We start from the raw sequence: 72,089 nt of genomic DNA, 5'->3' as shown, positions 1-72,089 counted from the left end.
ATTACCGATGGAAGATGTACACGTAAAACCGCTCTATTCCGGCTGAAACGTCGATATATGCAATAATAACCGAACTTCTCCCCTTTTCAATATCTTACTCAGTATTTTAACGAGAAACAAATGGATTATTGAAAATGAAGTATTTAAGGTTGTTATCTAATCAATTATGTGTTTGCAGTATTTTTACTCTATATTTAATGAATTAATACCAATAAACTGAAAATTTACAAAAACTTGGAAAAACGGCAAAATATTGCCTAATTCGATGATATTTTGATTAAATCACATAAAGTAAAAGGGGATTGATAAACGTCAAAATATTGCTAAATTCGACGATTTTTAGTACAAAACAAAATGCAAGAAACTTGCTTAAAAAGGCAAACTTTGCGAAATTCTGAGATATGAAGGCCAAATCACATATCGAGAGAAAACTTGAAGTTGAATCGAAATATTGGTAAAAACGAATATATTTACGTAAAATCACACTACATGAAAAACGTGAAAAAAGTCACTATTTTACCATATTTGAGGATTATAACTTCAAATCATAGAGCGAGGTTTCGTATTATTTAGATCCAAGAAAAGACATATGACAATGCGAAACACATTTTATCATTCCAATACAAATGATAAAAATCAATGTGTTTTCATTAGAATTAACTAAAATGTTCCTGATTTTCCATTTATATTACCGATGGAAGATGTACACGTAAAACCGCTCTAATCCAGCTGAAACGTTGATATATGCAATACAAACAAAAGTTCTCCCCTTTTTAATATTTTAGTCTGTATTTTAACGAGAAACAAATAGTTGATTGAAATTAAAGTATTTAAGGGTAATATCTAATCAATTATGTGTTTGCATAATTTTTATCGTATATTTAATGTATTAATAACAATAAACTGAAAATTCACAAAAACGTGGAAAAACAGCAAAATATTGCCTAATTCGATGATATTTTGTTTAAATCACATAAAGGAAAAGGGGATGATAAACGTGAAAATATTGCTAAATTCGATGATTTTTCGTACGACACAAAATGCAAGAAAACTTGCTTAAAATGCAATATTATGCGAAATTCTGGGATTTGAAGGCCAAATCACATATCGTGATTTGAAATACTACATGAAATAGTATCGAGATATTGGTAAAAATGAATATATTTACGTAATATCAAACTACATGAAAAACGTGAAAAAAGTCACTCTTATACCAAATTTGAGGATTTTAACTTCGAATCATGGAGCGAGGTTTCGTATTATTTAGATCCAAGAAAGGACATATGACAATGTTGTTTCCAATACAAATGATAAAAATCTATGTGTTTTCATTAGAATTAACTAATATGTTCCTGATTTTCCGTTAATATTACCGATGGAAGATGTACACGTAAAACCGCTCTATTCCGGCTGAAACGTCGATATATGTAATAAAAACCGAACTTCTCCCCGTTTCAATATCTTACTCAGTATTTTAACTAGAAACAAATGGATTATTGAAAATGAAGTATTTAAGGTTGTTATCTAATCAATTATGTGTTTGCATTATTTTTATCGTATATTTAATGAATTAATACCAATAAACTGAAAATTTACAAAAACGTGGAAAAACGGCAAAATATTGCCTAATTCGATGATATTTTGTTTAAATCACATAAAGGAAAAGGGGATTGATAAACGTCAAAATATTGCTAAATTCGACGATTTTTAGTACAAAACAAATTGCAAGAAACTTGCTTAAAAATGCAAACTTTGCGAAATTCTGAGATATGAAGGCCAAATCACATATTGTGAGAAAACATGAAGTAGAATCGAAATATTGGTAAAAACGAATATATTTACGTAAAATCACACTACATGAAAAACGTGAAAAAAGTCACTATTTTACCATATTTGAGGATTTTAACTTCAAATCATAGAGCGAGGTTTCGTATTATTTAGATCCAAAAAAAGACATATGACAATGCGAAACACATTTTATCATTCCAATACAAATGATAAAAATCAATGTGTTTTCATTAGAACTAACTAAAATGTTCCTGATTTTCCGTTTATATTACCGATGGAAGATGTACACGTAAAACCGCTCTAATCCAGCTGAAACGTCGATATATGCAATAAAAACGAAAGTTCTTCCCTTTTTAATATCTTAGTCTGTATTTTAACGAGAAACAAATAGTTCATTGAAATTAAAGAATTTAAGGGTAATATCTAATCAATTATGTGTTTGCATCATTTTTATCGTATATTTAATGTATTAATAACAATAAACTGAAAATTCACAAAAACGTGGAAAAACAGCAAAATATTGCCTAATTCGATGATATTTTGTTTAAATCACATAAAGGAAAAGGGGATGATAAACGTGAAAATATTGCTAAATTCGATGATTTTTCGTACGACACAAAATGCTAGAAAACTTGCTTAAAATGCGATATTATGCGAAATTCTGAGATTTGAAGGCCAAATCACATATCGTGATTTGAAATACTACATGAAATAGTATCGAGATATTGGTAAAAATGAATATATTTACGTAATATCAAACTACATGAAAAACGTGAAAAAAGTCACTCTTATACCAAATTTGAGGATTTTAACTTCGAATCATGGAGCGAGGTTTCGTATTATTTAGATCCAAGAAAGGACATATGACAATGTTGTTTCCAATACAAATGATAAAAATCTATGTGTTTTCATTAGAATTAACTAATATGTTCCTGATTTTCCGTTAATATTACCGATGGAAGATGTACACGTAAAACCGCTCTATTCCGGCTGAAACGTCGATATATGCAATAATAACCGAACTTCTCCCCTTTTCAATATCTTACTCAGTATTTTAACGAGAAACAAATGGATTATTGAAAATGAAGTATTTAATGTTGTTATCTAATCAATTATGTGTTTGCATTATTTTTACTGTATATTTAATGAATTAATACCAATAAACTGAAAATTTACAAAAACGTGGAAAAACGGCAAAATATTGCCTAATTCGATGATATTTAGTTTAAATCACATAAAGGAAAAGGGGATTGATAAACGTCAAAATATTGCTACATTCGACGATTTTTAGTACGAAACAAATTGCAAGAAACTTGCTTAAAAATGCAAACTTTGCGAAATTCTGAGATATGAAGGCCAAATCACATATCGTGAGAAAACATGAAGTAGAATCGAAATATTGGTAAAAACGAATATATTTACGTAAAATCACACTACATGAAAAACGTGAAAAAAGTCACTATTTTACCATATTTGAGGATTTTAACTTCAAATCATAGAGCGAGGTTTCGTATTATTTGGATCCAAAAAAAGACATATGACAATGCGAAACACATTTTATCATTCCAATACAAATGATAAAAATCAATGTGTTTTCATTAGAATTAACTAAAATGTTCCTGATTTTCCGTTTATATTACCGATGGAAGATGTACACGTAAAACCGCTCTAATCCAGCTGAAACGTCGATATATGCAATAAAAACAAAAGTTCTCCCCTTTTTAATATCTTAGTCTGTATTTTAACGAGAAACAAATAGTTCATTGAAATTAAAGTATTTAAGGGTAATATCTAATCAATTATGTGTTTACATCATTTTTATCGTATATTTAATGTATTAATAACAATAAACTGAAAATTCACAAAAACGTGGAAAAACAGCAAAATATTGCCTAATTCGATGATATTTTGTTTAAATCACATAAAGGAAAAGGGGATGATAAACGTGAAAATATTGCTAAATTCGATGATTTTTCGTACGACACAAAATGCTAGAAAACTTGCTTAAAATGCGATATTATGCGAAATTCTGAGATTTGAAGGCCAAATCACATGTCGTGATACTACATGAAATAGTATCGAGATATTGGTAAAAATGAATATATTTACGTAATATCAAACTACATGAAAAACGTGAAAAAAGTCACTATTATACCAAATTTGAGGATTTTAACTTCGAATCAAGGAGCGAGGTTTCGTATTGTTTAGATCCAAGAAAAGACATATGACAATGTTGTTGCCAATACAAATGATAAAAATCAATGTGTTTTCCTTAGAATTAACTAATATGTTCCTGATTTTCCGTTTATATTACCGATGGAAGATGTACACGTAAAACCGCTCTATTCCGGCTGAAACGTCGATATATGCAATAAAAACTGAACTTCTCCCCTTTTCAATATCTTACTCAGTATTTTAACTAGAAACAAATGGATTATTGAAAATGAAGTATTTAAGGTTGTTATCTAATCAATTATGTGTTTGCATTATTTTTATCGTATATTTAATGAATTAATACCAATAAACTGAAAATTTACAAAACCGTGGAAAAACAGCAAAATATTGCCTAATTCGATGATATTTTGATTAAATCACATAAAGTAAAAGGGGATTGATGAACGTCAAAATATTGCTAAATTCGACGATTTTTAGTACAAAACAAAATGCAAGAAATTTGCTTAAAAATGCAAACTTTGCGAAATTCTGAGATATGAAGGCTAAATCACATATCGTGAGAAAGCATGAAGTAGAATCGAAATATTGGTATAAACGAATATATTTACGTAAAATCATACTACATGAAAAACGTAAAAAAAAGTCACTATTTTACCATATTTGAGGATTTTAACTTCAAATCATAGAGACGGTTTCGTATTATTTAGATTTAAGAAAAGACATATGACAATGCGAAACACATTTTATCATTCCAATACAAATGATATAAATCAATGTGTTTTCATTAGAATTAAATAAAATGTTCCTGATTTTCCGTTTATATTACCGATGGAAGATGTACACGTAAAACCGCTCTAATCCAGCTGAAACGTCGATATATGCAACAAAAACAGAACTTCTCCCCTTTTCAATATCTTAGTCTGTATTTTAACGAGAAACAAATAGTTGATTGAAAATAAAGTATTTAAGGGTAATATCTAATCAATTATGTGTTTGCATCATTTTTATCGTATATTTAATGTAATAATAACAATAAACTGAAAATTCACCAAAACGTGGAAAAACAGCAAAATATTGCCTAATTCGATGATATTTTGTTTAAATCACATAAAGGAAAAGGGGAAGATAAACGTGAAAATATTGCTAAATTCGATGATTTTTCGTACGACACAAAATGCAAGAAAACTTGCTTAAAATGCAATATTATGCGAAATTCTGAGATTTGAAGGCCAAATCACATATCGTGATACTACATGAAATAGTACCGAGATATTGGTAAAAATGAATATATTTACGTAATATCAAACTACATGAAAAACGTGAAAAAAGTCACTCTTATACCAAATTTGAGGATTTTAACTTCGAATCATGGAGCGAGGTTTCGTATTATTTAGATCCAAGAAAGGACATATGACAATGTTGTTTCCAATACAAATGATAAAAATCTATGTGTTTTCATTAGAATTAACTAATATGTTCCTGATTTTCCGTTAATATTACCGATGGAAGATGTACACGTAAAACCGCTCTATTCCGGCTGAAACGTCGATATATGTAAAAATAACCGAACTTCTCCCCTTTTCAATATCTTACTCAGTATTTTAACGAGAAACAAATGGATTATTGAAAATGAAGTATTTAAGGTTGGTATCTAATCAATTATGTGTTTGCATTATTTTTACTGTATATTTAATGAATTAATACCAATAAACTGAAAATTTACAAAAACGTGGAAAAACGGCCAAATATTGCCTAATTCGATGATATTTTGTTTAAATCACATAAAGGAAAAGGGGATTGATAAACGTCAAAATATTGCTAAATTCGACGATTTTTAGTACAAAACAAATTGCAAGAAACTTGCTTAAAAATGCAAACTTTGCGAAATTCTGAGATATGAAGGCCAAATCACATATCGTGAGAAAACATGAAGTAGAATCGAAATATTGGTAAAAACGAATATATTTACGTAAAATCACACTACATGAAAAACGTGAAAAAAATCACTATTTTACCATATTTGAGGATTTTAACTTCAAATCATAGAGCGAGGTTTCGTATTATTTGGATCCAAAAAAAGACATATGACAATGCGAAACACATTTTATCATTCCAATACAAATGATAAAAATCAATGTGTTTTCATTAGAATTAACTAAAATGTTCCTGATTTTCCGTTTATATTACCGATGGAAGATGTACACGTAAAACCGCTCTAATCCAGCTGAAACGTCGATATATGCAATAAAAACAAAAGTTCTCCCCTTTTTAATATCTTAGTCTGTATTTTAACGAGAAACAAATAGTTCATTGAAATTAAAGTATTTAAGGGTAATATCTAATCAATTATGTGTTTACATCATTTTTATCGTATATTTAATGTATTAATAACAATAAACTGAAAATTCACAAAAACGTGGAAAAACAGCAAAATATTGCCTAATTCGATGATATTTTGTTTAAATCACATAAAGGAAAAGGGGATGATAAACGTGAAAATATTGCTAAATTCGATGATTTTTCGTACGACACAAAATGCTAGAAAACGTGCTTAAAATGCGATATTATGCGAAATTCTGAGATTTGAAGGCCAAATCACATATCGTGATTTGAAATACTACATGAAATAGTATCAAGATATTGGTAAAATTGAATATATTTACGTAATATCAAACTACATGAAAAACGTGAAAAAAGTCACTCTTATACCAAATTTGAGGATTTTAACTTCGAATCATGGAGCGAGGTTTCGTATTATTTAGATCCAAGAAAGGACATATGACAATGTTGTTTCCAATACAAATGATAAAAATCTATGTGTTTTCATTAGAATTAACTAATATGTTCCTGATTTTCCGTTAATATTACCGATGGAAGATGTACACGTAAAACCGCTCTATTCCGGCAGAAACGTCGATATATGCAATAATAACCGAACTTCTCCCCTTTTCAATATCTTACTCAGTATTTTAACGAGAAACAAATGGATTATTGAAAATGAAGTATTTAAGGTTGTTATCTAATCAATTATGTGTTTGCAGTATTTTTACTCTATATTTAATGAATTAATACCAATAAACTGAAAATTTACAAAAACGTGGAAAAACGGCAAAATATTGCCTAATTCGATGATATTTTGTTTAAATCACATAAAGGAAAAGGGGATTGATAAACGTCAAAATATTGCTAAATTCGACGATTTTTAGTACAAAACAAATTGCAAGAAACTTGCTTAAAAATGCAAACTTTGCGAAATTCTGAGATATGAAGGCCAAATCACATATCGTGAGAAAACATGAAGTAGAATCGAAATATTGGTAAAAACGAATATATTTACGTAAAATCACACTACATGAAAAACGTGAAAAAAATCACTATTTTACCATATTTGAGGATTTTAACTTCAAATCATAGAGCGAGGTTTCGTATTATTTGGATCCAAAAAAAGACATATGACAATGCGAAACACATTTTATCATTCCAATACAAATGATAAAAATCAATGTGTTTTCATTAGAATTAACTAAAATGTTCCTGATTTTCCGTTTATATTACCGATGGAAGATGTACACGTAAAACCGCTCTAATCCAGCTGAAACGTCGATATATGCAATAAAAACAAAAGTTCTCCCCTTTTTAATATCTTAGTCTGTATTTTAACGAGAAACAAATAGTTCATTGAAATTAAAGTATTTAAGGGTAATATCTAATCAATTATGTGTTTACATCATTTTTATCGTATATTTAATGTATTAATAACAATAAACTGAAAATTCACAAAAACGTGGAAAAACAGCAAAATATTGCCTAATTCGATGATATTTTGTTTAAATCACATAAAGGAAAAGGGGATGATAAACGTGAAAATATTGCTAAATTCGATGATTTTTCGTACGACACAAAATGCTAGAAAACGTGCTTAAAATGCGATATTATGCGAAATTCTGAGATTTGAAGGCCAAATCACATATCGTGATTTGAAATACTACATGAAATAGTATCGAGATATTGGTAAAATTGAATATATTTACGTAATATCAAACTACATGAAAAACGTGAAAAAAGTCACTCTTATACCAAATTTGAGGATTTTAACTTCGAATCATGGAGCGAGGTTTCGTATTATTTAGATCCAAGAAAGGACATATGACAATGTTGTTTCCAATACAAATGATAAAAATCTATGTGTTTTCATTAGAATTAACTAATATGTTCCTGATTTTCCGTTAATATTACCGATGGAAGATGTACACGTAAAACCGCTCTATTCCGGCAGAAACGTCGATATATGCAATAATAACCGAACTTCTCCCCTTTTCAATATCTTACTCAGTATTTTAACGAGAAACAAATGGATTATTGAAAATGAAGTATTTAAGGTTGTTATCTAATCAATTATGTGTTTGCAGTATTTTTACTCTATATTTAATGAATTAATACCAATAAACTGAAAATTTACAAAAACGTGGAAAAACGGCAAAATATTGCCTAATTCGATGATATTTAGTTTAAATCACATAAAGGAAAAGGGGATTGATAAACGTCAAAATATTGCTAAATTCGACGATTTTTAGTACAAAACAAATTGCAAGAAACTTGCTTAAAAATGCAAACTTTGCGAAATTCTGAGATATGAAGGCCAAATCAAATATCGTGAGAAAGCATGAAGTAGAATCGAAATATTGGTAAAAACGAATATATTTACGTAAAATCACACTACATGAAAAACGTGAAAAAAGTCTCTATTTTACCATATTTGAGGATTTTAACTTCAAATCATAGAGCGAGGTTTTGTATTATTTAGATCCAAGAAAAGACATATGACAATGCGAAACACATTTTATCATTCCAATACAAATGATATAAATCAATGTGTTTTCATTAGAATTAACTAAAATGTTCCTGATTTTCCGTTTATATTACCGATGGAAGATGTACACGTAAAACCGCTCTAATCAAGCTGAAACGTCGATATATGCAATAAAAACAGAACTTCTCCCCTTTTCAATATCTTAGTCTGTATTTTAACGAGAAACAAATATTTGATTGAAAATAAAGTATTTAAGGGTAATATCTAATCAATTATGGTTTGCATCATATTTATCGTATATTTAATGTAATAATAACAATAAACTGAAAATTCACAAAAACGTGGAAAAACAGCAAAATATTGCCTAATTCGATGATATTTTGTTTAAATCACATAAAGGAAAAGGGGATGATAAACGTGAAAATATTGCTAAATTCAAAGATTTTTCGTACGACACAAAATGCAAGAAAACTTGCTAAAAATGCAATATTATGCGAAATTCTGAGATTTGAAGGCCAAATCACATGTCGTGATACTACATGAAATAGTATCGAGATATTGGTAAAAATGAATATATTTACGTAATATCAAACTACATGAAAAACGTGAAAAAAGTCACTATTATACCAAATTTGAGGATTTTAACTTCGAATCAAGGAGCGAGGTTTCGTATTGTTTAGATCCAAGAAAAGACATATGACAATGTTGTTGCCAATACAAATGATAAAAATCAATGTGTTTTCATTAGAATTAACTAATATGTTCCTGATTTTCCGTTTATATTACCGATGGAAGATGTACACGTAAAACCGCTCTATTCCGGCTGAAACGTCGATATATGCAATAAAAACTGAACTTCTCCCCTTTTCAATATCTTACTCAGTATTTTAACTAGAAACAAATGGATTATTGAAAATGAAGTATTTAATGTTGTTATCTAATCAATTATGTGTTTGCATTATTTTTATCGTATATTTAATGAATTAATACCAATAAACTGAAAATTTACAAAACCGTGGAAAAACAGCAAAATATTGCCTAATTCGATGATATTTTGATTAAATCACATAAAGTAAAAGGGGATTGATGAACGTCAAAATATTGCTAAATTCGACGATTTTTAGTACAAAACAAAATGCAAGAAATTTGCTTAAAAATGCAAACTTTGCGAAATTCTGAGATATGAAGGCTAAATCACATATCGTGAGAAAGCATGAAGTAGAATCGAAATATTGGTATAAACGAATATATTTACGTAAAATCATACTACATGAAAAACGTAAAAAAAAGTCACTATTTTACCATATTTGAGGATTTTAACTTCAAATCATAGAGACGGTTTCGTATTATTTAGATTTAAGAAAAGACATATGACAATGCGAAACACATTTTATCATTCCAATACAAATGATATAAATCAATGTGTTTTCATTAGAATTAAATAAAATGTTCCTGATTTTCCGTTTATATTACCGATGGAAGATGTACACGTAAAACCGCTCTAATCCAGCTGAAACGTCGATATATGCAACAAAAACAGAAATTCTCCCCTTTTCAATATCTTAGTCTGTATTTTAACGAGAAACAAACAGTTGATTGAAAATAAAGTATTTAAGGGTAATATCTAATCAATTATGTGTTTGCATCATTTTTATCGTATATTTAATGTAATAATAACAATAAACTGAAAATTCACCAAAACGTGGAAAAACAGCAAAATATTGCCTAATTCGATGATATTTTGTTTAAATCACATAAAGGAAAAGGGGAAGATAAACGTGAAAATATTGCTAAATTCGATGATTTTTCGTACGACACAAAATGCAAGAAAACTTGCTTAAAATGCAATATTATGCGAAATTCTGAGATTTGAAGGCCAAATCACATATCGTGATACTACATGAAATAGTACCGAGATATTGGTAAAAATGAATATATTTACGTAATATCAAACTACATGAAAAACGTGAAAAAAGTCACTCTTATACCAAATTTGAGGATTTTCACTTCGAATCATGGAGCGAGGTTTCGTATTATTTAGATCCAAGAAAGGACATATGACAATGTTGTTTCCAATACAAATGATAAAAATCTATGTGTTTTCATTAGAATTAACTAATATGTTCCTGATTTTCCGTTAATATTACCGATGGAAGATGTACACGTAAAACCGCTCTATTCCGGCTGAAACGTCGATATATGCAAAAATAACCGAACTTCTCCCCTTTTCAATATCTTACTCAGTATTTTAACGAGAAACAAATGGATTATTGAAAATGAAGTATTTAAGGTTGGTATCTAATCAATTATGTGTTTGCATTATTTTTACTGTATATTTAATGAATTAATACCAATAAACTGAAAATTTACAAAAACGTGGAAAAACGGCCAAATATTGCCTAATTCGATGATATTTTGTTTAAATCACATAAAGGAAAAGGGGATTGATAAACGTCAAAATATTGCTAAATTCGACGATTTTTAGTACAAAACAAATTGCAAGAAACTTGCTTAAAAATGCAAACTTTGCGAAATTCTGAGATATGAAGGCCAAATCACATATCGTGAGAAAACATGAAGTAGAATCGAAATATTGGTAAAAACGAATATATTTACGTAAAATCACACTACATGAAAAACGTGAAAAAAGTCACTATTTTACCATATTTGAGGATTTTAACTTCAAATCATAGCGCGAGGTTTCGTATTATTTGGATCCAAAAAAAGACATATGACAATGCGAAACACATTTTATCATTCCAATACAAATGATATAAATCAATGTGTTTTCATTAGAATTAACTAAAATGTTCCTGATTTTCCGTTTATATTACCGATGGAAGATGTACACGTAAAACCGCTCTAATCCAGCTGAAACGTCGATATATGCAACATAAACAGAACTTCTCCCCTTTTTAATATCTTAGTCTGTATTTTAACGAGAAACAAATAGTTGATTGAAAATAAAGTATATATGGGTAATATCTAATCAATTATGTGTTTGCATAATTTTTATCGTATTTTTAATGTATTAATAACAATAAACTGAAAAATCACCAAAACGTGGAAAAACAGCAAAATATTGACTAAATCGATGATATTTTGTTTAAATCACATAAAGGAAAAGGGGAAGATAAACGTGAAAATATTGCTAAATTCGATGATTTTTCGTACGACACAAAATGCAAGAAAACTTGCTTAAAATGCAATATTATGCGAAATTCTTAGATTTGAAGGGCAAATCACATATCGTGATACTACATGAAATAGTACCGAGATATTGGTAAAAATAAATATATTTACGTAATATCAAACTACATGAAAAACGTGAAAAAGTCACTATTATACCAAATTTGAGGATTTTAACTTCGAATCATGGAGCGAGGTTTCGTATTATTTAGATCCAAGAAAGGACATATGACAATGTTGCTTCCAATACAAATGATAAAAATCTATGTGTTTTCATTAGAATTAACTTATATGTTCCTGATTTTCCGTTAATATTACCGATGGAAGATGTACACGTAAAACCGCTCTATTCCGGCTGAAACGTCGATATATGCAATAATAACCGAACTTCTCCCCTTTTCAATATCTTACTCAGTATTTTAACGAGAAACAAATGGATTATTGAAAATGAAGTATTTAAGGTTGTTATCTAATCAATTATGTGTTTGCAGTATTTTTACTCTATATTTAATGAATTAATACCAATAAACTAAAAATTTACAAAAACGTGGAAAAACGGCAAAATATTGCCTAATTCGATGATATTTTGATTAAATCACATAAAGTAAAAGGGGATTGATAAACGTCAAAATATTGCTAAATTCGACGATTTTTAGTACAAAACAAAATGCAAGAAACTTGCTTAAAAAGGCAAACTTTGCGAAATTCTGAGATATGAAGGCCAAATCACATATCGAGAGAAAACTTGAAGTTGAATCGAAATATTGGTAAAAACGAATATATTTACGTAAAATCACACTACATGAAAAACGTGAAAAAAGTCACTATTTTACCATATTTGAGGATTATAACTTCAAATCATAGAGCGAGGTTTCGTATTATTTAGATCCAAGAAAAGACATATGACAATGCGAAACACATTTTATCATTCCAATACAAATGATAAAAATCAATGTGTTTTCATTAGAATTAACTAAAATGTTCCTGATTTTCCATTTATATTACCGATGGAAGATGTACACGTAAAACCGCTCTAATCCAGCTGAAACGTTGATATATGCAATACAAACAAAAGTTCTCCCCTTTTTAATATTTTAGTCTGTATTTTAACGAGAAACAAATAGTTGATTGAAATTAAAGTATTTAAGGGTAATATCTAATCAATTATGTGTTTGCATCATTTTTATCGTATATTTAATGTATTAATAACAATAAACTGAAAATTCACAAAAACGTGGAAAAACAGCAAAATATTGCCTAATTCGATGATATTTTGTTTAAATCACATAAAGGAAAAGGGGATGATAAACGTGAAAATATTGCTAAATTCGATGATTTTTCGTACGACACAAAATGCAAGAAAACTTGCTTAAAATGCAATATTATGCGAAATTCTGGGATTTGAAGGCCAAATCACATATCGTGATTTGAAATACTACATGAAATAGTATCGAGATATTGGTAAAAATGAATATATTTACGTAATATCAAACTACATGAAAAAAACGTGAAAAAAGTCACTCTTATACCAAATTTGATGATTTTAACTTCGAATCATGGAGCGAGGTTTCGTATTATTTAGATCCAAGAAAGGACATATGACAATGTTGCTTCCAATACAAATGATAAAAATCTATGTTTTTTCATTAGAATTAACTAAAATGTTCCTGATTTTCCGTTCATATTACCGATGGAAGATGTACACTTAAAACCGCTCTAATCCAGCTGAAACGTCGATATATGCAATAAAAACAGATCTTCTCCCCTTTTCAATATCTTAGTCTGTATTTTAACGAGAAACAAATAGTTGATTGAAAATAAAGTATTTAAGGGTAATATCTAATCAATTATGTGTTTGCATCATTTTTATCGTATATATAATGTAATAATAACAATAAACTGAAAATTCACCAAAACGTGGAAAAACAGCAAAATATTGCCTAATTCGATGATATTTAGTTTAAATCACATAAAGGAAAAGGGGATTGATAAACGTCAAAATATTGCTAAATTCGACGATTTTTAGTACAAAACAAATTGCAAGAAACTTGCTTAAAAATGCAAACTTTGCGAAATTCTGAGATATGAAGGCCAAATCACATATCGTGAGAAAGCATGAAGTAGAATCGAAATATTGGTAAAAACGAATATATTTACGTAAAATCACACTACATGAAAAACGTGAAAAAAGTCACTATTTTACCATATTTGAGGATTTTAACTTCAAATCATAGAGCGAGGTTTCGTATTATTTAGATCCAAGAAAAGACATATGACAATGCGAAACACATTTTATCATTCCAATACAAATGATAAAAATCAATGTCTTTTCATTAGAATTAACTAAAATGTTCCTGATTTTCCGTTTATATTACCGATGGAAGATGTACACGTAAAACCGCTCTATTCCGGCTGAAACGTCGATATATGCAATAAAAACCGAACTTTTCCCCTTTTCAATATCTTACTCAGTATTTTAACGAGAAACAAATGGATTATTGAAAAAGAAGTATATAAGGTTGTTATCTAATCAATAATGTGTTTGCATTATTTTTATCGTATATTAATGAATTAATACCAATAAACTCAAAATTTACAAAAACGTGGAAAAAACGGCAAAATATTGCCTAATTCGATGATATTTTGTTTAAATCACATAAAGGAAAAGGGGATTGATAAACGTCAAAATATTGCTAAATTCGACGATTTTTAGTACAAAACAAATTGCAAGAAACTTGCTTAAAAATGCAAACTTTGCGAAATTCTGAGATGTGAAGGCCAAATCACATATCGTGAGAAAGCATGAAGTAGAATCGAAATATTGGTAAAAACGAATATATTTACGTAAAATCACACTACATGATAAACGTGAAAAAGAGTCACTATTTTACCATATTTGAGGATTTTAACTTCAAATCATAGAGCGAGGTTTCGTATTATTTAGATCCAAGAAAAGACATATGACAATGCGAAACACATTTTATCATTCCAATACAAATGATATAAATCAATGTGTTTTCATTAGAATTAACTAAAATGTTCCTGATTTTCCGTTTATATTACCGATGGAAGATGTACACGTAAAACCGCTCTAATCCAGCTGAAACGTCGATATATGCAATAAAAAGAGAACTTCTCCCCTTTTCAATATCTTAGTCTGTATTTTAACGAGAAACAAATAGTTGATTGAAAATAAAGTAATTAAGGGTAATATCTAATCAATTATGTGTTTGCATCATTTTTATCGTATATTAATGTATTAATAACAATAAACTGAAAATTCACAAAAACGTGGAAAAACAGCAAAATATTGACTAATTCGATGATATTTTGTTTAAATCACATAAAGGAAAAGGGGATGATAAACGTGAAAATATTGCTAAATTCGATGATTTTTCGTACGACACAAAATGCAAGAAAACTTGCTTAAAATGCAATATTATGCGAAATTCTGGGATTTGAAGGCCAAATCACATATCGTGATTTGAAATACTACATGAAATAGTATCGAGATATTGGTAAAAATGAATATATTTACGTAATATAAAAAATGGAAAAACATGGAAAAACGTGAAAAAAGTCACTCTTATACCAAATTTGATGATTTTAACTTCGAATCATGGAGCGAGGTTTCGTATTATTTAGATCCAAGAAAGGACATATGACAATGTTGCTTCCAATACAAATGATAAAAATCTATGTGTTTTCATTAGAATTAACTAATATGTTCCTGATTTTCCGTTAATATTACCGATGGAAGATGTACACGTAAAACCGCTCTATTCCGGCTGAAACGTCGATATATGCAATAATAACCGAACTTCTCCCCTTTTCAATATCTTACTCAGTATTTTAACGAGAAACAAATGGATTATTGAAAATGAAGTATTTAAGGTTGTTATCTAATCAATTATGTGTTTGCATTATTTTTACTGTATATTTAATGAATTAATACCAATAAACTGAAAATTTACAAAAACGTGGAAAAACGGCAAAATATTGCCTAATTCGATGATATTTAGTTTAAATCACATAAAGGAAAAGGGATTGATAAACGTCAAAATATTTCAAAATTCGACGATTTTTAGGATCAGGAGAGGGATGCAGAGGTTTAAGAGAGTGATGCAGAGGCTCAAGAGAGTGATGCAGAGGATCAAGAGTGTGATGCAGAGGCTCGAGAGAGTGATTCAGAGGCTTTCGAAAGTGATGCAGAGAATCAAGAGAGTGATGCAGAGGCTCGAGAGAGTTATGCAGAGGCCTCAAGAGAGGGATTCAGAGGCTTAAGAGAGTGATGCAGAGGCTTAAGAGTGATGCAGAGGCTGAAGAGAGTGTTGCAGAGGCTCAAGAGAGGGATGAAGAGACTGAAGAGAGTGATGCAGAGGCTTAAGAGAGTGAGTCAAAGGCTTAGGAGAGGGATGCAGAGGCTCAAGAGTAATGTAGAGGCTGAAGAGGGTGATGCAGAGGCTCAAGAGTGGGATGCAGAGGCTTAAGAGAGGGATGCAGAGGTTCAAAAGAGGGATGTAGAGGCTCAAGAGAGTGATTCAGAGGCTTACGAGAGTGATGCAGAGGCTTAAGAGAGGGATGCAGAGGCTCAAAAGAGTGATTCAGAGGCTGAAGTGAGGGATGCAGAGGCTCAAGAGAGTGATTCAGAGGCTTACGAGAGTGATGCAGAGGCTTAAGAGAGTGATGCAGAGGCTAAAGAGAGTGATGCAGAGGCTCAAGAGAGGGATGCCGAGGCTCAAGAGAGGGATGCAGGGGCTCAAGAGAGGGATGCAGAGGCTCAAGTGAGGGATGCAGAGGCACAAGAGAGGGATGCAGAGGATCTTGAGAGTGATGCAGAGGCTCAAGAGAGGGATGCAGAGGCTTAGCGAGTGATTCAAATGCTCAAGAGAAGGATGCAAAGGCTCATGAGAGGGATGGAGGAGTTCAAGAGAGAGAGAGGCCGAGGCTCAAGAAAGGGATTCAGTGGCTTTAGAAAGTGATGCAGAGGCTCAAAAGAGGGATGCAGAGGCTTAAGAGGGTGATGCAGAGGCTCAAGAGAGTGATGCTGAAGCTCAATAGAGGGATGCAGCGGCTCAAGAGAGTGATAGAGAGGCTCAAGAGAGTGATTCAGAGGTTTGCGAGAGTGATGCAGAGGTTTGAGAGAGTGATGCAGAGGCTTACGAGAGTGATGCAGAGGCTTAAGAGAGTGGTGCAGAGGCTCAAGAGAGGAATGCAGAGACTCAAGAGAATGATGTAGAGGCTTAAGAGAGGGATGAATCACATAAAGGAAAAGGGGATTGATAAACGTCAAAATATTGCTAAATTCGACGATTTTTAGTACAAAACAAATTGCAAGAAATTTGCTTAAAAATGCAAACTTTGCGAAATTCTGAGATATGAAGGCCAAATCACATATCGTGAGAAAACATGAAGTAGAATGGAAATATTGGTAAAAACGAATATATTTACGTAAAATCACACTACATGAAAAACGTGAAAAAAGTCACTATTTTACCATATTTGAGGATTTTAACTTCAAATCATAGAGCGAGGTTTCGTATTATTTAGATCCAAAAAAAAGACATGTGACAATGCGAAACACATTTTATCATTCCAATACAAATGATAAAAATCAAGGTGTTTTCATTAGAATTAACTAAAATGTTCCTGATTTTCCGTTTATATTACCGATGGAAGATGTACACGTAAAACCGCTCTAATCCAGCTGAAACGTCGATATATGCAATAAAAACAGAACTTCTCCCCTTTTCAATATCTTAGTCTGTATTTTAACGAGAAACAAATATTTGATTGAAAATAAAGTATTTAAGGGTAATATCTAATCAATTATGGTTTGCATCATATTTATCGTATATTTAATGTAATAATAACAATAAACTGAAAATTCACAAAAACGTGGAAAAACAGCAAAATATTGCCTAATTCGATGATATTTTGTTTAAATCACATAAAGGAAAAGGGGATGATAAACGTGAAAATATTGCTAAATTCAAAGATTTTTCGTACGACACAAAATGCAAGAAAACTTGCTAAAAATGCAATATTATGCGAAATTCTGAGATTTGAAGGCCAAATCACATGTCGTGATACTACATGAAATAGTATCGAGATATTGGTAAAAATGAATATATTTACGTAATATCAAACTACATGAAAAACGTGAAAAAAGTCACTATTATACCAAATTTGAGGATTTTAACTTCGAATCAAGGAGCGAGGTTTCGTATTGTTTAGATCCAAGAAAAGACATATGACAATGTTGTTGCCAATACAAATGATAAAAATCAATGTGTTTTCATTAGAATTAACTAATATGTTCCTGATTTTCCGTTTATATTACCGATGGAAGATGTACGCGTAAAACCGCTCTATTCCGGCTGAAACGTCGATATATGCAATAAAAACTGAACTTCTCCCCTTTTCAATATCTTACTCAGTATTTTAACTAGAAACAAATGGATTATTGAAAATGAAGTATTTAAGGTTGTTATCTAATCAATTATGTGTTTGCATTATTTTTATCGTATATTTAATGAATTAATACCAATAAACTGAAAATTTACAAAACCGTGGAAAAACAGCAAAATATTGCCTAATTCGATGATATTTTGATTAAATCACATAAAGTAAAAGGGGATTGATGAACGTCAAAATATTGCTAAATTCGACGATTTTTAGTACAAAACAAAATGCAAGAAATTTGCTTAAAAATGCAAACTTTGCGAAATTCTGAGATATGAAGGCTAAATCACATATCGTGAGAAAGCATGAAGTAGAATCGAAATATTGGTATAAACGAATATATTTACGTAAAATCATACTACATGAAAAACGTAAAAAAAAGTCACTATTTTTACCATATTTGAGGATTTTAACTTCAAATCATAGAGACGGTTTCGTATTATTTAGATTTAAGAAAAGACATATGACAATGCGAAACACATTTTATCATTCCAATACAAATGATATAAATCAATGTGTTTTCATTAGAATTAAATAAAATGTTCCTGATTTTCCGTTTATATTACCGATGGAAGATGTACACGTAAAACCGCTCTAATCCAGCTGAAACGTCGATATATGCAACAAAAACAGAACTTCTCCCCTTTTCAATATCTTAGTCTGTATTTTAACGAGAAACAAATAGTTGATTGAAAATAAAGTATTTAAGGGTAATATCTAATCAATTATATGTTTGCATCATTTTTATCGTATATTTAATGTAATAATAACAATAAACTGAAAATTCACCAAAACGTGGAAAAACAGCAAAATATTGCCTAATTCGATGATATTTTGTTTAAATCACATAAAGGAAAAGGGGAAGATAAACGTGAAAATATTGCTAAATTCGATGATTTTTCGTACGACACAAAATGCAAGAAAACTTGCTTAAAATGCAATATTATGCGAAATTCTGAGATTTGAAGGGCAAATCACATATCGTGATACTACATGAAATAGTACCGAGATATTGGTAAAAATGAATATATTTACGTAATATCAAACTACATGAAAAACGTGAAAAAAGTCACTTTTATACCAAATTTGAGGATTTTAACTTCGAATCATAGAGCGAGGTTTCGTATTATTTAGATCCAAGAAAGGACATATGACAATGTTGTTTCCAATACAAATGATAACAATCTATGTGTTTTCATTAGAATTAACTAATATGTTCCTGATTTTCCGTTAATATTACCGATGGAAGATGTACACGTAAAACCGCTCTATTCCGGCTGAAACGTCGATATATGCAATAATAACCGAACTTCTCCCCTTTTCAATATCTTACTCAGTATTTTAACGAGAAACAAATGGATTATTGAAAATGAAGTATTTAAGGTTGTTATCTAATCAATTATGTGTTTGCATTATTTTTACTGTATATTTAATGAATTAATACCAATAAACTGAAAATTTACAAAAACGTGGAAAAACGGCCAAATATTGCCTAATTCGATGATATTTTGTTTAAATCACATAAAGGAAAAGGGGATTGATAAACGTCAAAATATTGCTACATTCGACGATTTTTAGTACAAAACAAATTGCAAGAAACTTGCTTAAAAATGCAAACTTTGCGAAATTCTGAGATATGAAGGCCAAATCACATATCGTGAGAAAACATGAAGTAGAATCGAAATATTGGTAAAAACGAATATATTTACGTAAAATCACACTACATGAAAAACGTGAAAAAAGTCACTATTTTACCATATTTGAGGATTTTAACTTCAAATCATAGAGCGAGGTTTCGTATTATTTGGATCCAAAAAAAAACATATGACAATGCGAAACACATTTTATCATTCCAATACAAATGATAAAAATCAATGTGTTTTCATTAGAATTAACTAAAATGTTCCTGATTTTCCGTTTATATTACCGATGGAAGATGTACACGTAAAACCGCTCTAATCCAGCTGAAACGTCGATATATGCAATAAAAACAAAAGTTCTCCCCTTTTTAATATCTTAGTCTGTATTTTAACGAGAAACAAATAGTTCATTGAAATTAAAGTATTTAAGGGTAATATCTAATCAATTATGTGTTTGCATCATTTTTATCGTATATTTAATGTATTAATAACAATAAACTGAAAATTCACAAAAACGTGGAAAAACAGCAAAATATTGCCTAATTCGATGATATTTTGTTTAAATCACATAAAGGAAAAGGGGATGATAAACGTGAAAATATTGCTAAATTCGATGATTTTTCGTACGACACAAAATGCTAGAAAACTTGCTTAAAATGCGATATTATGCGAAATTCTGAGATTTGAAGGCCAAATCACATATCGTGATTTGAAATACTACATGAAATAGTATCGAGATATTGGTAAAAATGAATATATTTACGTAATATCAAACTACATGAAAAACGTGAAAAAAGTCACTCTTATACCAAATTTGAGGATTTTAACTTCGAATCATGGAGCGAGGTTTCGTATTATTTAGATCCAAGAAAGGACATATGACAATGTTGTTTCCAATACAAATGATAAAAATCTATGTGTTTTCATTAGAATTAACTAATATGTTCCTGATTTTCCGTTAATATTACCGATGGAAGATGTACACGTAAAACCGCTCTATTCCGGCAGAAACGTCGATATATGCAATAATAACCGAACTTCTCCCCTTTTCAATATCTTACTCAGTATTTTAACGAGAAACAAATGGATTATTGAAAATGAAGTATTTAAGGTTGTTATCTAATCAATTATGTGTTTGCAGTATTTTTACTCTATATTTAATGAATTAATACCAATAAACTGAAAATTTACAAAAACGTGGAAAAACGGCAAAATATTGCCTAATTCGATGATATTTAGTTTAAATCACATAAAGGAAAAGGGGATTGATAAACGTCAAAATATTGCTAAATTCGACGATTTTTAGTACAAAACAAATTGCAAGAAACTTGCTTAAAAATGCAAACTTTGCGAAATTCTGAGATATGAAGGCCAAATCAAATATCGTGAGAAAGCATGAAGTAGAATCGAAATATTGGTAAAAACGAATATATTTACGTAAAATCACACTACATGAAAAACGTGAAAAAAGTCTCTATTTTACCATATTTGAGGATTTTAACTTCAAATCATAGAGCGAGGTTTTGTATTATTTAGATCCAAGAAAAGACATATGACAATGCGAAACACATTTTATCATTCCAATACAAATGATATAAATCAATGTGTTTTCATTAGAATTAACTAAAATGTTCCTGATTTTCCGTTTATATTACCGATGGAAGATGTACACGTAAAACCGCTCTAATCAAGCTGAAACGTCGATATATGCAATAAAAACAGAACTTCTCCCCTTTTCAATATCTTAGTCTGTATTTTAACGAGAAACAAATATTTGATTGAAAATAAAGTATTTAAGGGTAATATCTAATCAATTATGGTTTGCATCATATTTATCGTATATTTAATGTAATAATAACAATAAACTGAAAATTCACAAAAACGTGGAAAAACAGCAAAATATTGCCTAATTCGATGATATTTTGTTTAAATCACATAAAGGAAAAGGGGATGATAAACGTGAAAATATTGCTAAATTCAAAGATTTTTCGTACGACACAAAATGCAAGAAAACTTGCTAAAAATGCAATATTATGCGAAATTCTGAGATTTGAAGGCCAAATCACATGTCGTGATACTACATGAAATAGTATCGAGATATTGGTAAAAATGAATATATTTACGTAATATCAAACTACATGAAAAACGTGAAAAAAGTCACTATTATACCAAATTTGAGGATTTTAACTTCGAATCAAGGAGCGAGGTTTCGTATTGTTTAGATCCAAGAAAAGACATATGACAATGTTGTTGCCAATACAAATGATAAAAATCAATGTGTTTTCATTAGAATTAACTAATATGTTCCTGATTTTCCGTTTATATTACCGATGGAAGATGTACACGTAAAACCGCTCTATTCCGGCTGAAACGTCGATATATGCAATAAAAACTGAACTTCTCCCCTTTTCAATATCTTACTCAGTATTTTAACTAGAAACAAATGGATTATTGAAAATGAAGTATTTAAGGTTGTTATCTAATCAATTATGTGTTTGCATTATTTTTATCGTATATTTAATGAATTAATACCAATAAACTGAAAATTTACAAAACCGTGGAAAAACAGCAAAATATTGCCTAATTCGATGATATTTTGATTAAATCACATAAAGTAAAAGGGGATTGATGAACGTCAAAATATTGCTAAATTCGACGATTTTTAGTACAAAACAAAATGCAAGAAATTTGCTTAAAAATGCAAACTTTGCGAAATTCTGAGATATGAAGGCTAAATCACATATCGTGAGAAAGCATGAAGTAGAATCGAAATATTGGTATAAACGAATATATTTACGTAAAATCATACTACATGAAAAACGTAAAAAAAAGTCACTATTTTACCATATTTGAGGATTTTAACTTCAAATCATAGAGACGGTTTCGTATTATTTAGATTTAAGAAAAGACATATGACAATGCGAAACACATTTTATCATTCCAATACAAATGATATAAATCAATGTGTTTTCATTAGAATTAAATAAAATGTTCCTGATTTTCCGTTTATATTACCGATGGAAGATGTACACGTAAAACCGCTCTAATCCAGCTGAAACGTCGATATATGCAACAAAAACAGAACTTCTCCCCTTTTCAATATCTTAGTCTGTATTTTAACGAGAAACAAACAGTTGATTGAAAATAAAGTATTTAAGGGTAATATCTAATCAATTATGTGTTTGCATCATTTTTATCGTATATTTAATGTAATAATAACAATAAACTGAAAATTCACCAAAACGTGGAAAAACAGCAAAATATTGCCTAATTCGATGATATTTTGTTTAAATCACATAAAGGAAAAGGGGAAGATAAACGTGAAAATATTGCTAAATTCGATGATTTTTCGTACGACACAAAATGCAAGAAAACTTGCTTAAAATGCAATATTATGCGAAATTCTGAGATTTGAAGGCCAAATCACATATCGTGATACTACATGAAATAGTACCGAGATATTGGTAAAAATGAATATATTTACGTAATATCAAACTACATGAAAAACGTGAAAAAAGTCACTCTTATACCAAATTTGAGGATTTTAACTTCGAATCATGGAGCGAGGTTTCGTATTATTTAGATCCAAGAAAGGACATATGACAATGTTGTTTCCAATACAAATGATAAAAATCTATGTGTTTTCATTAGAATTAACTAATATGTTCCTGATTTTCCGTTAATATTACCGATAGAAGATGTACACGTAAAACCGCTCTATTCCGGCTGAAACGTCGATATATGCAAAAATAACCGAACTTCTCCCCTTTTCAATATCTTACTCAGTATTTTAACGAGAAACAAATGGATTATTGAAAATGAAGTATTTAAGGTTGGTATCTAATCAATTATGTGTTTGCATTATTTTTACTGTATATTTAATGAATTAATACCAATAAACTGAAAATTTACAAAAACGTGGAAAAACGGCCAAATATTACCTAATTCGATGATATTTTGTTTTAATCACATAAAGGAAAAGGGGATTGATAAACGTCAAAATATTGCTAAATTCGACGATTTTTAGTACAAAACAAATTGCAAGAAACTTGCTTAAAAATGCAAACTTTGCGAAATTCTGAGATATGAAGGCCAAATCACATATCGTGAGAAAACATGAAGTAGAATCGAAATATTGGTAAAAACGAATATATTTACGTAAAATCACACTACATGAAAAACGTGAAAAAAGTCACTATTTTACCATATTTGAGGATTTTAACTTCAAATCATAGAGCGAGGTTTCGTATTATTTGGATCCAAAAAAAGACATATGACAATGCGAAACACATTTTATCATTCCAATACAAATGATATAAATCAATGTGTTTTCATTAGAATTAACTAAAATGTTCCTGATTTTCCGTTTATATTACCGATGGAAGATGTACACGTAAAACCGCTCTAATCCAGCTGAAACGTCGATATATGCAACATAAACAGAACTTCTCATCTTTTTAATATCTTAGTCTGTATTTTAACGAGAAACAAATAGTTGATTGAAAATAAAGTATATATGGGTAATATCTAATCAATTATGTGTTTGCATAATTTTTATCGTATTTTTAATGTATTAATAACAATAAACTGAAAAATCACCAAAACGTGGAAAAACAGCAAAATATTGACTAAATCGATGATATTTTGTTTAAATCACATAAAGGAAAAGGGGAAGATAAACGTGAAAATATTGCTAAATTCGATGATTTTTCGTACGACACAAAATGCAAGAAAACTTGCTTAAAATGCAATATTATGCGAAATTCTTAGATTTGAAGGGCAAATCACATATCGTGATACTACATGAAATAGTACCGAGATATTGGTAAAAATAAATATATTTACGTAATATCAAACTACATGAAAAACGTGAAAAAGTCACTATTATACCAAATTTGAGGATTTTAACTTCGAATCATGGAGCGAGGTTTCGTATTATTTAGATCCAAGAAAGGACATATGACAATGTTGCTTCCAATACAAATGATAAAAATCTATGTGTTTTCATTAGAATTAACTTATATGTTCCTGATTTTCCGTTAATATTACCGATGGAAGATGTACACGTAAAACCGCTCTATTCCGGCTGAAACGTCGATATATGCAATAATAACCGAACTTCTCCCCTTTTCAATATCTTACTCAGTATTTTAACGAGAAACAAATGGATTATTGAAAATGAAGTATTTAAGGTTGTTATCTAATCAATTATGTGTTTGCAGTATTTTTACTCTATATTTAATGAATTAATACCAATAAACTAAAAATTTACAAAAACGTGGAAAAACGGCAAAATATTGCCTAATTCGATGATATTTTGATTAAATCACATAAAGTAAAAGGGGATTGATAAACGTCAAAATATTGCTAAATTCGACGATTTTTAGTACAAAACAAAATGCAAGAAACTTGCTTAAAAAGGCAAACTTTGCGAAATTCTGAGATATGAAGGCCAAATCACATATCGAGAGAAAACTTGAAGTTGAATCGAAATATTGGTAAAAACGAATATATTTACGTAAAATCACACTACATGAAAAACGTGAAAAAAGTCACTATTTTACCATATTTGAGGATTATAACTTCAAATCATAGAGCGAGGTTTCGTATTATTTAGATCCAAGAAAAGACATATGACAATGCGAAACACATTTTATCATTCCAATACAAATGATAAAAATCAATGTGTTTTCATTAGAATTAACTAAAATGTTCCTGATTTTCCATTTATATTACCGATGGAAGATGTACACGTAAAACCGCTCTAATCCAGCTGAAACGTTGATATATGCAATACAAACAAAAGTTCTCCCCTTTTTAATATTTTAGTCTGTATTTTAACGAGAAACAAATAGTTGATTGAAATTAAAGTATTTAAGGGTAATATCTAATCAATTATGTGTTTGCATCATTTTTATCGTATATTTAATGTATTAATAACAATAAACTGAAAATTCACAAAAACGTGGAAAAACAGCAAAATATTGCCTAATTCGATGATATTTTGTTTAAATCACATAAAGGAAAAGGGGATGATAAACGTGAAAATATTGCTAAATTCGATGATTTTTCGTACGACACAAAATGCAAGAAAACTTGCTTAAAATGCAATATTATGCGAAATTCTGGGATTTGAAGGCCAAATCACATATCGTGATTTGAAATACTACATGAAATAGTATCGAGATATTGGTAAAAATGAATATATTTACGTAATATCAAACTACATGAAAAAAACGTGAAAAAAGTCACTCTTATACCAAATTTGATGATTTTAACTTCGAATCATGGAGCGAGGTTTCGTATTATTTAGATCCAAGAAAGGACATATGACAATGTTGCTTCCAATACAAATGATAAAAATCTATGTTTTTTCATTAGAATTAACTAAAATGTTCCTGATTTTCCGTTCATATTACCGATGGAAGATGTACACTTAAAACCGCTCTAATCCAGCTGAAACGTCGATATATGCAATAAAAACAGATCTTCTCCCCTTTTCAATATCTTAGTCTGTATTTTAACGAGAAACAAATAGTTGATTGAAAATAAAGTATTTAAGGGTAATATCTAATCAATTATGTGTTTGCATCATTTTTATCGTATATATAATGTAATAATAACAATAAACTGAAAATTCACCAAAACGTGGAAAAACAGCAAAATATTGCCTAATTCGATGATATTTAGTTTAAATCACATAAAGGAAAAGGGGATTGATAAACGTCAAAATATTGCTAAATTCGACGATTTTTAGTACAAAACAAATTGCAAGAAACTTGCTTAAAAATGCAAACTTTGCGAAATTCTGAGATATGAAGGCCAAATCACATATCGTGAGAAAGCATGAAGTAGAATCGAAATATTGGTAAAAACGAATATATTTACGTAAAATCACACTACATGAAAAACGTGAAAAAAGTCACTATTTTACCATATTTGAGGATTTTAACTTCAAATCATAGAGCGAGGTTTCGTATTATTTAGATCCAAGAAAAGACATATGACAATGCGAAACACATTTTATCATTCCAATACAAATGATAAAAATCAATGTCTTTTCATTAGAATTAACTAAAATGTTCCTGATTTTCCGTTTATATTACCGATGGAAGATGTACACGTAAAACCGCTCTATTCCGGCTGAAACGTCGATATATGCAATAAAAACCGAACTTTTCCCCTTTTCAATATCTTACTCAGTATTTTAACGAGAAACAAATGGATTATTGAAAAAGAAGTATATAAGGTTGTTATCTAATCAATAATGTGTTTGCATTATTTTTATCGTATATTTAATGAATTAATACCAATAAACTCAAAATTTACAAAAACGTGGAAAAACGGCAAAATATTGCCTAATTCGATGATATTTTGTTTAAATCACATAAAGGAAAAGGGGATTGATAAACGTCAAAATATTGCTAAATTCGACGATTTTTAGTACAAAACAAATTGCAAGAAACTTGCTTAAAAATGCAAACTTTTTGCGAAATTCTGAGATGTGAAGGCCAAATCACATATCGTGAGAAAGCATGAAGTAGAATCGAAATATTGGTAAAAACGAATATATTTACGTAAAATCACACTACATGATAAACGTGAAAAAGAGTCACTATTTTACCATATTTGAGGATTTTAACTTCAAATCATAGAGCGAGGTTTCGTATTATTTAGATCCAAGAAAAGACATATGACAATGCGAAACACATTTTATCATTCCAATACAAATGATATAAATCAATGTGTTTTCATTAGAATTAACTAAAATGTTCCTGATTTTCCGTTTATATTACCGATGGAAGATGTACACGTAAAACCGCTCTAATCCAGCTGAAACGTCGATATATGCAATAAAAAGAGAACTTCTCCCCTTTTCAATATCTTAGTCTGTATTTTAACGAGAAACAAATAGTTGATTGAAAATAAAGTAATTAAGGGTAATATCTAATCAATTATGTGTTTGCATCATTTTTATCGTATATTTAATGTATTAATAACAATAAACTGAAAATTCACAAAAACGTGGAAAAACAGCAAAATATTGACTAATTCGATGATATTTTGTTTAAATCACATAAAGGAAAAGGGGATGATAAACGTGAAAATATTGCTAAATTCGATGATTTTTCGTACGACACAAAATGCAAGAAAACTTGCTTAAAATGCAATATTATGCGAAATTCTGGGATTTGAAGGCCAAATCACATATCGTGATTTGAAATACTACATGAAATAGTATCGAGATATTGGTAAAAATGAATATATTTACGTAATATAAAAAATGGAAAAACATGGAAAAACGTGAAAAAAGTCACTCTTATACCAAATTTGATGATTTTAACTTCGAATCATGGAGCGAGGTTTCGTATTATTTAGATCCAAGAAAGGACATATGACAATGTTGCTTCCAATACAAATGATAAAAATCTATGTGTTTTCATTAGAATTAACTAATATGTTCCTGATTTTCCGTTAATATTACCGATGGAAGATGTACACGTAAAACCGCTCTATTCCGGCTGAAACGTCGATATATGCAATAATAACCGAACTTCTCCCCTTTTCAATATCTTACTCAGTATTTTAACGAGAAACAAATGGATTATTGAAAATGAAGTATTTAAGGTTGTTATCTAATCAATTATGTGTTTGCATTATTTTTACTGTATATTTAATGAATTAATACCAATAAACTGAAAATTTACAAAAACGTGGAAAAACGGCAAAATATTGCCTAATTCGATGATATTTAGTTTAAATCACATAAAGGAAAAGGGATTGATAAACGTCAAAATATTTCAAAATTCGACGATTTTTAGGATCAGGAGAGGGATGCAGAGGTTTAAGAGAGTGATGCAGAGGCTCAAGAGAGTGATGCAGAGGATCAAGAGTGTGATGCAGAGGCTCGAGAGAGTGATTCAGAGGCTTTCGAAAGTGATGCAGAGAATCAAGAGAGTGATGCAGAGGCTCGAGAGAGTTATGCAGAGGCCTCAAGAGAGGGATTCAGAGGCTTAAGAGAGTGATGCAGAGGCTTAAGAGTGATGCAGAGGCTGAAGAGAGTGTTGCAGAGGCTCAAGAGAGGGATGAAGAGACTGAAGAGAGTGATGCAGAGGCTTAAGAGAGTGAGTCAAAGGCTTAGGAGAGGGATGCAGAGGCTCAAGAGTAATGTAGAGGCTGAAGAGGGTGATGCAGAGGCTCAAGAGTGGGATGCAGAGGCTTAAGAGAGGGATGCAGAGGTTCAAAAGAGGGATGTAGAGGCTCAAGAGAGTGATTCAGAGGCTTACGAGAGTGATGCAGAGGCTTAAGAGAGGGATGCAGAGGCTCAAAAGAGTGATTCAGAGGCTGAAGTGAGGGATGCAGAGGCTCAAGAGAGTGATTCAGAGGCTTACGAGAGTGATGCAGAGGCTTAAGAGAGTGATGCAGAGGCTAAAGAGAGTGATGCAGAGGCTCAAGAGAGGGATGCCGAGGCTCAAGAGAGGGATGCAGGGGCTCAAGAGAGGGATGCAGAGGCTCAAGTGAGGGATGCAGAGGCACAAGAGAGGGATGCAGAGGATCTTGAGAGTGATGCAGAGGCTCAAGAGAGGGATGCAGAGGCTTAGCGAGTGATTCAAATGCTCAAGAGAAGGATGCAAAGGCTCATGAGAGGGATGGAGGAGTTCAAGAGAGAGAGAGGCCGAGGCTCAAGAAAGGGATTCAGTGGCTTTAGAAAGTGATGCAGAGGCTCAAAAGAGGGATGCAGAGGCTTAAGAGGGTGATGCAGAGGCTCAAGAGAGTGATGCTGAAGCTCAATAGAGGGATGCAGCGGCTCAAGAGAGTGATAGAGAGGCTCAAGAGAGTGATTCAGAGGTTTGCGAGAGTGATGCAGAGGTTTGAGAGAGTGATGCAGAGGCTTACGAGAGTGATGCAGAGGCTTAAGAGAGTGGTGCAGAGGCTCAAGAGAGGAATGCAGAGACTCAAGAGAATGATGTAGAGGCTTAAGAGAGGGATGAATCACATAAAGGAAAAGGGGATTGATAAACGTCAAAATATTGCTAAATTCGACGATTTTTAGTACAAAACAAATTGCAAGAAATTTGCTTAAAAATGCAAACTTTGCGAAATTCTGAGATATGAAGGCCAAATCACATATCGTGAGAAAACATGAAGTAGAATGGAAATATTGGTAAAAACGAATATATTTACGTAAAATCACACTACATGAAAAACGTGAAAAAAGTCACTATTTTACCATATTTGAGGATTTTAACTTCAAATCATAGAGCGAGGTTTCGTATTATTTAGATCCAAAAAAAAGACATATGACAATGCGAAACACATTTTATCATTCCAATACAAATGATAAAAATCAAGGTGTTTTCATTAGAATTAACTAAAATGTTCCTGATTTTCCGTTTATATTACCGATGGAAGATGTACACGTAAAACCGCTCTAATCCAGCTGAAACGTCGATATATGCAATAAAAACAGAACTTCTCCCCTTTTCAATATCTTAGTCTGTATTTTAACGAGAAACAAATATTTGATTGAAAATAAAGTATTTAAGGGTAATATCTAATCAATTATGGTTTGCATCATATTTATCGTATATTTAATGTAATAATAACAATAAACTGAAAATTCACAAAAACGTGGAAAAACAGCAAAATATTGCCTAATTCGATGATATTTTGTTTAAATCACATAAAGGAAAAGGGGATGATAAACGTGAAAATATTGCTAAATTCAAAGATTTTTCGTACGACACAAAATGCAAGAAAACTTGCTAAAAATGCAATATTATGCGAAATTCTGAGATTTGAAGGCCAAATCACATGTCGTGATACTACATGAAATAGTATCGAGATATTGGTAAAAATGAATATATTTACGTAATATCAAACTACATGAAAAACGTGAAAAAAGTCACTATTATACCAAATTTGAGGATTTTAACTTCGAATCAAGGAGCGAGGTTTTGTATTGTTTAGATCCAAGAAAAGACATATGACAATGTTGTTGCCAATACAAATGATAAAAATCAATGTGTTTTCATTAGAATTAACTAATATGTTCCTGATTTTCCGTTTATATTACCGATGGAAGATGTACGCGTAAAACCGCTCTATTCCGGCTGAAACGTCGATATATGCAATAAAAACTGAACTTCTCCCCTTTTCAATATCTTACTCAGTATTTTAACTAGAAACAAATGGATTATTGAAAATGAAGTATTTAAGGTTGTTATCTAATCAATTATGTGTTTGCATTATTTTTATCGTATATTTAATGAATTAATACCAATAAACTGAAAATTTACAAAACCGTGGAAAAACAGCAAAATATTGCCTAATTCGATGATATTTTGATTAAATCACATAAAGTAAAAGGGGATTGATGAACGTCAAAATATTGCTAAATTCGACGATTTTTAGTACAAAACAAAATGCAAGAAATTTGCTTAAAAATGCAAACTTTGCGAAATTCTGAGATATGAAGGCTAAATCACATATCGTGAGAAAGCATGAAGTAGAATCGAAATATTGGTATAAACGAATATATTTACGTAAAATCATACTACATGAAAAACGTAAAAAAAAGTCACTATTTTTACCATATTTGAGGATTTTAACTTCAAATCATAGAGACGGTTTCGTATTATTTAGATTTAAGAAAAGACATATGACAATGCGAAACACATTTTATCATTCCAAAACAAATGATATAAATCAATGTGTTTTCATTAGAATTAAATAAAATGTTCCTGATTTTCCGTTTATATTACCGATGGAAGATGTACACGTAAAACCGCTCTAATCCAGCTGAAACGTCGATATATGCAACAAAAACAGAACTTCTCCCCTTTTCAATATCTTAGTCTGTATTTTAACGAGAAACAAATAGTTGATTGAAAATAAAGTATTTAAGGGTAATATCTAATCAATTATATGTTTGCATCATTTTTATCGTATATTTAATGTAATAATAACAATAAACTGAAAATTCACCAAAACGTGGAAAAACAGCAAAATATTGCCTAATTCGATGATATTTTGTTTAAATCACATAAAGGAAAAGGGGAAGATAAACGTGAAAATATTGCTAAATTCGATGATTTTTCGTACGACACAAAATGCAAGAAAACTTGCTTAAAATGCAATATTATGCGAAATTCTGAGATTTGAAGGGCAAATCACATATCGTGATACTACATGAAATAGTACCGAGATATTGGTAAAAATGAATATATTTACGTAATATCAAACTACATGAAAAACGTGAAAAAAGTCACTTTTATACCAAATTTGAGGATTTTAACTTCGAATCATAGCGCGAGGTTTCGTATTATTTAGATCCAAGAAAGGACATATGACAATGTTGTTTCCAATACAAATGATAACAATCTATGTGTTTTCATTAGAATTAACTAATATGTTCCTGATTTTCCGTTAATATTACCGATGGAAGATGTACACGTAAAACCGCTCTATTCCGGCTGAAACGTCGATATATGCAATAATAACCGAACTTCTCCCCTTTTCAATATCTTACTCAGTATTTTAACGAGAAACAAATGGATTATTGAAAATGAAGTATTTAAGGTTGTTATCTAATCAATTATGTGTTTGCATTATTTTTACTGTATATTTAATGAATTAATACCAATAAACTGAAAATTTACAAAAACGTGGAAAAACGGCCAAATATTGCCTAATTCGATGATATTTTGTTTAAATCACATAAAGGAAAAGGGGATTGATAAACGTCAAAATATTGCTACATTCGACGATTTTTAGTACAAAACAAATTGCAAGAAACTTGCTTAAAAATGCAAACTTTGCGAAATTCTGAGATATGAAGGCCAAATCACATATCGTGAGAAAACATGAAGTAGAATCGAAATATTGGTAAAAACGAATATATTTACGTAAAATCACACTACATGAAAAACGTGAAAAAAGTCACTATTTTACCATATTTGAGGATTTTAACTTCAAATCATAGAGCGAGGTTTCGTATTATTTGGATCCAAAAAAAGACATATGACAATGCGAAACACATTTTATCATTCCAATACAAATGATAAAAATCAATGTGTTTTCATTAGAATTAACTAAAATGTTCCTGATTTTCCGTTTATATTACCGATGGAAGATGTACACGTAAAACCGCTCTAATCCAGCTGAAACGTCGATATATGCAATAAAAACAAAAGTTCTCCCCTTTTTAATATCTTAGTCTGTATTTTAACGAGAAACAAATAGTTCATTGAAATTAAAGTATTTAAGGGTAATATCTAATCAATTATGTGTTTGCATCATTTTTATCGTATATTTAATGTATTAATAACAATAAACTGAAAATTCACAAAAACGTGGAAAAACAGCAAAATATTGCCTAATTCGATGATATTTTGTTTAAATCACATAAAGGAAAAGGGGATGATAAACGTGAAAATATTGCTAAATTCGATGATTTTTCGTACGACACAAAATGCTAGAAAACTTGCTTAAAATGCGATATTATGCGAAATTCTGAGATTTGAAGGCCAAATCACATATCGTGATTTGAAATACTACATGAAATAGTATCGAGATATTGGTAAAAATGAATATATTTACGTAATATCAAACTACATGAAAAACGTGAAAAAAGTCACTCTTATACCAAATTTGAGGATTTTAACTTCGAATCATGGAGCGAGGTTTCGTATTATTTAGATCCAAGAAAGGACATATGACAATGTTGTTTCCAATACAAATGATAAAAATCTATGTGTTTTCATTAGAATTAACTAATATGTTCCTGATTTTCCGTTAATATTACCGATGGAAGATGTACACGTAAAACCGCTCTATTCCGGCAGAAACGTCGATATATGCAATAATAACCGAACTTCTCCCCTTTTCAATATCTTACTCAGTATTTTAACGAGAAACAAATGGATTATTGAAAATGAAGTATTTAAGGTTGTTATCTAATCAATTATGTGTTTGCATTATTTTTACTGTATATTTAATGAATTAATACCAATAAACTGAAAATTTACAAAAACGTGGAAAAACGGCAAAATATTGCCTAATTCGATGATATTTAGTTTAAATCACATAAAGGAAAAGGGGATTGATAAACGTCAAAATATTGCTAAATTCGACGATTTTTAGTACAAAACAAATTGCAAGAAACTTGCTTAAAAATGCAAACTTTGCGAAATTCTGAGATATGAAGGCCAAATCAAATATCGTGAGAAAGCATGAAGTAGAATCGAAATATTGGTAAAAACGAATATATTTACGTAAAATCACACTACATGAAAAACGTAAAAAAAGTCTCTATTTTACCATATTTGAGGATTTTAACTTCAAATCATAGAGCGAGGTTTTGTATTATTTAGATCCAAGAAAAGACATATGACAATGCGAAACACATTTTATCATTCCAATACAAATGATATAAATCAATGTGTTTTCATTAGAATTAACTAAAATGTTCCTGATTTTCCGTTTATATTACCGATGGAAGATGTACACGTAAAACCGCTCTAATCCAGCTGAAACGTCGATATATGCAATAAAAAGAGAACTTCTCCCCTTTTCAATATCTTAGTCTGTATTTTAACGAGAAACAAATAGTTGATTGAAAATAAAGTATTTAAGGGTAATATCTAATCAATTATGTGTTTGCATCATTTTTATCGTATATTTAATGTAATAATAACAATAAACTGAAAATTCACCAAAACGTGGAAAAACAGCAAAATATTGCCTAATTCGATGATATTTTGTTTAAATCACATAAAGGAAAAGGGGATGATAAACGTGAAAATATTGCTAAATTCAATGATTTTTCGTAAGACACAAAATGCAAGAAAACTTGCTTAAAATGCAATATTATGCGAAATTTTGAGATTTGAAGGCCAAATCACATATCGTGATACTACATGAAATAGTATCGAGATATTGGTAAAAATGAATATATTTACGTAATATCAAACTACATGAAAAACGTGAAAAAAGTCACTATTATACCAAATTTGAGGATTTTAACTTCGAATCATGGAGCGAGGTTTCGTATTATTTAGATCCAAGAAAAGACATATGACAATGTTGTTGCCAATACAAATGATAAAAATCAATGTGTTTTCATTAGAATTAACTAATATGTTCCTGATTTTCCGTTTATATTACCGATGGAAGATGTACACGTAAAACCGCTCTATTCCGGCTGAAACGTCGATATATGTAATAAAAACCGAACTTCTCCCCGTTTCAATATCTTACTCAGTATTTTAACGAGAAACAAATGGATTATTGAAAATGAAGTATTTAAGGTTGTTATCTAATCAATTATGTGTTTGCATTATTTTATCGTATATTTAATGAATTAATACCAATAAACTGAAAATTTACAAAAACGTGGAAAAACGGCAAAATATTGCCTAATTCGATGATATTTTGTTTAAATCACATAAAGGAAAAGGGGATTGATAAACGTCAAAATATTGCTAAATTCGACGATTTTTAGTACAAAACAAATTGCATGAAACTTGCTTAAAAATGCAAACTTTGCGAAATTCTGAGATATGAAGGCCAAATCACATATCGTGAGAAAACATGAAGTAGAATCGAAATATTGGTAAAAACGAATATATTTACGTAAAATCACACTACATGAAAAACGTGAAAAAAGTCACTATTTTACCATATTTGAGGATTTTAACTTCAAATCATAGAGCGAGGTTTCGTGTTATTTAGATCCAAAAAAAGACATATGACAATGCGAAACACATTTTATCATTCCAATACAAATGATAAAAATCAATGTGTTTTCATTAGAATTAACTAAAATGTTCCTGATTTTCCGTTTATATTACCGATGGAAGATGTACACGTAAAACCGCTCTAATCCAGCTGAAACGTCGATATATGCAATAAAAACGAAAGTTCTTCCCTTTTTAATATCTTAGTCTGTATTTTAACGAGAAACAAATAGTTCATTGAAATTAAAGAATTTAAGGGTAATATCTAATCAATTATGTGTTTGCATCATTTTTATCGTATATTTAATGTATTAATAACAATAAACTGAAAATTCACAAAAACGTGGAAAAACAGCAAAATATTGCCTAATTTGATGATATTTTGTTTAAATCACATAAAGGAAAAGGGGATGATAAACGTGAAAATATTGCTAAATTCGATGATTTTTCGTACGACACAAAATGCTAGAAAACTTGCTTAAAATGCGATATTATGCGAAATTCTGAGATTTGAAGGCCAAATCACATATCGTGATTTGAAATACTACATGAAATAGTATCGAGATATTGGTAAAAATGAATATATTTACGTAATATCAAACTACATGAAAAACGTGAAAAAAGTCACTCTTATACCAAATTTGAGGATTTTAACTTCGAATCATGGAGCGAGGTTTCGTATTATTTAGATCCAAGAAAGGACATATGACAATGTTGTTTCCAATACAAATGATAAAAATCTATGTGTTTTCATTAGAATTAACTAATATGTTCCTGATTTTCCGTTAATATTACCGATGGAAGATGTACACGTAAAACCGCTCTATTCCGGCTGAAACGTCGATATATGCAATAATAACCGAACTTCTCCCCTTTTCAATATCTTACTCAGTATTTTAACGAGAAACAAATGGATTATTGAAAATGAAGTATTTAATGTTGTTATCTAATCAATTATGTGTTTGCATTATTTTTACTGTATATTTAATGAATTAATACCAATAAACTGAAAATTTACAAAAACGTGGAAAAACGGCAAAATATTGCCTAATTCGATGATATTTAGTTTAAATCACATAAAGGAAAAGGGGATTGATAAACGTCAAAATATTGCTACATTCGACGATTTTTAGTACAAAACAAATTGCAAGAAACTTGCTTAAAAATGCAAACTTTGCGAAATTCTGAGATATGAAGGCCAAATCACATATCGTGAGAAAACATGAAGTAGAATCAAAATATTGGTAAAAACGAATATATTTACGTAAAATCACACTACATGAAAAACGTGAAAAAGTCACTATTTTACCATATTTGAGGATTTTAACTTCAAATCATAGAGTGAGGTTTCGTATTATTTGGATCCAAAAAAAGACATATGACAATGCGAAACACATTTTATCATTCCAATACAAATGATAAAAATCAATGTGTTTTCATTAGAATTAACTAAAATGTTCCTGATTTTCCGTTTATATTACCGATGGAAGATGTACACGTAAAACCGCTCTAATCCAGCTGAAACGTTGATATATGCAATAAAAACAAAAGTTCTCCCCTTTTTAATATCTTAGTCTGTATTTTAACGAGAAACAAATAGTTCATTGAAATTAAAGTATTTAAGGGTAATATCTAATCAATTATGTGTTTACATCATTTTTATCGTATATTTAATGTATTAATAACAATAAACTGAAAATTCACAAAAACGTGGAAAAACAGCAAAATATTGCCTAATTCGATGATATTTTGTTTAAATCACATAAAGGAAAAGGGGATGATAAACGTGAAAATATTGCTAAATTCGATGATTTTTCGTACGACACAAAATGCTAGAAAACTTGCTTAAAATGCGATATTATGCGCAATTCTGAGATTTGAAGGCCAAATCACATATCGTGATTTGAAATACTACATGAAATAGTATCGAGATATTGGTAAAAATGAATATATTTACGTAATATCAAACTACATGAAAAACGTGAAAAAAGTCACTCTTATACCAAATTTGAGGATTTTAACTTCGAATCATGGAGCGAGGTTTCGTATTATTTAGATCCAAGAAAGGACATATGACAATGTTGTTTCCAATACAAATGATAAAAATCTATGTGTTTTCATTAGAATTAACTAATATGTTCCTGATTTTCCGTTAATATTACCGATGGAAGATGTACACGTAAAACCGCTCTATTCCGGCAGAAACGTCGATATATGCAATAATAACCGAACTTCTCCCCTTTTCAATATCTTACTCAGTATTTTAACGAGAAACAAATGGATTATTGAAAATGAAGTATTTAAGGTTGTTATCTAATCAATTATGTGTTTGCATTATTTTTACTGTATATTTAATGAATTAATACCAATAAACTGAAAATTTACAAAAACGTGGAAAAACGGCAAAATATTGTCTAATTCGATGATATTTAGTTTAAATCACATAAAGGAAAAGGGGATTGATAAACGTCAAAATATTGCTAAATTCGACGATTTTTAGTACAAAACAAATTGCAAGAAACTTGCTTAAAAATGCAAACTTTGCGAAATTCTGAGATATGAAGGCCAAATCAAATATCGTGAGAAAGCATGAAGTAGAATCGAAATATTGGTAAAAACGAATATATTTACGTAAAATCACACTACATGAAAAACGTGAAAAAAGTCTCTATTTTACCATATTTGAGGATTTTAACTTCAAATCATAGAGCGAGGTTTTGTATTATTTAGATCCAAGAAAAGACATATGACAATGCGAAACACATTTTATCATTCCAATACAAATGATATAAATCAATGTGTTTTCATTAGAATTAACTAAAATGTTCCTGATTTTCCGTTTATATTACCGTGGAAGATGTACACGTAAAACTGCTCTAATCCAGCTGAAACGTCGATATATGCAATAAAAACAGAACTTCTCCCCTTTTCAATATCTTAGTCTGTATTTTAACGAGAAACAAATAGTTGATTGAAAATAAAGTATTTAAGGGTAATATCTAATCAATTATGTGTTTGCATCATTTTTATCGTATATTTAATGTAATAATAACAATAAACTGAAAATTCACCAAAACGTGGAAAAACAGCAAAATATTGCCTAATTCGATGATATTTTGTTTAAATCACATTAAGGAAAAGGGGATGATAAACGTGAAAATATTGCTAAATTCCATGATTTTTCGTAAGACACAAAATGCAAGAAAACTTGCTTAAAATGCAATATTATGCGAAATTCTGAGATTTGAAGGCCAAATCACATATCGTGATACTACATGAAATAGTATCGAGATATTGGTAAAAATGAATATATTTACGTAATATCAAACTACATGAAAAACGTGAAAAAAGTCACTCTTATACCAAATTTGAGGATTTTAACTTCGAATCATGGAGCGAGGTTTCGTATTATTTAGATCCAAGAAAGGACATATGACAATGTTGTTTCCAATACAAATGATAAAAATCTATGTGTTTTCATTAGAATTAACTAATATGTTCCTGATTTTCCGTTAATATTACCGATGGAAGATGTACACGTAAAACCGCTCTATTCCGGCTGAAACGTCGATATATGTAATAAAAACCGAACTTCTCCCCGTTTCAATATCTTACACAGTATTTTAACTAGAAACAAATGGATTATTGAAAATGAAGTATTTAAGGTTGTTATCTAATCAATTATGTGTTTGCATTATTTTTATCGTATATTTAATGAATTAATACCAATAAACTGAAAATTTACAAAAACGTGGAAAAACGGCAAAATATTGCCTAATTCGATGATATTTTGTTTAAATCACATAAAGGAAAAGGGGATTGATAAACGTCAAAATATTGCTAAATTCGACGATTTTTAGTACAAAACAAATTGCAAGAAACTTGCTTAAAAATGCAAACTTTGCGAAATTCTGAGATATGAAGGCCAAATCACATATCGTGAGAAAACATGAAGTAGAATCGAAATATTGGTAAAAACGAATATATTTACGTAAAATCACACTACATGAAAAACGTGAAAAAAGTCACTATTTTACCATATTTGAGGATTTTAACTTCAAATCATAGAGCGAGGTTTCGTATTATTTAGATCCAAAAAAAGACATATGACAATGCGAAACACATTTTATCATTCCAATACAAATGATAAAAATCAATGTGTTTTCATTAGAATTAACTAAAATGTTCCTGATTTTCCGTTTATATTACCGATGGAAGATGTACACGTAAAACCGCTCTAATCCAGCTGAAACGTCGATATATGCAATAAAAACAAAAGTTCTCCCCTTTTTAATATCTTAGTCTGTATTTTAACGAGAAACAAATAGTTCATTGAAATTAAAGTATTTAAGGGTAATATCTAATCAATTATGTGTTTACATCATTTTTATCGTATATTTAATGTATTAATAACAATAAACTGAAAATTCACAAAAACGTGGAAAAACAGCAAAATATTGCCTAATTCGATGATATTTTGTTTAAATCACATAAAGGAAAAGGGGATGATAAACGTGAAAATATTGCTAAATTCGATGATTTTTCGTACGACACAAAATGCTAGAAAACTTGCTTAAAATGCGATATTATGCGAAATTCTGAGATTTGAAGGCCAAATCACATATCGTGATTTGAAATACTACATGAAATAGTATCGAGATATTGGTAAAAATGAATATATTTACGTAATATCAAACTACATGAAAAACGTGAAAAAAGTCACTCTTATACCAAATTTGAGGATTTTAACTTCGAATCATGGAGCGAGGTTTCGTATTATTTAGATCCAAGAAAGGACATATGACAATGTTGTTTCCAATACAAATGATAAAAATCTATGTGTTTTCATTAGAATTAACTAATATGTTCCTGATTTTCCGTTAATATTACCGATGGAAGATGTACACGTAAAACCGCTCTATTCCGGCAGAAACGTCGATATATGCAATAAAAAAGAACTTCTCCCCTTTTCAATATCTTAGTCTGTATTTTAACGAGAAACAAATAGTTATTGAAAATGAAGTATTAAGGTTATCTAATCAATTATGTGTTTGCATATTTTTATCGTATATTTAATGAATTAATACCAATAAACTGAAAATTACAAAAACGTGGAAAAACAGCAAAATATTGCCTAATTCGATGATATTTTGTTTAAATCACATAAAGGAAAAGGGGATGATAAACGTCAAAATATTGCTAAATTCGACGATTTTTAGTACGACACAAAATGCAAGAAACTTGCTTAAAATGCAAATTTGCGAAATTCTGAGATATGAAGGCCAAATCACATATCGTGAGAAAACTACATGAATAGTATCGAATATTGGTAAAAACGAATATATTTACGTAAAATCAAACATGAAAAACGTGAAAAAAGTCACTTTTACCAATTTGAGGATTTTAACTTCAAATCATAGAGCGAGGTTTCGTATTATTTAGATCCAAGAAAGACATATGACAATGTTCATTCCAATACAAATGATAAAAATCAATGTGTTTTCATTAGAATTAAAAATGTTCCTGATTTTCCGTTATATTACCGATGGAAGATGTACACGTAAAACCGCTCTATCCGGCTGAAACGTCGATATATGCAATAAAACGAACTTCTCCCCTTTTCAATATCTTACTCAGTATTTTAACGAGAAACAAATGGTTATTGAAAATGAAGTATTTAAGGGTTATCTAATCAATTATGTGTTTGCATATTTTTATGTATATTTAATGAATTAATACCAATAAACTGAAAATTTACAAAAACGTGGAAAAACGGCAAAATATTGCCTAATTCGATGATATTTGTTTAAATCACATAAAGGAAAAGGGATTGATAAACGTCAAAATATTTCAAAATTCGACGATTTTTAGGATCAGGAGAGGGATGCAGAGGTTTAAGAGAGTGATGCAGAGGCTCAAGAGAGTGATGCAGAGGATCAAGAGTGTGATGCAGAGGCTCGAGAGAGTGATTCAGAGGCTTTCGAAAGTGATGCAGAGAATCAAGAGAGTGATGCAGAGGCTCGAGAGAGTTATGCAGAGGCCTCAAGAGAGGGATTCAGAGGCTTAAGAGAGTGATGCAGAGGCTTAAGAGTGATGCAGAGGCTGAAGAGAGTGTTGCAGAGGCTCAAGAGAGGGATGAAGAGACTGAAGAGAGTGATGCAGAGGCTTAAGAGAGTGAGTCAAAGGCTTAGGAGAGGGATGCAGAGGCTCAAGAGTAATGTAGAGGCTGAAGAGGGTGATGCAGAGGCTCAAGAGTGGGATGCAGAGGCTTAAGAGAGGGATGCAGAGGTTCAAAAGAGGGATGTAGAGGCTCAAGAGAGTGATTCAGAGGCTTACGAGAGTGATGCAGAGGCTTAAGAGAGGGATGCAGAGGCTCAAAAGAGTGATTCAGAGGCTGAAGTGAGGGATGCAGAGGCTCAAGAGAGTGATTCAGAGGCTTACGAGAGTGATGCAGAGGCTTAAGAGAGTGATGCAGAGGCTAAAGAGAGTGATGCAGAGGCTCAAGAGAGGGATGCCGAGGCTCAAGAGAGGGATGCAGGGGCTCAAGAGAGGGATGCAGAGGCTCAAGTGAGGGATGCAGAGGCACAAGAGAGGGATGCAGAGGATCTTGAGAGTGATGCAGAGGCTCAAGAGAGGGATGCAGAGGCTTAGCGAGTGATTCAAATGCTCAAGAGAAGGATGCAAAGGCTCATAGAGGGATGGAGGAGTTCAAGAGAGAGAGAGGCCGAGCTCAAGAAAGGGATTCAGTGGCTTAGAAAGTGATGCAGAGGCTCAAAAGAGGGATGCAGAGGCTTAAGAGGGTGATGCAGAGGCTCAAGAGAGTGATGCTGAAGCTCAATAGAGGGATGCAGCGGCCAAGAGAGTGATAGAGAGGCTCAAGAGAGTGATTCAGAGGTTTGCGAGAGTGATGCAGAGGTTTGAGAGAGTGAGCAGAGGCTTACGAGAGTGATGCAGAGGCTTAAGAGAGTGGTGCAGAGGCTCAAGAGAGGAATGCAGAGACTCAAGAGAATGATGTAGAGGCTTAAGAGAGGGATGAATCACATAAAGGAAAAAGGGGATTGATAAACGTCAAAATATTGCTAAATTCGACGATTTTTAGTACAAAACAAATTGCAAGAAATTGCTTAAAAATGCAAACTTTGCGAAATTCTGAGATATGAAGGCCAAATCACATATCGTGAGAAAACATGAAGTAGAATCGAAATATTGGTAAAAACGAATATATTTACGTAAAATCACTACATGAAAAACGTGAAAAAAGTCACTATTTTACCATATTTGAGGATTTTAACTTCAAATCATAGAGCGAGGTTTCGTATTATTTAGATCCAAAAAAAGACATGACAATGCGAAACACATTTTATCATTCCAATACAAATGATAAAAATCAATGTGTTTTCATTAGAATTAACTAAAATGTTCCTGATTTTCCGTTTATATTACCGATGGAAGATGTACACGTAAAACCGCTCTAATCCAGCTGAAACGTCGATATATGCAATAAAAACAGAACTTCTCCCCTTTTCAATATCTTAGTCTGTATTTTAACGAGAAACAAATAGTTGATTGAAAATAAGTATTTAAGGGTAATATCTAATCAATTATGGTTTGCATCATTTTATCGTATATTTAATGTAATAATAACAATAAACTGAAAATTCACAAAACGTGGAAAAACAGCAAAATATTGCCTAATTCGATGATATTTTGTTTAAATCACATAAAGGAAAAGGGGATGATAAACGTGAAAATATTGCTAAATTCGATTTTTCGTACGACACAAAATGCAAGAAAACTTGCTTAAAATGCAATATTATGCGAAATTCTGAGATTTGAAGGCCAAATCACATATCGTGATACTACATGAAATAGTATCGAGATATTGGTAAAAATGAATATATTTACGTAATATCAAACTACATGAAAAACGTGAAAAAAGTCACTCTTATACCAAATTTGAGGATTTTAACTTCGAATCAGGAGCGAGGTTTCGTATTATTTAGATCCAAGAAAGACATATGACAATGTTGTTTCCAATACAAATGATAAAAATCTATGTGTTTTCATTAGAATTAACTAATATGTTCCTGATTTTCCGTTAATATTACCGATGGAAGATGTACACGTAAAACCGCTCTATTCCGGCTGAAACGTCGATATATGCAAAATAACCGAACTTCTCCCCTTTTCAATATCTTACTCAGTATTTTAACGAGAAACAAATGGATTATTGAAAATGAAGTATTTAAGGTTGTTATCTAATCAATTATGTGTTTGCATTATTTTTACTGTATATTTAATGAATTAATACCAATAAACTGAAAATTTACAAAAACGTGGAAAAACGGCAAAATATTGCCTAATTCGATGATATTTGTTAAATCACATAAAGGAAAAGGGGATTGATAAACGTCAAAATATTGCTAAATTCGACGATTTTTAGTACAAAACAAATTGCAAGAAACTTGCTTAAAATGCAAACTTTGCGAAATTCTGAGATATGAAGGCCAAATCACATATCGTGAGAAAGCATGAAGTAGAATCGAAATATTGGTAAAAACGAATATATTTACGTAAAATCACACTACATGAAAAACGTGAAAAAAAGTCACTATTTTACCATATTTGAGGATTTTAACTTCAAATCATAGAGCGAGGTTTCGTATTATTTAGATCCAAAAAAAGACATATGACAATGCGAAACACATTTTATCATTCCAATACAAATGATAAAAATCAATGTGTTTTCATTAGAATTAACTAAAATGTTCCTGATTTTCCGTTTATATACCGATGGAAGATGTACACGTAAAACCGCTCTAATCCAGCTGAAACGTCGATATATGCAATAAAAACAGAATTCTCCCTTTTTAATATCTTAGTCTGTATTTTAACGAGAAACAAATAGTTGATTGAAAATTAAAGTATTTAAGGGTAATATCTAATCAATTATGTGTTTGCATCATTTTTATCGTATATTTAATGTATAATAACAATAAACTGAAAATTCACAAAACGTGGAAAAACAGCAAAATATTGCCTAATTCGATGATATTTTGTTTAAATCACATAAAGGAAAAGGGGATGATAAACGTGAAAATATTGCTAAATTCGATGATTTTTCGTACGACACAAAATGCAGAAAACTTGCTTAAAATGCAATATTATGCGAAATTCTGAGATTTGAAGGCCAAATCACATATCGTGATACTACATGAAATAGTATCGAGATATTGGTAAAAATGAATATATTTACGTAATATCAAACTACATGAAAAACGTGAAAAAAGTCACTTTTACCAAATTTGAGGATTTTAACTTCGAATCATGGAGCGAGGTTTCGTATTATTTAGATCCAAGAAAGGACATATGACAATGTTGTTTCCAATACAAATGATAAAAATCTATGTGTTTTCATTAGAATTAACTAATATGTTCCTGATTTTCCGTTAATATTACCGATGGAAGATGTACACGTAAAACCGCTCTATTCCGGCTGAAACGTCGATATATGCAATAATAACCGAACTTCTCCCCTTTCAATATCTTACTCAGTATTTTAACGAGAAACAAATGGATTATTGAAAATGAAGTATTTAAGGTTGTTATCTAATCAATTATGTGTTTGCATTATTTTTACGTATATTTAATGAATTAATACCAATAAACTGAAAATTACAAAAACGTGGAAAAACGGCAAAATATTGCCTAATTCGATGATATTTTGTTTTAAATCACATAAAGGAAAAGGGGATTGATAAACGTCAAAATATTGCTAAATTCGACGATTTTTAGTACAAAACAAATTGCAAGAAACTTGCTTAAAAATGCAAACTTTGCGAAATTCTGAGATATGAAGGCCAAATCACATATCGTGAGAAAACATGAAGTAGAATCGAAATATTGGTAAAAACGAATATATTTACGTAAAATCACACTACATGAAAAACGTGAAAAAAGTCACTATTTTACCATATTTGAGGATTTTAACTTCAAATCATAGAGCGAGGTTTCGTATTATTTAGATCCAAAAAAAGACATATGACAATGCGAAACACATTTTATCATTCCAATACAAATGATAAAAATCAATGTGTTTTCATTAGAATTAACTAAAATGTTCCTGATTTTCCGTTTATATTACCGATGGAAGATGTACACGTAAAACCGCTCTAATCCAGCTGAAACGTCGATATATGCAATAAAAACAAAAGTTCTCCCCTTTTCAATATCTTAGTCTGTATTTTAACGAGAAACAAATAGTTCATGAAATTAAAGTATTTAAGGGTAATATCTAATCAATTATGTGTTTGCATCATTTTTATCGTATATTTAATGTATTAATAACAATAAACTGAAAATTCACAAAAACGTGGAAAAACAGCAAAATATTGCCTAATTCGATGATATTTTGTTTAAATCACATAAAGGAAAAGGGGATGATAAACGTGAAAATATTGCTAAATTCGATGATTTTTCGTACGACACAAAATGCAGAAAACTTGCTTAAAATGCATATTATGCGAAATTCTGAGATTTGAAGGCCAAATCACATATCGTGATTTGAAATACTACATGAAATAGTATCGAGATATTGGTAAAAATGAATATATTTACGTAATATCAAACTACATGAAAAACGTGAAAAAAGTCACTCTTATACCAAATTTGAGGATTTTAACTTCGAATCATGGAGCGAGGTTTCGTATTATTTAGATCCAAGAAAGGACATATGACAATGTTGTTTCCAATACAAATGATAAAAATCTGTGTTTTCATTAGAATTAACTAATATGTTCCTGATTTTCCGTTAATATTACCGATGGAAGATGTACACGTAAAACCGCTCTATTCCGGCTGAAACGTCGATATATGCAATAATAACCGAACTTCTCCCCTTTTCAATATCTTACTCAGTATTTTAACGAGAAACAAATGGATTATTGAAAATGAAGTATTTAAGGTTGTTATCTAATCAATTATGTGTTTGCATTATTTTTATCTATATTTAATGAATTAATACCAATAAACTGAAAATTTACAAAAACGTGGAAAAACGGCAAAATATTGCCTAATTCGATGATATTTAGTTTAAATCACATAAAGGAAAAGGGGATTGATAAACGTCAAAATATTGCTAAATTCGACGATTTTTAGTACAAAACAAATTGCAAGAAACTTGCTTAAAAATGCAAACTTTGCGAAATTCTGAGATATGAAGGCCAAATCAAATATCGTGAGAAAGCATGAAGTAGAATCGAAATATTGGTAAAAACGAATATATTTACGTAAAATCACACTACATGAAAAACGTGAAAAAAGTCTCTATTTTACCATATTTGAGGATTTTAACTTCAAATCATAGAGCGAGGTTTGTATTATTTAGATCCAAGAAAAGACATATGACAATGCGAAACACATTTTATCATTCCAATACAAATGATATAAATCAATGTGTTTTCATTAGAATTAACTAAAATGTTCCTGATTTTCCGTTTATATTACCGATGGAAGATGTACACGTAAAACCGCTCTAATCCAGCTGAAACGTCGATATATGCAATAAAAACAGAACTTCTCCCCTTTTCAATATCTTAGTCTGTATTTTAACGAGAAACAAATAGTTGATTGAAAATAAAGTATTTAAGGGTAATATCTAATCAATTATGTGTTTGCATCATTTTTATCGTATATTTAATGTAATAATAACAATAAACTGAAAATTCACAAAAACGTGGAAAAACAGCAAAATATTGCCTAATTCGATGATATTTTGTTTAAATCACATAAAGGAAAAGGGGATGATAAACGTGAAAATATTGCTAAATTCATGATTTTTCGTACGACACAAAATGCAAGAAAACTTGCTTAAAATGCATATTATGCGAAATTCTGAGATTTGAAGGCCAAATCACATATCGTGATACTACATGAAATAGTATCGAGATATTGGTAAAAATGAATATATTTACGTAATATCAAACTACATGAAAAACGTGAAAAAAGTCACTATTATACCAAATTTGAGGATTTTAACTTCGAATCATGGAGCGAGGTTTCGTATTATTTAGATCCAAGAAAGGACATATGACAATGTTGTTTCCAATACAAATGATAAAAATCTATGTGTTTTCATTAGAATTAACTAATATGTTCCTGATTTTCCGTTATATTACCGATGGAAGATGTACACGTAAAACCGCTCTATTCCGGCTGAAACGTCGATATATGCAATAAAAACCGAACTTCTCCCCTTTTCAATATCTTACTCAGTATTTTAACTAGAAACAAATGGATTATTGAAAATGAAGTATTTAAGGTTGTTATCTAATCAATTATGTGTTTGCATTATTTTTATCGTATATTTAATGAATTAATACCAATAAACTGAAAATTTACAAAAACGTGGAAAAACGGCAAAATATTGCCTAATTCGATGATATTTTGTTAAATCACATAAAGGAAAAGGGGATTGATAAACGTCAAAATATTGCTAAATTCGACGATTTTTAGTACAAAACAAATTGCAAGAAACTTGCTTAAAAATGCAAACTTTGCGAAATTCTGAGATATGAAGGCCAAATCACATATCGTGAGAAAGCATGAAGTAGAATCGAAATATTGGTAAAAACGAATATATTTACGTAAAATCACACTACATGAAAAACGTGAAAAAAGTCACTATTTTACCATATTTGAGGATTTTAACTTCAAATCATAGAGCGAGGTTTCGTATTATTTAGATCCAAGAAAAGACATATGACAATGCGAAACACATTTTATCATTCCAATACAAATGATAAAATCAATGTGTTTTCATTAGAATTAACTAAAATGTTCCTGATTTTCCGTTTATATTACCGATGGAAGATGTACACGTAAAACCGCTCTAATCCAGCTGAAACGTCGATATATGCAATAAAAACAAATTCTCCCCTTTTCAATATCTTAGTCTGTATTTTAACGAGAAACAAATAGTTGATTGAAAATAAAGTATTTAAGGGTAATATCTAATCAATTATGTGTTTGCATCATTTTTATCGTATATTTAATGTATAATAACAATAAACTGAAAATTCACCAAAAGTGGAAAAACAGCAAAATATTGCCTAATTCGATGATATTTTGTTTAAATCACATAAAGGAAAAGGGGATGATAAACGTGAAAATATTGCTAAATTCGATGATTTTTCGTACGACACAAAATGCAAGAAAACTTGCTTAAAATGCAATATTATGCGAAATTCTGAGATTTGAAGGCCAAATCACATATCGTGATACTACATGAAATAGTACGAGATATTGGTAAAAATGAATATATTTACGTAATATCAAACTACATGAAAACGTGAAAAAAGTCACTCTTATACCAAATTTGAGGATTTTAACTTCGAATCATGGAGCGAGGTTTCGTATTATTTAGATCCAAGAAAGGACATATGACAATGTTGTTTCCAATACAAATGATAAAAATCTATGTGTTTTCATTAGAATTAACTAATATGTTCCTGATTTTCCGTTAATATTACCGATGGAAGATGTACACGTAAAACCGCTCTATTCCGGCTGAAACGTCGATATATGCAAAAAAACCGAACTTCTCCCCTTTTCAATATCTTACTCAGTATTTTAACGAGAAACAAATGGATTATTGAAAATGAAGTATTTAAGGTTGTTATCTAATCAATTATGTGTTTGCATTATTTTTACTGTATATTTAATGAATTAATACCAATAAACTGAAAATTTACAAAAACGTGGAAAAACGGCAAAATATTGCCTAATTCGATGATATTTTGTTTAAATCACATAAAGGAAAAGGGGATTGATAAACGTCAAAATATTGCTAAATTCGACGATTTTTAGTACAAAACAAATTGCAAGAAACTTGCTTAAAAATGCAAACTTTGCGAAATTCTGAGATATGAAGGCCAAATCACATATCGTGAGAAAACATGAAGTAGAATCGAAATATTGGTAAAAACGAATATATTTACGTAAAATCACACTACATGAAAAACGTGAAAAAAGTCACTATTTTACCATATTTGAGGATTTTAACTTCAAATCATAGAGCGAGGTTTCGTATTATTTGATCCAAAAAAAGACATATGACAATGCGAAACACATTTTATCATTCCAATACAAATGATATAAATCAATGTGTTTTCATTAGAATTAACTAAAATGTTCCTGATTTTCCGTTTATATTACCGATGGAAGATGTACACGTAAAACCGCTCTAATCCAGCTGAAACGTCGATATATGCAATAAAAACAGAACTTCTCCCCTTTTTAATATCTTAGTCTGTATTTTAACGAGAAACAAATAGTTGATTGAAAATAAAGTATTTAAGGGTAATATCTAATCAATTATGTGTTTGCATCATTTTTATCGTATATTTAATGTATTAATAACAATAAACTGAAAAATTCACCAAAACGTGGAAAAACAGCAAAATATTGCCTAATTCGATGATATTTTGTTTAAATCACATAAAGGAAAAGGGGATGATAAACGTGAAAATATTGCTAAATTCGATGATTTTTCGTACGACACAAAATGCAGAAAACTTGCTTAAAATGCAATATTATGCGAAATTCTGAGATTTGAAGGCCAAATCACATATCGTGATACTACATGAAATAGTATCGAGATATTGGTAAAAATGAATATATTTACGTAATATCAAACTACATGAAAAACGTGAAAAAAGTCACTATTATACCAAATTTGAGGATTTTAACTTCGAATCATGGAGCGAGGTTTCGTATTATTTAGATCCAAGAAAGGACATATGACAATGTTGTTCCAATACAAATGATAAAAATCTATGTGTTTTCATTAGAATTAACTAATATGTTCCTGATTTTCCGTTAATATTACCGATGGAAGATGTACACGTAAAACCGCTCTATTCCGGCTGAAACGTCGATATATGCAATAATAACCGAACTTCTCCCCTTTTCAATATCTTACTCAGTATTTTAACGAGAAACAAATGGATTATTGAAAATGAAGTATTTAAGGTTGTTATCTAATCAATTATGTGTTTGCATTATTTTTACTGTATATTTAATGAATTAATACCAATAAACTGAAAATTTACAAAAACGTGGAAAAACGGCAAAATATTGCTAATTCGATGATATTTTGTTAAATCACATAAAGGAAAAGGGGATTGATAAACGTCAAAATATTGCTAAATTCGACGATTTTTAGTACAAAACAAATGCAAGAAACTTGCTTAAAAAGCAAACTTTGCGAAATTCTGAGATATGAAGGCCAACACATATCGTGAGAAAATGAAGTAGAATCGAAATATTGGTAAAAACGAATATATTTACGTAAAATCACACTACATGAAAAACGTGAAAAAAGTCACTATTTTACCATATTTGAGGATTTTAACTTCAAATCATAGAGCGAGGTTTCGTATTATTTAGATCCAAGAAAAGACATATGACAATGCGAAACACATTTTATCATTCCAATACAAATGATAAAATCAATGTGTTTTCATTAGAATTAACTAAAATGTTCCTGATTTTCCGTTTATATTACCGATGGAAGATGTACACGTAAAACCGCTCTAATCCAGCTGAAACGTCGATATATGCAATAAAAACAGTTCTCCCCTTTTAATATCTTAGTCTGTATTTTAACGAGAAACAAATAGTTGATTGAAATAAAGTATTTAAGGGTAATATCTAATCAATTATGTGTTTGCATCATTTTTATCGTATATTTAATGTATTAATAACAATAAACTGAAAATTCACCAAAACGTGGAAAAACAGCAAAATATTGCCTAATTCGATGATATTTTGTTTAAATCACATAAAGGAAAAGGGGATGATAAACGTGAAAATATTGCTAAATTCGATGATTTTTCGTACGACACAAAATGCAAGAAAACTTGCTTAAAATGCAATATTATGCGAAATTCTGGATTTGAAGGCCAAATCACATATCGTGATTAAATACTACATGAAATAGTATCGAGATATTGGTAAAAATGAATATATTTACGTAATATCAAACTACATGAAAAAACGTGAAAAAAGTCACTCTTATACCAAATTTGATGATTTTAACTTCGAATCATGGAGCGAGGTTTCGTATTATTTAGATCCAAGAAAGGACATATGACAATGTTGCTTCCAATACAAATGATAAAAATCTATGTTTTTTCATTAGAATTAACTAAAATGTTCCTGATTTTCCGTTATATTACCGATGGAAGATGTACACTAAAACCGCTCTAATCCAGCTGAAACGTCGATATATGCAATAAAAACAAGATCTTCTCCCCTTTTCAATATCTTAGTCTGTATTTTAACGAGAAACAAATAGTTGATTGAAAATAAAGTATTTAAGGGTAATATCTAATCAATTATGTGTTTGCATGCATTTTTATCGTATATATAATGTAATTAATACAATAAACTGAAAATTCACCAAAAACGTGGAAAAACAGCAAAATATTGCCTAATTCGATGATATTTAGTTTAAATCACATAAAGGAAAAGGGGATTGATAAACGTCAAAATATTGCTAAATTCGACGATTTTTAGTACAAAACAAATTGCAAGAAACTTGCTTAAAAATGCAAACTTTGCGAAATTCTGAGATATGAAGGCCAAATCACATATCGTGAGAAAGCATGAAGTAGAATCGAAATATTGGTAAAAACGAATATATTTACGTAAAATCACACTACATGAAAAACGTGAAAAAAGTCACTATTTTACCATATTTGAGGATTTTAACTTCAAATCATAGAGCGAGGTTTCGTATTATTTAGATCCAAGAAAAGACATATGACAATGCGAAACACATTTTATCATTCCAATACAAATGATAAAAATCAATGTCTTTTCATTAGAATTAACTAAAATGTTCCTGATTTTCCGTTTATATTACCGATGGAAGATGTACACGTAAAACCGCTCTATTCCGGCTGAAACGTCGATATATGCAATAAAAACCGAACTTTTCCCCTTTTCAATATCTTACTCAGTATTTTAACGAGAAACAAATGGATTATTGAAAAAGATATATAAGGTTATCTAATCAATAATGTGTTTGCATTATTTTTATCGTATATTTAATGAATTAATACCAATAAACTCAAAATTTACAAAAACGTGGAAAAACGGCAAAATATTGCCTAATTCGATGATATTTTGTTTAAATCACATAAAGGAAAAGGGGATTGATAAACGTCAAAATATTGCTAAATTCGACGATTTTTAGTACAAAACAAATTGCAAGAAACTTGCTTAAAAATGCAAACTTTTTGCGAAATTCTGAGATGTGAAGGCCAAATCACATATCGTGAGAAAGCATGAAGTAGAATCGAAATATTGGTAAAAACGAATATATTTACGTAAAATCACACTACATGATAAACGTGAAAAAGAGTCACTATTTTACCATATTTGAGGATTTTAACTTCAAATCATAGAGCGAGGTTCGTATTATTTAGATCCAAGAAAAGACATATGACAATGCGAAACACATTTTATCATTCCAATACAAATGATATAAATCAATGTGTTTTCATTAGAATTAACTAAAATGTTCCTGATTTTCCGTTTATATTACCGATGGAAGATGTACACGTAAAACCGCTCTAATCCAGCTGAAACGTCGATATATGCAATAAAAAGAGAACTTCTCCCCTTTTCAATATCTTAGTCTGTATTTTAACGAGAAACAAAATAGTTGATTGAAAATAAAGTAATTAAGGGTAATATCTAATCAATTATGTGTTTGCATCATTTTTATCGTATATTTAATGTATTAATAACAATAAACTGAAAATTCACAAAAACGTGGAAAAACAGCAAAATATTGACTAATTCGATGATATTTTGTTTAAATCACATAAAGGAAAAGGGGATGATAAACGTGAAAATATTGCTAAATTCGATGATTTTTCGTACGACACAAAATGCAAGAAAACTTGCTTAAAATGCAATATTATGCGAAATTCTGGGATTTGAAGGCCAAATCACATATCGTGATTTGAAATACTACATGAAATAGTATCGAGATATTGGTAAAAATGAATATATTTACGTAATATAAAAAATGGAAAAACATGGAAAAAAACGTGAAAAAAAGTCACTCTTATACCAAATTTGATGATTTTAACTTCGAATCATGGAGCGGGTTTCGTATTATTTAGATCCAAGAAAGGACATATGACAATGTTGCTTCCAATACAAATGATAAAAATCTATGTGTTTTCATTAGAATTAACTAATATGTTCCTGATTTTCCGTTAATATTACCGATGGAAGATGTACACGTAAAACCGCTCTATTCCGGCTGAAACGTCGCATATATGCAATAATAACCGAACTTCTCCCCTTTTCAATATCTTACTCAGTATTTTAACGAGAAACAAATGGATTATTGAAAATGAAGTATTTAAGGTTGTTATCTAATCAATTATGTGTTTGCATTATTTTTACTGTATATTTAATGAATTAATACCAATAAACTGAAAAATTTACAAAAACGTGGAAAAACGGCAAAATATTGCCTAATTCGATGATATTTAGTTTAAATCACATAAAGGAAAAGGGATTGATAAACGTCAAAATATTTCAAAATTCGACGATTTTTAGGATCAGGAGAGGGATGCAGAGGTTTAGAGAGTGATGCAGAGGCTCAAGAGAGTGATGCAGAGGATCAAGAGTGTGATGCAGAGGCTCGAGAGAGTGATTCAGAGGCTTTCGAAAGTGATGCAGAGAATCAAGAGAGTGATGCAGAGGCTCGAGAGAGTTATGGCAGAGGCCTCAAGAGAGGGATTCAGAGGCTTAAGAGAGTGATGCAGAGGCTTAAGAGTGATGCAGAGGCTGAAGAGAGTGTTTGCAGAGGCTCAAGAGAGGGATGAGAGACTGAAGAGAGTGATGCAGAGGCTTAAGAGAGTGAGTCAAAGGCTTAGGAGAGGGATGCAGAGGCTCAAGAGTAATGTAGAGGCTGAAGAGGGTGATGCAGAGGCTCAAGAGTGGGATGCAGAGGCTTAAGAGAGGGATGCAGAGGTTCAAAAGAGGGATGTAGAGGCTTCAAGAGAGTGATTCAGAGGCTTACGAGAGTGATGCAGAGGCTTAAGAGAGGGATGCAGAGGCTCAAAAGAGTGATTCAGAGGCTGAAGTGAGGGATGCAGAGGCTCAAGAGAGTGATTCAGAGGCTTACGAGAGTGATGCAGAGGCTTAAGAGAGTGATGCAGAGGCTAAAGAGAGTGATGCAGAGGCTCAAGAGAGGGATGCCGAGGCTCAAGAGAGGGATGCAGGGGCTCAAGAGAAGGGATGCAGAGGCTCAAGTGAGGGATGCAGAGGCACAAGAGAGGGATGCAGAGGATCTTGAGAGTGATGCAGAGGCTCAAGAGAGGGATGCAGAGGCTTAGCGAGTGATTCAAATGCTCAAAGAGAAGGATGCAAAGGCTCATGAGAGGGATGGAGGAGTTCAAGAGAGAGAGAGGCCGAGGCTCAAGAAAGGGATTCAGTGGCTTTAGAAAGTGATGCAGAGGCTCAAAAGAGGGATGCAGAGGCTTAAGAGGGTGATGCAGAGGCTCAAGAGAGTGATGCTGAAGCTCAATAGAGGGATGCAGCGGCTCAAGAGAGTGATAGAGAGGCTCAAGAGAGTGATTCAGAGGTTTGCGAGAGTGATGCAGAGGTTTGAGAGAGTGATGCAGAGGCTTACGAGAGTGATGCAGAGGCTTAAGAGAGTGGTGCAGAGGCTCAAGAGAGGAATGCAGAGACTCAAGAGAATGATGTAGAGGCTTAAGAGAGGGATGAATCACATAAAGGAAAAGGGGATTGATAAACGTCAAAATATTGCTAAATTCGACGATTTTTAGTACAAAACAAATTGCAAGAAATTTGCTTAAAAATGCAAACTTTGCGAAATTCTGAGATATGAAGGCCAAATCACATATCGTGAGAAAACATGAAGTAGAATGGAAATATTGGTAAAAACGAATATATTTACGTAAAATCACACTACATGAAAAACGTGAAAAAAGTCACTATTTTACCATATTTGAGGATTTAACTTCAAATCATAGAGCGAGGTTTCGTATTATTTAGATCCAAAAAAAAGACATATGACAATGCGAAACACATTTTATCATTCCAATACAAATGATAAAAATCAAGGTGTTTTCATTAGAATTAACTAAAATGTTCCTGATTTTCCGTTATATTACCGATGGAAGATGTACACGTAAAACCGCTCTAATCCAGCTGAAACGTCGATATATGCAATAAAAACAGAACTTCTCCCCTTTTCAATATCTTAGTCTGTATTTTAACGAGAAACAAATATTTGATTGAAAATAAAGTATTTAAGGGTAATATCTAATCAATTATGGTTTGCATCATATTTATCGTATATTTAATGTAATAATAACAATAAACTGAAAATTCACAAAAACGTGGAAAAACAGCAAATATTGCCTAATTCGATGATATTTTGTTTTAAATCACATAAAGGAAAAGGGGATGATAAACGTGAAAATATTGCTAAATTCAAAGATTTTTCGTACGACACAAAATGCAAGAAAACTTGCTAAAAATGCAATATTATGCGAAATTCTGAGATTTGAAGGCCAAATCACATGTCGTGATACTACATGAAATAGTATCGAGATATTGGTAAAAATGAATATATTTACGTAATATCAAACTACATGAAAAACGTGAAAAAAGTCACTATTATACCAAATTTGAGGATTTTAACTTCGAATCAAGGAGCGAGGTTTTGTATTGTTTAGATCCAAGAAAAGACATATGACAATGTTGTTGCCAATACAAATGATAAAAATCAATGTGTTTTCATTAGAATTAACTAATATGTTCCTGATTTTCCGTTTATATTACCGATGGAAGATGTACGCGTAAAACCGCTCTATTCCGGCTGAAACGTCGATATATGCAATAAAAACTGAACTTCTCCCCTTTTCAATATCTTACTCAGTATTTTAACTAGAAACAAATGGATTATTGAAAATGAAGTATTTTAAGGTTGTTATCTAATCAATTATGTGTTTGCATTATTTTTATCGTATATTTAATGAATTAATACCAATAAACTGAAAATTTACAAAACCGTGGAAAAACAGCAAAATATTGCCTAATTCGATGATATTTTGATTAAATCACATAAAGTAAAAGGGGATTGATGAACGTCAAAATATTGCTAAATTCGACGATTTTTAGTACAAAACAAAATGCAAGAAATTTGCTTAAAAATGCAAACTTTGCGAAATTCTGAGATATGAAGGCTAATACACATATCGTGAGAAAGCATGAAGTAGAATCGAAATATTGGTATAAACGAATATATTTACGTAAAATCATACTACATGAAAAACGTAAAAAAAGTCACTATTTTTACCATATTTGAGGATTTTAACTTCAAATCATAGAGCCGGTTTCGTATTATTTAGATTTAAGAAAAGACATATGACAATGCGAAACACATTTTATCATTCCAAAACAAATGATATAAATCAATGTGTTTTCATTAGAATTAAATAAAATGTTCCTGATTTTCCGTTTATATTACCGATGGAAGATGTACACGTAAAACCGCTCTAATCCAGCTGAAACGTCGATATATGCAACAAAAACAGAACTTCTCCCCTTTTCAATATCTTAGTCTGTATTTTAACGAGAAACAAATAGTTGATTGAAAATAAAGTATTTAAGGGTAATATCTAATCAATTATATGTTTGCATCATTTTTATCGTATATTTAATGTAATAATACAATAAACTGAAAATTCACCAAAACGTGGAAAAACAGCAAAATATTGCCTAATTCGATGATATTTTGTTTAAATCACATAAAGGAAAAGGGGAAGATAAACGTGAAAATATTGCTAAATTCGATGATTTTTCGTACGACACAAATGCAAGAAAACTTGCTTAAAATGCAATATTATGCGAAATTCTGAGATTTGAAGGGCAAATCACATATCGTGATACTACAATGAAATAGTACCGAGATATTGGTAAAAATGAATATATTTACGTAATATCAAACTACATGAAAAAACGTGAAAAAAGTCACTTTTATACCAAATTTGAGGATTTTAACTTCGAATCATAGCGCGAGGTTTCGTATTATTTAGATCCAAGAAAGGACATATGACAATGTTGTTTCCAATACAAATGATAACAATCTATGTGTTTTCATTAGAATTAACTAATATGTTCCTGATTTTCCGTTAATATTACCGATGGAAGATGTACACGTAAAACCGCTCTATTCCGGCTGAAACGTCGATATATGCAATAATAACCGAACTTCTCCCCTTTTCAATATCTTACTCAGTATTTTAACGAGAAACAAATGGATTATTGAAAATGAAGTATTTAGGTTGTTATCTAATCAATTATGTGTTTGCATTATTTTTACTGTATATTTAATGAATTAATACCAATAAACTGAAAATTTACAAAAACGTGGAAAAACGGCCAAATATTGCCTAATTCGATGATATTTTGTTTAAATCACATAAAGGAAAAGGGGATTGATAAACGTCAAAATATTGCTACATTCGACGATTTTTAGTACAAAACAAATTGCAAGAAACTTGCTTAAAAATGCAAACTTTGCGAAATTCTGAGATATGAAGGCCAAATCACATATCGTGAGAAAACATGAAGTAGAATCGAAATATTGGTAAAACGAATATATTTACGTAAAATCACACTACATGAAAAACGTGAAAAAAGTCACTATTTTACCATATTTGAGGATTTTAACTTCAAATCATAGAGCGAGGTTTCGTATTATTTGGATCCAAAAAAAGACATATGACAATGCGAAACACATTTTATCATTCCAATACAAATGATAAAAATCAATGTGTTTTCATTAGAATTAAACTAAAATGTTCCTGATTTTCCGTTTATATTACCGATGGAAGATGTACACGTAAACCGCTCTAATCCAGCTGAAACGTCGATATATGCAATAAAAACAAAAGTTCTCCCCTTTTTAATATCTTAGTCTGTATTTTAACGAGAAACAAATAGTTCATTGAAATTAAAGTATTTAAGGGTAATATCTAATCAATTATGTGTTTGCATCATTTTTATCGTATATTTAATGTATTAATAACAATAAACTGAAAATTCACAAAAACGTGGAAAAAACAGCAAAATATTGCCTAATTCGATGATATTTTGTTTAAATCACATAAAGGAAAAGGGGATGATAAACGTGAAAATATTGCTAAATTCGATGATTTTTCGTACGACACAAAATGCTAGAAAACTTGCTTAAAATGCGATATTATGCGAAATTCTGAGATTTGAAGGCCAAATCACATATCGTGATTTGAAATACTACATGAAATAGTATCGAGATATTGGTAAAAATGAATATATTTACGTAATATCAAACTACATGAAAAACGTGAAAAAAGTCACTCTTATACCAAATTTGAGGATTTAACTTCGAATCATGGAGCGAGGTTTCGTATTATTTAGATCCAAGAAAGGACATATGACAATGTTGTTTCCAATACAAATGATAAAAATCTATGTGTTTTCATTAGAATTAACTAATATGTTCCTGATTTTCCGTTAATATTACCGATGGAAGATGTACACGTAAAACCGCTCTATTCCGGCAGAAACGTCGATATATGCAATAATAACCGAACTTCTCCCCTTTTCAATATCTTACTCAGTATTTAACGAGAAAACAAATGGATTATTGAAAATGAAGTATTTAAGGTTGTTATCTAATCAATTATGTGTTTGCATTATTTTTACTGTATATTTAATGAATTAATACCAATAAACTGAAAATTTACAAAAACGTGGAAAAAACGGCAAAATATTGCCTAATTCGATGATATTTAGTTTAAATCACATAAAGGAAAAGGGGATTGATAAACGTCAAAATATTGCTAAATTCGACGATTTTTAGTACAAAAACAAATTGCAAGAAACTGCTTAAAATGCAAACTTTGCGAAATTCTGAGATATGAAGGCCAAATCAAATATCGTGAGAAAGCATGAAGTAGAATCGAAATATTGGTAAAAACGAATATATTTACGTAAAATCACACTACATGAAAAACGTAAAAAAAGTCTCTATTTACCATATTTGAGGATTTTAACTTCAAATCATAGAGCGAGGTTTTGTATTATTTAGATCCAAGAAAAGACATATGACAATGCGAAACACATTTTATCATTCCAATACAAATGATATAAATCAATGTGTTTTCATTAGAATTAACTAAAATGTTCCTGATTTTCCGTTTATATTACCGATGGAAGATGTACACGTAAAACCGCTCTAATCCAGCTGAAACGTCGATATATGCAATAAAAAGAGAACTTCTCCCCTTTTCAATATCTTAGTCTGTATTTTAACGAGAAACAAATAGTTGATTGAAAATAAAGTATTTAAGGGTAATATCTAATCAATTATGTGTTTGCATCATTTTTATCGTATATTTAATGTAATAATAACAATAAACTGAAAATTCACCAAAAACGTGGAAAAACAGCAAAATATTGCCTAATTCGATGATATTTTGTTTAAATCACATAAAGGAAAAGGGGATGATAAACGTGAAAATATTGCTAAATTCAATGATTTTTCGTAAGACACAAAATGCAAGAAAACTTGCTTAAAATGCAATATTATGCGAAATTTTGAGATTTGAAGGCCAAATCACATATCGTGATACTACATGAAATAGTATCGAGATATTGGTAAAAATGAATATATTTACGTAATATCAAACTACATGAAAAACGTGAAAAAGTCACTATTATACCAAATTTGAGGATTTTAACTTCGAATCATGGAGCGAGGTTTCGTATTATTTAGATCCAAGAAAAGACATATGACAATGTTGTTGCCAATACAAATGATAAAAATCATGTGTTTTCATTAGAATTAACTAATATGTTCCTGATTTTCCGTTTATATTACCGATGGAAGATGTACACGTAAAACCGCTCTATTCCGGCTGAAACGTCGATATATGTAATAAAAACCGAACTTCTCCCCGTTTCAATATCTTACTCAGTATTTTAACGAGAAACAAATGGATTATTGAAAATGAAGTATTTAAGGTTGTTATCTAATCAATTATGTGTTTGCATTATTTTTATCGTATATTTAATGAATTAATACCAATAAACTGAAAATTTACAAAAACAGTGGAAAAACGGCAAAATATTGCCTAATTCGATGATATTTTGTTTTAAATCACATAAAGGAAAAGGGGATTGAATAAACGTCAAAATATTGCTAAATTCGACGATTTTTAGTACAAACAAATTGCATGAAACTTGCTTAAAAATGCAAACTTTGCGAAATTCTGAGATATGAAGGCCCAAATCACATATCGTGAGAAAACATGAAGTAGAATCGAAAATATTGGTAAAAACGAATATATTTACGTAAAATCACACTACATGAAAAACGTGAAAAAAGTCACTATTTTACCATATTTGAGGATTTTAACTTCAAATCATAGAGCGAGGTTTCGTGTTATTTAGATCAAAAAAAGACATATGACAATGCGAAACACATTTTATCATTCCAATACAAATGATAAAAATCAATGTGTTTCATTAGAATTAACTAAAATGTTCCTGATTTTCCGTTTATATTACCGATGGAAGATGTACACGTAAAACCGCTCTAATCCAGCTGAAACGTCGATATATGCAATAAAAACGAAAGTTCTTCCCTTTTTAATATCTTAGTCTGTATTTTAACGAGAAACAAATAGTTCATTGAAATTAAAGATATTAAGGGTAATATCTAATCAATTATGTGTTTGCATCATTTTTATCGTATATTTAATGTATTAATAACAATAAACTGAAATTCACAAAAACGTGGAAAAACAGCAAAATATTGCCTAATTTGATGATATTTTGTTTAAATCACATAAAGGAAAAGGGGATGATAAACGTGAAAATATTGCTAAATTCGATGATTTTTTCGTACGACACAAAATGCTAGAAAACTTGCTTAAAATGCGATATTATGCGAAATTCTGAGATTTGAAGGCCAAATCACATATCGTGATTTGAATACTACATGAAATAGTATCGAGATATTGGTAAAAATGAATATATTTACGTAATATCAAACTACATGAAAAACGTGAAAAAAGTCACTCTTATACCAAATTTGAGGATTTTAACTTCGAATCATGGAGCGAGGTTTCGTATTATTTAGATCCAAGAAAGGACATATGACAATGTTGTTTCCAATACAAATGATAAAAATCTATGTGTTTTCATTAGAATTAACTAATATGTTCCTGATTTTCCGTTAATATTACCGATGGAAGATGTACACGTAAAACCGCTCTATTCCGGCTGAAACGTCGATATATGCAATAATAACCGAACTTCTCCCCTTTTCAATATCTTACTCAGTATTTTAACGAGAAACAAATGGATTATTGAAAATGAAGTATTTAATGTTGTTTATCTAATCAATTATGTGTTTGCATTATTTTTACTGTATATTTAATGAATTAATACCAATAAACTGAAAATTTACAAAAACGTGGAAAAAACGGCAAAATATTGCCTAATTCGATGATATTTAGTTTAAAATCACATAAAGGAAAAGGGGATTGATAAACGTCAAAATATTGCTACATTCGACGATTTTTAGTACAAAACAAATTGCAAGAAACTTGCTTAAAAATGCAAACTTTGCGAAATTCTGAGATATGAAGGCCAAATCACATATCGTGAGAAAACATGAAGTAGAATCAAAATATTGGTAAAAACGAATATATTTACGTAAAATCACACTACATGAAAACGTGAAAAAGTCACTATTTTACCATATTTGAGGATTTTAACTTCAAATCATAGAGTGAGGTTTCGTATTATTTGGATCCAAAAAAAGACATATGACAATGCGAAACACATTTTATCATTCCAATACAAATGATAAAAATCAATGTGTTTTCATTAGAATTAACTAAAATGTTCCTGATTTTTCCGTTTATATTACCGATGGAAGATGTACACGTAAAACCGCTCTAATCCAGCTGAAACGTTGATATATGCAATAAAAACAAAAGTTCTCCCCTTTTTAATATCTTAGTCTGTATTTTAACGAGAAACAAATAGTTCATTGAAATTAAAGTATTTAAGGGTAATATCTAATCAATTATGTGTTTACATCATTTTATCGTATATTTAATGTATTAATAACAATAAACTGAAAATTCACAAAAACGTGGAAAAACAGCAAAATATTGCCTAATTCGATGATATTTTGTTTAAATCACATAAAGGAAAAGGGGATGATAAACGTGAAAATATTGCTAAATTCGATGATTTTTCGTACGACACAAAATGCTAGAAAACTTGCTTAAAATGCGATATTATGCGCAATTCTGAGATTTGAAGGCCAAATCACATATCGTGATTTGAAATACTACATGAAATAGTATCGAGATATTGGTAAAAATGAATATATTTACGTAATATCAAACTACATGAAAAACGTGAAAAAAGTCACTCTTATACCAAATTTGAGGATTTTAACTTCGAATCATGGAGCGAGGTTTCGTATTATTTAGATCCAAGAAAGGACATATGACAATGTTGTTTCCAATACAAATGATAAAAATCTATGTGTTTTCATTAGAATTAACTAATATGTTCCTGATTTTCCGTTAATATTACCGATGGAAGATGTACACGTAAAACCGCTCTATTCCGGCAGAAACGTCGATATATGCAATAATAACCGAACTTCTCCCCTTTTCAATATCTTACTCAGTATTTTAACGAGAAACAAATGGATTATTGAAAATGAAGTATTTAAGGTTGTTATCTAATCAATTATGTGTTTGCATTATTTTTACTGTATATTTAATGAATTAATACCAATAAACTGAAAATTTACAAAAACGTGGAAAAACGGCAAAATATTGTCTAATTCGATGATATTTAGTTTAAATCACATAAAGGAAAAGGGGATTGATAAACGTCAAAATATTGCTAAATTCGACGATTTTTAGTACAAAACAAATTGCAAGAAACTTGCTTAAAAATGCAAACTTTGCGAAATTCTGAGATATGAAGGCCAATCAAATATCGTGAGAAAGCATGAAGTAGAATCGAAATATTGGTAAAAACGAATATATTTACGTAAAATCACACTACATGAAAAACGTGAAAAAAGTCTCTATTTTACCATATTTGAGGATTTTAACTTCAAATCATAGAGCGAGGTTTTGTATTATTTAGATCCAAGAAAAGACATATGACAATGCGAAACACATTTTATCATTCCAATACAAATGATATAAATCAATGTGTTTTTCATTAGAATTAACTAAAATGTTCCTGATTTTCCGTTTATATTACCGTGGAAGATGTACACGTAAAACTGCTCTAATCCAGCTGAAACGTCGATATATGCAATAAAAACAGAACTTCTCCCCTTTTCAATATCTTAGTCTGTATTTTAACGAGAAACAAATAGTTGATTGAAAATAAAGTATTTAAGGGTAATATCTAATCAATTATGTGTTTGCATCATTTTATCGTATATTTAATGTAATAATAACAATAAACTGAAAATTCACCAAAACGTGGAAAAACAGCAAAATATTGCCTAATTCGATGATATTTGTTTAAATCACATTAAGGAAAAGGGGATGATAAACGTGAAAATATTGCTAAATTCCATGATTTTTCGTAAGACACAAAATGCAAGAAAACTTGCTTAAATGCAATATTATGCGAAATTCTGAGATTTGAAGGCCAAATCACATATCGTGATACTACATGAAATAGTATCGAGATATTGGTAAAAATGAATATATTTACGTAATATCAAACTACATGAAAAACGTGAAAAAAGTCACTCTTATACCAAATTTGAGGATTTTTAACTTCGAATCATGGAGCGAGGTTTCGTATTATTTAGATCCAAGAAAGGACATATGACAATGTTGTTTCCAATACAAATGATAAAAATCTATGTGTTTTCATTAGAATTAACTAATATGTTTCCTGATTTTCCGTTAATATTACCGATGGAAGATGTACACGTAAAACCGCTCTATTCCGGCTGAAACGTCGATATATGTAATAAAAACCGAACTTCTCCCCGTTTCAATATCTTACACAGTATTTTAACTAGAAACAAATGGATTATTGAAAATGAAAGTATTTAAGGTTGTTATCTAATCAATTATGTGTTTGCATTATTTTTATCGTATATTTAATGAATTAATACCAATAACTGAAAATTTACAAAAACGTGGAAAAACGGCAAAATATTGCCTAATTCGATGATATTTTGTTTAAATCACATAAAGGAAAAGGGGATTGATAAACGTCAAAATATTGCTAAATTCGACGATTTTTAGTACAAAACAAATTGCAAGAAACTTGCTTAAAAATGCAAACTTTGCGAAATTCTGAGATATGAAGGCCAAATCACATATCGTGAGAAAACATGAAGTAGAATCGAAATATTGGTAAAAACGAATATATTTACGTAAAATCACACTACATGAAAAACGTGAAAAAAGTCACTATTTTACCATATTTGAGGATTTTAACTTCAAATCATAGAGCGAGGTTTCGTATTATTTAGATCCAAAAAAAGACATATGACAATGCGAAACACATTTTATCATTCCAATACAAATGATAAAAATCAATGTGTTTTCATTAGAATTAACTAAAATGTTCCTGATTTTCCGTTTATATTACCGATGGAAGATGTACACGTAAAACCGCTCTAATCCAGCTGAAACGTCGATATATGCAATAAAACAAAAGTTCTCCCCTTTTTAATATCTTAGTCTGTATTTTAACGAGAAACAAATAGTTCATTGAAATTAAAGTATTTAAGGGTAATATCTAATCAATTATGTGTTTACATCATTTTTATCGTATATTTAATGTATTAATAACAATAAACTGAAAATTCACAAAAACGTGGAAAAACAGCAAAAATATTGCCTAATTCGATGATATTTTGTTTAAATCACATAAAGGAAAAGGGGATGATAAACGTGAAAATATTGCTAAATTCGATGATTTTTCGTACGACACAAAATGCTAGAAAACTTGCTTAAAATGCGATATTATGCGAAATTCTGAGATTTGAAGGCCAAATCACATATCGTGATTTGAAATACTACATGAAATAGTATCGAGATATTGGTAAAAATGAATATATTTACGTAATATCAAACTACATGAAAAACGTGAAAAAAGTCACTCTTATACCAAATTTGAGGATTTTAACTTCGAATCATGGAGCGAGGTTTCGTATTATTTAGATCCAAGAAAGGACATATGACAATGTTGTTTCCAATACAAATGATAAAAATCTATGTGTTTCATTAGAATTAACTAATATGTTCCTGATTTTCCGTTAATATTACCGATGGAAGATGTACACGTAAAACCGCTCTATTCCGGCTAGAAACGTCGATATATGCAATAATAACCGAACTTCTCCCCTTTTCAATATCTTACTCAGTATTTTAACGAGAAACAAATGGATTATTGAAAATGAAGTATTTAAGGTTGTTATCTAATCAATTATGTGTTTGCATTATTTTACTGTATATTTAATGAATTAATACCATAAACTGAAAATTTACAAAAACGTGGAAAAACGGCAAAATATTGTCTAATTCGATGATATTTAGTTTAAATCACATAAAGGAAAAGGGGATTGATAAACGTCAAAATATTGCTAAATTCGACGATTTTTAGTACAAAACAAATTGCAAGAAACTTGCTTAAAAATGCAAACTTTGCGAAATTCTGAGATATGAAGGCCAAATCAAATATCGTGAGAAAGCATGAAGTAGAATCGAAATATTGGTAAAAACGAATATATTTACGTAAAATCACACTACATGAAAAACGTGAAAAAAGTCTCTATTTTACCATATTTGAGGATTTTAACTTCAAATCATAGAGCGAGGTTTTGTATTATTTAGATCCAAGAAAAGACATATGACAATGCGAAACACATTTTATCATTCCAATACAAATGATATAAATCAATGTGTTTTCATTAGAATTAACTAAAATGTTCCTGATTTTCCGTTTATATTACCGTGGAAGATGTACAACGTTAAACCGCTCTAATCCAGCTGAAACGTCGATATATGCAATAAAAACAGAACTTCTCCCCTTTTCAATATCTTAGTCTGTATTTTAACGAGAAACAAATAGTTGATTGAAAATAAAGTATTTAAGGGTAATATCTAATCAATTATGTGTTTGCATCATTTTATCGTATATTTAATGTATAATAACAATAAACTGAAAATTCACCAAAACGTGGAAAAACAGCAAAATATTGCCTAATTCGATGATATTTTGTTTAAATCACATAAAGGAAAAGGGGATGATAAACGTGAAAATATTGCTAAATTCCATGATTTTTCGTAAGACACAAAATGCAAGAAAACTTGCTTAAAATGCAATATTATGCGAAATTCTGAGATTTGAAGGCCAAATCACATATCGTGATACTACATGAATAGTATCGAGATATTGGTAAAAATGAATATATTTACGTAATATCAAACTACATGAAAAACGTGAAAAAAGTCACTCTTATACCAAATTTGAGGATTTTAACTTCGAATCATGGAGGGAGGTTTCGTATTATTTAGATCCAAGAAAGGACATATGACAATGTTGTTTCCAATACAAATGATAAAAATCTATGTGTTTTCATTAGAATTAACTAATATGTTCCTGATTTTCCGTTAATATTACCGATGGAAGATGTACACGTAAAACCGCTCTATTCCGGCTGAAACGTCGATATATGTAATAAAAACCGAACTTCTCCCCGTTTCAATATCTTACTCAGTATTTAACTAGAAACAATGGATTATTGAAAATGAAGTATTTAAGGTTGTTATCTAATCAATTATGTGTTTGCATTATTTTTATCGTATATTTAATGAATTAATACCAATAAACTGAAAATTTACAAAAACGTGGAAAAACGGCAAAATATTGCCTAATTCGATGATATTTTGTTTAAATCACATAAAGGAAAAGGGGATTGATAAACGTCAAAATATTGCTAAATTCGACGATTTTTAGTACAAAACAAATTGCAAGAAACTTGCTTAAAAATGCAAACTTTGCGAAATTCTGAGATATGAAGGCCAAATCACATATCGTGAGAAAACATGAAGTAGAATCGAAATATTGGTAAAACGAATATATTTACGTAAAATCACACTACATGAAAAACGTGAAAAAAGTCACTATTTTACCATATTTGAGGATTTTAACTTCAAATCATAGAGCGAGGTTTCGTATTATTTAGATCCAAAAAAAGACATATGACAATGCGAAACACATTTTATCATTCCAATACAAATGATAAAAATCAATGTGTTTTCATTAGAATTAACTAAAATGTTCCTGATTTTCCGTTTATATTACCGTGGAAGATGTACACGTAAAACCGCTCTAATCCAGCTGAAACGTCGATATATGCAATAAAAACAGAACTTCTCCCCTTTTCAATATCTTAGTCTGTATTTTAACGAGAAACAAATAGTTGATTGAAAATAAAGTATTTAAGGGTAATATCTAATCAATTATGTGTTTGCATCATTTTTATCGTATATTTAATGTAATAATAACAATAAACTGAAAATTCACCAAAACGTGGAAAAACAGCAAAATATTGCCTAATTCGATGATATTTTGTTTAAATCACATAAAGGAAAAGGGGATGATAAACGTGAAAATATTGCTAAATTCCATGATTTTTCGTAAGACACAAAATGCAAGAAAACTTGCTTAAAATGCAATATTATGCGAAATTCTGAGATTTGAAGGCCAAATCACATATCGTGATACTACATGAAATAGTATCGAGATATTGGTAAAAATGAATATATTTACGTAATATCAAACTACATGAAAAACGTGAAAAAAGTCACTCTTATACCAAATTTGAGGATTTTAACTTCGAATCATGGAGCGAGGTTTCGTATTATTTAGATCCAAGAAAGGACATATGACAATGTTGTTTCCAATACAAATGATAAAAATCTGTGTTTTCATTAGAATTAACTAATATGTTCCTGATTTTCCGTTAATATTACCGATGGAAGATGTACACGTAAAACCGCTCTATTCCGGCTGAAACGTCGATATATGTAATAAAAACCGAACTTCTCCCCGTTTCAATATCTTACTCAGTATTTTTAACTAGAAACAAATGGATTATTGAAAATGAAGTATTTAAGGTTGTTATCTAATCAATTATGTGTTTGCATTATTTTTATCGTATATTTAATGAATTAATACCAATAAACTGAAAATTTACAAAAACGTGGAAAAACGGCAAAATATTGCCTAATTCGATGATATTTTGTTTAAATCACATAAAGGAAAAGGGGATTGATAAACGTCAAAATATTGCTAAATTCGACGATTTTTAGTACAAAACAAATTGCAAGAAACTTGCTTAAAAATGCAAACTTTGCGAAATTCTGAGATATGAAGGCCAAATCACATATCGTGAGAAAACATGAAGTAGAATCGAAATATTGGTAAAAACGAATATATTTACGTAAAATCACACTACATGAAAAACGTGAAAAAGTCACTATTTTACCATATTTGAGGATTTTAACTTCAAATCATAGAGCGAGGTTTCGTATTATTTAGATCCAAAAAAGACATATGACAATGCGAAACACATTTTATCATTCCAATACAAATGATAAAAATCAATGTGTTTTCATTAGAATTACCTAAAATGTTCCTGATTTCCGTTTATATTACCGATGGAAGATGTACACGTAAAACCGCTCTAATCCAGCTGAAACGTCGATATATGCAATAAAAACGAAAGTTCTTCCATTTTTAATATCTTAGTCTGTATTTTAACGAGAAACAAATAGTTCATTGAAATTAAAGAATTTAAGGGTAATATCTAATCAATTATGTGTTTGCATCATTTTTATCGTATATTTAATGTATTAATAACAATAAACTGAAAATTCACAAAAACGTGGAAAAACAGCAAAATATTGCCTAATTCGATGATATTTTGTTTAAATCACATAAAGGAAAAGGGGATGATAAACGTGAAAATATTGCTAAATTCGATGATTTTTCGTACGACACAAAATGCTAGAAAACTTGCTTAAAATGCGATATTATGCGAAATTCTGAGATTTGAAGGCCAAATCACATATCGTGATTTTAAATACTACATGAAATAGTATCGAGATATTGGTAAAAATGAATATATTTACGTAATATCAAACTACATGAAAAACGTGAAAAAAGTCACTCTTATACCAAATTTGAGGATTTTAACTTCGAATCATGGAGCGAGGTTTCGTATTATTTAGATCCAAGAAAGGACATATGACAATGTTGTTTCCAATACAAATGATAAAAATCTATGTGTTTTCATTAGAATTAACTAATATGTTCCTGATTTTCCGTTAATATTACCGATGGAAGATGTACACGTAAAACCGCTCTATTCCGGCTGAAACGTCGATATATGCAATAATAACCGAACTTCTCCCCTTTTCAATATCTTACTCAGTATTTAACGAGAAACAAATGGATTATTGAAAATGAAGTATTTAAGGTTGGTATCTAATCAATTATGTGTTTGCATTATTTTTACTGTATATTTAATGAATTAATACCAATAAACTGAAAATTTACAAAAACGTGGAAAAAACGGCAAAATATTGTCTAATTCGATGATATTTAGTTTAAATCACATAAAGGAAAAGGGGATTGATAAACGTCAAAATATTGCTAAATTCGACGATTTTAGTACAAAACAAATTGCAAGAAACTTGCTTAAAAATGCAAACTTTGCGAAATTCTGAGATATGAAGGCCAAATCAAATATCGTGAGAAAGCATGAAGTAGAATCGAAATATTGGTAAAAACGAATATATTTACGTAAAATCACACTACATGAAAAAACGTGAAAAAAGTCTCTATTTTACCATATTTGAGGATTTTAACTTCAAATCATAGAGCGAGGTTTTGTATTATTTAGATCCAAGAAAAGACATATGACAATGCGAAACACATTTTATCATTCCAATACAAATGATATAAATCAATGTGTTTTCATTAGAATTAACTAAAATGTTCCTGATTTTCCGTTTATATTACCGATGGAAGATGTACACGTAAAACCGCTCTAATCCAGCTGAAACGTCGATATATGCAATAAAAACAGAACTTCTCCCCTTTTCAATATCTTAGTCTGTATTTTAACGAGAAACAAATAGTTGATTGAAAATAAAGTATTTAAGGGTAATATCTAATCAATTATGTGTTTGCATCATTTTTATCGTATATTTAATGTAATATTAACAATAAACTGAAAATTCACCAAAACGTGGAAAAAACAGCAAAATATTGCCTAATTCGATGATATTTTGTTTAAATCACATAAAGGAAAAGGGGATGATAAACGTGAAAATATTGCTAAATTCAATGATTTTTCGTAAGACACAAAATGCAAGAAAACTTGCTTAAAAATGCAATATTATGCGAAATTCTGAGATTTGAAGGCCAAATCACATATCGTGATACTACATGAAATAGTATCGAGATATTGGTAAAAATGAATATATTTACGTAATATCAAACTACATGAAAAACGTGAAAAAAGTCACTCTTATACCAAATTTGAGGATTTTAACTTCGAATCATGGAGCGAGGTTTCGTATTATTTAGATCCAAGAAAGGACATATGACAATGTTGTTTCCAATACAAATGATAAAAATCTATGTGTTTTCATTAGAATTAACTAATATGTTCCTGATTTTCCGTTAATATTACCGATGGAAGATGTACACGTAAAACCGCTCTATTTCGGCTGAAACGTCGATATATGTAATAAAAACCGAACTTCTCCCCGTTTCAATATCTTACTCAGTATTTTAACTAGAAACAAATGGATTATTGAAAATGAAGTATTTAAGGTTGTTATCTAATCAATTATGTGTTTGCATTATTTTTATCGTATATTTAATGAATTAATACCAATAAACTGAAAATTTACAAAAACGTGGAAAAACGGCAAAATATTGCCTAATTCGATGATATTTTGTTTAAATCACATAAAGGAAAAGGGGATTGATAAACGTCAAATATTGCTAAATTCGACGATTTTTAGTACAAAACAAATTGCAAGAAACTTGCTTAAAAATGCAAACTTTGCGAAATTCTGA

The sequence above is a fragment of the Procambarus clarkii genome, chromosome 75, assembly GCF_040958095.1.
Source record: "Procambarus clarkii isolate CNS0578487 chromosome 75, FALCON_Pclarkii_2.0, whole genome shotgun sequence".
Taxonomy (NCBI): domain Eukaryota; kingdom Metazoa; phylum Arthropoda; class Malacostraca; order Decapoda; family Cambaridae; genus Procambarus; species Procambarus clarkii.
This window is presented reverse-complemented; position numbering follows the sequence as displayed.